A 72,089-nucleotide genomic window follows, 5' to 3' on the forward strand; every position below is an offset into this window, starting at 1 on the left:
ATCTCAAGAAGATGGGAGAGTTGGATAAAAAGTGTTTCAGTTGGACTGTCGTGTGTTCAGATTATCATCATATTCCTTTTGCATTTTCATGTTCTATATGAGTCTTAAAGGAAAAGCTTTCAAAGCAAAAATACAGACCTTTCTTTCTTCAACATGGGCTTAAGCTTTAGCCATTATATTCCTTCTACATATTGCACTATTTCTCTAGCAATTGTTTTCCCCTGAAAGCCAGAATGAGATATATTATGCTTCCCAAAGAAACAATCAAATATTCATGGCATGAGTAACTGAAAGTTCAGATTTCACTTCTATTTCCTTGTGTTGTCTCCACAGTTGAGTTGGTCATATATTCTTGCAAGTAAAAGCAATACTACTACTAAGGAAAAGACAAGGGATAATTGCTTCAAGGATCTCATGCCCTTCCAAGCATGGCCAATAGGATGGCATGGCCATCTCTAAGTTCAACAACCACCTACGGGGGGCCGGTGCCATGGCCTAGCGACTAAGGACCTCACCTTGAATGTGCCAGGATCCCATATGGGCAACAGTTATAATCTCAGCAGCCCTGGATCCCATCTAGCTGCCTGTTTGTGGCCTGGGAAAGCAGTTGAGGATGGCTCAAAGTCTTGGGACCCTGCACCTGCATGGGATACCTGGAAGAGTTCCTGGCTCCTGGCTTCAGATTGGCACAGCTCTGGCCTTGCAGTCACTTGGGGAGCGGATCATCAGATGGAAGATCATCCAATGTCTCTTCTCTCTTTTTCTATCCACCTTTCCAATAAAAATAAATAAATCTTAAAAAAAAAAAAGAACCACCTATGAAGCTCGTATGGGTGTCAGTTCGAATCCTGGTTGTTCCAACTTCAAATCCTCTTCCTCTGCTAATATGACTAGTAAGGCAGCCAAAGGTAACCCTTTGAGTCCCTGCACACATGGGGGAGACCAACTGAAACTCCTGACTGGCCTGGCCCATCAGTGACTGTGGTGTTCAGGCAGTATACAAGTGAATGAAAGATCTCTCTCTCTCCCTCATCCTTCTCTCCCTTTGTGAGTGTGTGTATGTGTATTTAAGTGTGTCCCTCTTTCTAACTTAATTTAAATAAATTAATTAAACAAATAACGTGGCCCTGTCTTAGCCTGCATCATCATCATATAAAAAACAAAAATTGAATGACAAGAATGCCTCCAAATGGTTAATTTTGTAAAGTAATCCTAGAAATAAGAATAAACTGGCAGAACTAACACAGGGACTCAGAAAGCACAATTCTATGATTTCTTCTCAAGTAAATCTCAATAGGCTTATATAATAATGTATTTCATCATCTATCATTTGAGTGCTGATTTTTAAATTTACGTAACTCCACCCTGAGCAACAATTCGATGTTTCTCATCTAGTGACATAAATGTGGTTCTCCATGGGAGCTCCAGAGTTTCAGTCACTCAGTTTGGCTTATCTATAGCTCTAAGCACTCAGCTATGGTTTAGATTTCAGATAAAATCATCCACGTCTATCATGTCATCAGGATCAAAACCTCCCATCTACACAGGAACTCTTCCTTTGTCTAATGGTGCAGAGGCATTAGGAAGTAAAGTGATGAGGATTTCAGGTCCTCTGGTAGAATTATTTTCTAGGTTGGATGCAGATTCTCTTACCAGAACACCAAGGAGTGGGTAGTACAACTCCCAAAGATCACTTGAAATCATGTTGAGAAGGCACAATCATATCTACAATTCACATCCACCTGCTATAGTTTTTGAGGACAAGGCTATATAACACATTGCATCAATCACCATTTCAACACCTGTACTTGCTTCAGAAAGATGACCCCACCCACGGTGCTAGAAAACTGACTTCTTTCCAAAGCCACCTCTTTCTGGGACCCAGGTGAATCTTGATGAATTTTAAGTCACTAGTAAATGAGTCCTCCTGAGTCAATACATGCTTTCTCCAAATTCCAAAGTAATAACACAGTAACCCCTTGTAGATAAATAGTGATAGAAACAGAGGCAAAGTGATTTTTAAAATGTGTTAGAATGGTTTAATTACAAGTGTCAGGCTTGAAGAAGCTGAAGTTAAATGAGATATATGGTAGGCTCTCAGATTATCTGATGGGATTGAAAAATATGAAAAGGCTATGACAAGAATATTTGAAAGCTGGTACTGTGCTCTGTTCTTGTCTGTGTGTCAACTTCAAGGGCATTACTTTAAGCAACTCACTTCTATTTAATCATTTATCAAGGAAAGACACTGATAATGTATTTTAATAGTACATTCCATAGTACAAAGACAATCTATAAGATAAAGCAATGACAAATGAAATCATTTCTGCCACAGGGTTTTTAAGCAGCCTTCAGAGAAAATAAAATGTGAGCGATACTGTTTGATAAAGACTGTAAAACCCAAGAGCTTCTAAAAGACAAGAAACATCATGAAGAAATCAACCTGCAGTGGATTTGGTTAGCGTCTCAGAACGCTGACCAGTTCTGGCGCTGACCAGTTCTGGGTTATTGCCAGAACTGGTCAGCGCTGGGTTATTGCCCAGAACTGGTCCTGGTTAGGGACAGTCCTGGCCCATGGCAAGATGCAACAAGAAGAGAGAAGCTATTCTAGCTCAGCTCTTTCTAGGTAAAATAACTTCCGTCAGATTTTGTTGCTTTGCTATTTACTGAACAATGCTTGTTAAACCCTTATCTGTAGTCAATTTCTGAATTGCTGCACTGGTGCTATACGACTTTTTCAAAAGCTTGATTTGCCCTCTGAGTGTCTAGTTTCATTCCTCTGAGGCTCATCATTGAAGCCAGTTATGATTGCTTCTTCCTGGTTTCAGAATTACATTAGGCTCTCAACATTATATACATATATCATATACCATATACCATATATATATATATCCTCTGAATCTTCAATATTAAATGATGGTTTTTATATATGATACCTATTATCTGAGTAATAGCTTAAACACAAGCTACTGATAGATCAGTGGTAATTTCCAGGTAGAGGAAGAATGCATTTTGGCAGGTTGGGCAGAGATTTCTCAAGAGGACACCCAAACAAGATGTTGCAACTCTTGCAACACAGTTTATCATTAAACAAAAAGTGGTGCTATTGCAAAAGCAAAGATAAATCCAGAAAAATAATAAGAAAAAGAACTAAACCTAAATGTTATAGGAAAATTCACAAAGAATAACCAAAAAGCTTCTTCAAATGAAATAATCATCAGAAAACGAAGGAATGCTGTGGATACACACACACACAAAATGTCAACTTACATACAAATGGAAACCATAGGATTATTAATGAGTTTACAATAGTTCTTCCTGAATGCTGGGATTTTTGTTCATTTCTTAACTTGTGGCAATCATAAAGATATTTTTCATTTCCAAATAATTTACGCTAAAGCCGAAACACATCTTGAAATAACTTACAAATTCAATTAGGAGTTGAGCCAAAAGGAAAGGGCAGAAATGTTAAGATCTGAGGTCTGCAGTAACCTGATATCTGAAGAAGATACAGTTATTCCTCAAACAGGAAAGCTATCTTCCCAGTCTATTTCCAGGGATGTTTATCCTTTAACCCGCTCTGCATATCAATTTCCATTGGATTCCAGAGGTATTTTTGCTTTGATCTTGTTCATTTGTCCTTTTATCCAGTGAGGTGGATTCTATTTTCTAAACCTAACTCTCAAGCATTTTCAATGTCTAATGAAAAATGTAACTGCATGGTGTGTTTGCTTAAAATTTTGGTGGAGTGTGTCCATCTAGTTCATCCCTGAAATTTGACTTTGCTTCGCTGTGAGACCCAGGACACAGACTGGCCACAAAATTTCCCTGCTGCGTTCTATACACCATTAATTACAGTGACCCTCTGCAATATTATAAATTCAGAGATCCAGTCAGGGAAAGGTAAATAACAGTACTAAATATGAAAGTATACGTCAGGGCATTTTATTATTTTCTGCTACACATGAATTGCCTAATTAATCTCACAGAAATCTTACAACAGAAATACCCAGCGCTATCATCACTTTACTTATAAGGAAAATGCTGTTTAGAAAGATAGCATATTATAGAACAATGGCAGCTCAGTAGGAATTTGACTTCAGAGTCTCCTTACCCAACCTGTACCTGCCTATTTCCTAAAGAGAGAGTTCCTGAGAAAACCAGGAATGAGCACCATCTTGGTCTCCTGGGCAAGTCACAGGAGCCTCCTTGTCCTTCAACACTGTTAGTGCTCAAGTTATAGAATCATAAAATACATTCATTATAAAATATTATTAAGGGCCCGGCGGCGTGGCCTAGCGGCTAAAGTCCTCGCCTTGAAAGCCCCGGGATCCCATATGGGCGCCGGTTCTAATCCCAGCAGCTCCACTTCCCATCCAGCTCCCTGCTTGTGGCCTGGGAAAGCAGTTGAGGGCGAACCAATGCATTGGGACACTGCACCCGCGTGGGAGACCCGGAAGAGGTTCCTGGTTCCCGGCTTCGGATCAGTGCGTACCGGCCCGTTGCGGCTCACTTGGGGAGTGAAACATCGGATGGAAGATCTTCCTGTCTGTCTCTCCTCCTCTGTGTATATCCGGCTTTCCAATAACAATAAAATCTTTAAAAAAAATAAAATAAAATAAAATATTATTAGAAGAGCCTTTAAACTAGTGAAACATTTGGGGGCAGGGGTGAAGATATTTGAAAATATAACCTTCATGTCATATAATTTCTCTGTCTTATGCGTTAGAAAGTTAGAGGAAAACCCAAAACAGACACAACTCCGAGAAGGAAACACGTCTGTTGCATTTTCGTTACTCAGTCAACTCCAATGAAAAACAGTAAAGGGAAAGAATCTATACATGAGCACCTTGACTCTATTTTGTTTTTTCAGTTTCCCTAAGTTAATAATTAAAATCTCCTAGATTTTCCACCACAATCCCTGAAGGGTTTCTATTTGCTTTGAACAATGATTCTATTTTGTCTCCTGAACCAAGGATAACTAAACGTTGCTGCTTTGTAGAGATTAATGATTGATTAGTTCGTAACTAGGAATCTCAGGCAAGGGGAACTAGTTGTTTTGGGCTGCTGTCTTGTACATGGTAACCCACAGGAGTGAAAACTGCTGAAGGACCAATCAGAACAATGAAGATCTTGGTTCTCCTGCTTGCTCTAGCATACGGGCATGCTCTAGAGAGAGGTAAGACTTTCTTGTGATCATTCGCAAGAATTTTTCCTAATTTTAATTTTGTTACTTTAGAATTTTAAAATTATTTATTGAAGAACAAGAAGAATTTTTCATGTTGGGGAGAGAATGAACATAAGAGACAGAATCTAAATTCGATTATGCCATATGTGATGAACAAGAATAGAAAAAGAATCTTGCAAAAAGAATAAAATAGAATTATATGATTCATAAAGCATCCTTCCCTGCATTTTTAGTAATCAAGAAGAAAATTATTTAAAAGTAGAAATTTCAGTATTACAGTAAAATACAAATAGAAACTGTCATCTATCACTAGGTCTTTTTTTCCTGTCTCCAGTATTTGTTGACTTTGAGAGTATAATATACAACATCAATGATGCAGGAAGTCAATAGAATTCCTCAATCCCTTAGAAGGAATATAATGCATATAGTATTTAAAAATGAATTACAGTTTTTAAAGTACTCCAACTTACAAAATAATGTTCTATAGCTATACAACACAACCCCATTTTAAAAAATCTTTTTTGCAATTATTCTTCAACTGGTATCAACTACTTTGGGTAATTTTTGAAATACTTTTTTACATGAAAGGTAGACACTCACATATACATTGATCTCCTATCTGCTCGATTTAATCCATAAATGTCCACGAAACCAATGGCTGGACGAGGCAGTATGTAAGAGCTGGGAATTAGCCCAGTTATCCCACACAGATGGCAGGGACCCAATTATTTGCACTGTCATGTGCTGCTTGCCTTGGAGCATAACAGCAGCAGGAAGCTGGAGGAGGGCAGAGCAGGGACTCCTGCCATGTACTCTGATGTGCAAGCTCTACGTGGCAGCCTGACCGTCAGCCTACCCCTGGGCAATGTATGAAAACTGAGACATAAGAAATATTCCATTTTGTGAATTCTGTATCTTAGGAACTTTACAAAATCAGTTTTCAATCGACTCTGATAGCTGATTATTTGATGCTTATAACAGAATCTACATTTATTCTTTTTGAAATCAAAGTTTTTATTTAAAGCTATCAGTTATATCCTTACCAAAGTCATGCATTAGAATTTTTTTTCATCTAATTGCTGGAATAAAATGTGTATTCACAGGAATGATCATTGGTTAAATGACATGAACAATCTGACTCCTGACTATTTCTTACTCTTTCATACCTGGTTTTTTTTTCTTAAACTTATTTTTATGTGACTGCTATTAAAAATCGCTTCAATTATGGACACCTAAGTAAAGTGTGAATCGTTAAGTGTGAATCTCCTACAAGACCTCTGAGTGCCTCAAATTCTAAGAAATCCTGCTAGTGTATTCCTCTGCCAAGATTTCCCCCGGGCAAATAGGCAAATATGATGGTGAAAAATCCTACTGCAGTAGGTTCAGATCAGGTTATTCTCTGTGATGGATAGATAACCAAATTACATATGGAAGCCATGAACTGGGACATGAGTCACCATCTGGTCTTGCTGACTTAGCATGCTTTGGCTGCACGTCAAACTGTCAGTGTCGTTTAGAAAACAACAGTGTTCTGAAAGCTCTGTTTCAACATCCTTAGTAGTTCTTGGATCCTGGTGAAACTCTAAAATCCATAAGTCAGATCCCGTAACAGTCTGAACATACTTCAATTACACAGGTGAAATAGATCAGACACACACAAAACATATTGGTATACAATATATGTCTAAGATTCAAGAGAGGCAGTCACAATTGGTCAATTTCCTATCCTATGACACATGAGCATGACCCAAAGAATAAGGCAGTGATTTGCCTAAAAGCTAGGTATGTGCTATTCTAGGAAGAAGTTACAAAATACATAGATTAAAAGAGTTCAGGGACTCTTAGGTTTAGCATAAGCTTGGCGGGTGGGAAATTGGTTTGGTTAACAGTTATCTCTGCTTATTCTATTTGAGAAGGACTGGTAACCCACCAGGTTTTCCTAGGACATCTGCTCCAAAGTGCATTTCAGTCAAGATGAGTTTTGAAGAAAGTTTCTGTGTGTGGGTAAACATATCAAAAATTAGCCATATGTTATTTTTGATGTGTTCACCATCAATGTTTTGGTTGTCCTGAATGTTCTGAGATGTCCTAAAGAAAATAAATGCTACTCAATTTAGATTTTCCCAAATATCTTGAGAAAATCTTTGCCCAAATGCTTATACCCACAGAGCTATTTTTTTTTTTTAAACTTTCGGTCTAAAATGGATACTGCTGCAGCTCAACTTGAACATAAACTCCTATTGGGCCAGTCTTCTCCCGTGAAAGCAGCATTTCATTCATATACGTTGGGAGCAAAGAGTTAACTGTTTGCTAAGCCTGTCTGGTGTTAGCAGACAATGCCACTTTGGCTACACTGAGACAAAAATGCAGTATTTGCTTCTGTCTCCCCAAGACTTTTTTTCCTGTAACTGAGATGGATTCAGCTTTAACGTGCAAAGTATCTTTCCATCTCCCCCCTCCCCAAAAAAAGCATCCAAGGCCCTGACACAGGCACACAATTATTCAAGTAACAATGCCAGCAGGAGCTAAAACACTGCGATTTTACACTTGTTGACAAGAACAGGGCATTTAAGATAAATATTTTCCTTTTTCACTTTAAGCGTTTTGTTCTCAGCATGTGTATTTTTACTAACCGTGGCATCAAACTGCAAAAAGAAGGTGAAATCACCTTTGGGATAGCAGGCAAGCTCTGTTTCTCCTCCTCCATTTTCCCTAAGCCAATAGGGAAGGAAAGAACTTTATCATCACAACGAGTTAGCTTCTCAGAAATTCAGAGTGGTGCTGCATCCCACTGCTACAAAAAGCAATGCCATGTATGTAATCACTGTTACCTGTGTCTGATATAGGCACGTGTGTACATGACTTCAAAGGCTCCAGGTTTATGTGAGGATTAAATTGAGAAATCCCTCAAGGAAATGGATACTGTGCTCACCTACCGTCTCCATTCTGTCTTGCTTTGATCTCTCCCGCCTCCCCATTCTCTCCCCTGTCCTGTGGCAGCTGCGCTTGCCTCCACGCTTGTCCATATTCTACATCCTCTGTGCCACGGGCCTTTACACTAGTTCTTTCCTCTTGCTGAAACACTAATTCCATGGATTTCCCGTGCAGGTAGTTTCCTCATCCCCATCAGGTGTCTGCACCAAACGTTAGTGAGAGAGGGCGTCCCTGAGCAACCGGCTTCAGGTACACCTACCATTTCCCTCTCTACCCTGTTCCATTCTCCTTAGCATTTGCTAACTTAGATCGGGTTTACCTGAACACAGAAGTTAGATTGCATGGAATCGAGGAGTTTGGTTGTACTACCGCCTCTAATTCCTAGTGTTATAACATTGCTTGGCAGGTAGTCAGTGCTTAGTAAATGTTTTATGTAATATCACAAAAGTTAGAATGACTATTAACCCTTTTTCAAAATTTTTTTTATTGGAAAGGCAGATTTTATAGAGGAGAGATAGAAAGATCTTGTGTCTGCTGGTTCACTCCCCAAGTAGCTGCAACGACCAGAATTGAGCCCATATAAAACCAGGTGACAGGAACTTCTTCTGGGTCTCCCAATTGGGTGCAGGGTCCCAAGGCTTTGGGCCATCTTCCATTGCTTTTCCAGACCTGTAGAGCAGCTGGGATACTAACCAGCACCCATATGGGATCCCTGTGCATGCAGAGTGAGGACTTTAGCCACTAGGCTACCACACTGGGCCCAACTATTGATGCTATAAGGTACTTTTGAGTACCAAAGGAAAACTATCAAGGACACACAGTATATATTCTGGAGGGAATAAACTATGTTTTTCATTGTTATTTTAGCTAGTTTTAATTACAGTATTCCAGCACATATGTAAGTCTTCTAGATAAATTTATTTCATTCTTACCAACATAAGCTTGGTACTGTTATTATCTCCAGTCTACAGATGAGGAAACTGAGGAAAGAGAGATGAGTATATTACCTGAGGTATCTGAGCTAGGAATTAATAAAACCAGAATTTACGTAAAGTAGCTGGGTTCCAAAGACAAGGCTCTCAGCTGTCTCCCATGAGATACCCTCTTTCACCAAACCAACTGTGAGAAAGAGAAGTGGCCAATCACAAACACTTTGTGAAATGAATGCTGCTGGCCAATCTCATCCATCATTGCCCCGAGCTCTGGTGCTTCATCTTTCCGTCAAGCTAGCTCTAGCTTCTAAATTCTCCATTTGTTTTTCTGGCACTAACCTATGGGAACTATTTATTCAATCCTTTGACTCTTAACTCTTATTCATTTTGATTCTCTATGTTCAATCACTTTCATGTTGTATACACTTAGCCTTGTTCAGAGCTGCTTTCCATAGAAAGTTCTGCAAGAGCCCCTTCAAGTTGACCCTAACCTTCCCCGGATAAGCAGATCTAGTTCTCGAGCCTTCTTTATCCAGTCCAGCTCCAGTCCTGCATCTCCTCACCTTCTGCTTAACCTGACCTGCTTGCCTGTCTCCTGGCTAGTTACCACTTCCTAACCAACTGCCAACCTCCAAAGCTGCAATCAGTCAATTCATTTTATTTAAAGAAGTGGCAGCAGCAGCAGCTGACATAGGATAGGCAGATTAGGCTAATGCTTCATCCTGTGGCTGTTAGACAAAGAAGGCCTGGAGTTTTCTGGGTCCTGCTATAGCAGCGGGTAATGGTTTTATCATCTGAGTCCCTGCCACCCATGTGGGAGGCTTTGATGGACTTCCTGGCTCCTGGCTTTGGCCATGCCCATCCATGGTTTCTGCAGGCACTGAAGAGTGAACCAGCATATGGAAGCTCTCTCTCCATTTGAAATCATTAAAAATATATTTTTTAAAAATCTGATGCATTCACTCATAAAATGAATTACACAGAAATCAATGTCATTATTGTGAAATTATTGAAATGACAGGATTGAGCCTGAACCGCTGGTAAGTGGGCTTTCCAGAAGCCAGGCTGATAAAAATGCATCTCCACACTGGCTCTGTTGAGTCCCGGCATTGTTAATGTGACCTTAGGCTTGAGCATCAGTAGTTACGTGTCAGACAGATCTCTCCACAGTGACATCTGCATCCTAACGCCAGAGGCTGCGATTAGCTGAGGTTTGATCACAAAGAGGAATCAAAGTCACAATTTCAATAAATGTTGCTAGCAGGGTGACCTTAAAATAGTGATGCAAGATTACCTATATGAAGCCAAAGTAATTCTGAGTCCTGACAAGTGCAAAGGGGGAACAGAGGCGAGTCAGACAAGACCAGAAAAAGAAAAAAACACACAACCAGTTGCAAATTTCCGGGTCTTGAAGACAGAAGCAGGCCTTGAGCTATCTCTACTCTACAAGCTGTAGTAGTCATGTAAATAAACTCCCCTAGAGCCCCTACACCCCACCGACAGCTGTGCCGGAAGAGCCAACAGAAACTCTAAGCACTGAAGCAATTTGGCACAAAAAGGAAAGTGGGTAATCAGCTCATTTTGGTGCAAAAAAAAATCATGTATGAACAGATATTTGATAATGTTTGCTTCATGAACTTTTTCTCATATGACGGCCTTCTTTTTCACATTAAGGCCCTACATGTGTGATAATAAGCTAGAGCAGAAAAAAAAAAAACACTCATCCAATGTGCTACTTGATACTGCAGCTCGCTGGGGCTTCCAAGAGCAAAGAGCACTGACGCAAGGCATGGCTTAGGATGAACCTGCCATTGTTTTTTGGGAGGACTGGGCAAGTGATGACCAGGCTGGATGCCAGTCCAGTTCCTACTTCCTAGAGCTGTCTATTCTCCATAGCTCTCATATTCCTCTGATCAGAAATAAAGAGGTTATTTCACCGCCTAAGAACTAGAGCAAATACCACGATTTTCAATGCTTTCTGGCCTTATTTTACTATAAAAGTCATGATAAACATTCACTAAGCATTTCCCATGTGCTATGAACCAACTGGGTCCTCCTAGTAATTACCTGGGGAACCCTAACTATGGTTTTTGGTGATGGTGTTTGGAGGTGAGGCGTTTGAGAGGCTGTTGCATTTATCAAAGGAAGAGAGGAAGGTGAAGCCGATCCCATGGAATTAGTGTCTTTTGTAAAACAGGGATGTGAGAGACCTCTCTTTTGCCATCCCCCAAGGAAGGCCATGTAGGAACAAGACTCGAAAGAGGAACCTCGCCAAACGTGCTGGCAGCCTCAGCTGTGACTAAGACACCATATGTTAGGCAGAAAATGACTGTTTTTACACGGATTAATGTTTTATAAAATTGCCTCTTAAAGAATATACAATTGATCTTACATCTGAAATTATTCTTCCTTAATTGCAACTCTAAGTTGTCCTTTTATATATAAAAGCGTGCATTTTAGACTTTGCAAGACACCTTACCGCTGCTAGTAGTCCAGAAAGACGTCCGACGCATGTGTTTCACTGTCATCACAAACCGGCTTTAGCCTGCAACAGTAATAACACTGACAGGTAGTGGATTGCTCCTGTGCAGGTAGCAGGAGCACTGCCCCAAGCACTGTACACATATTAACCCATTTAATCATTATAACAATCCTATGAGACCCAATCTACATTTTACAAATGAGAAACCTAGGAGAAACACAAACAGCAACTGGCCCATCACTTGGGTGCCCTGGGTCTCTGCACCAAAACATGTCAGTGTGGAACTTGTGAATATGACTTTTGGGATGGGGAGTGATCTCACAGTTGGGCCTAGGAAACCATCTCTAAGTTTGACTTGGCTTCCAACACTTCAAAATGTTCAGATTTCTAGCCTTTCTGTAAGCATGAGAAAATGCTTATGTGGGGGGAGGGTCCCAAATTTTTGCATGGCAATAAACAAGAGAAGCCGAAATGTGATTGCCTCTTTTGAGATATAGCTTTACACTTTCTGCATTTGGTTAGGATATAAATTATCCCAGTTATAGATGTTGTGGATATTTGGTATGTTTCAGACTTAACATTACCTAACAAAAAGAATGTCAGTTTATGTTAAATTAGGAAATATGATTTATTAACAGCCATTTATATTATCCATAAATGATACATGTGGATTATTTTTTTAAATATTAACTGTTTACCTTTTAAATGTTTTATTTTTGTTCATTTGGAAAGCAGAGAGAGAGAGTGCTATTCCATCTGCTGTTTCATTCCACAAGTGACTGCAGTGGTCGGAGCTGAGCTGTTGTGAAGCCAGGAGTTAGAACTTCCAAAGCTCCCATCTGGGTATAGGGGCCCAAGGACTTGAGCCATCTTCCCCTGCTTTCCCAAGTCACAAGCAGGGAACTGTATCAGAAAGTACAGCAGCTAGGACTTGAACCAGTGCCCATATGGGACACTGGCATTGCAGGAAGAGGATTAACCTGGTAAGTCACACCAGCCCCCACACTGGATTTTTCAAAACAAAATAAACAGTTGAACTATTGCTATTAAATTGGATTGTTGATGTTACAATTCCATTGTAATGGAATTTTCTTAGTAAATATAACCAAGAAATTATATTCAGTGACAGCTGAAATTATTTTTACAGATTTATTTATTTTTTATTTGAAAAACAAAGTTAGACGACATGAGAGACAAATATCTTGATCTGCTGGTTCACTCCACAAATGACTGCAATGGCCAGAGCTGGGCCACTCCAAAGCCAGTGTCCTGAGTTCCTCCAAGTCTCCCACATGGATGCAAGGGCCCAAGCACTTGGACCATACTTCATTGCTTTCCAAACACATCATCAGAGAGCTGGATGGGAAGTGGAACAACCAGGACCCAAACCAATGGCCAAATGGGAAGCTGATATCACAGGCAAAGAGTTAAACTCGTATGCCACAGTCTTGTCCAGTAGCTAGAAATCAACACCCAATGTCATATATGATCCACATATATATATATATATATCCTTATATCTATATCCATATATATATAAATGTATGTAGAGAGAGAGAATGTATATACCATTTTATTTTCTACCTGTTTGACACTGGCAATACTCATTATTTATATTTCTAAAAAGCTCTTTTTAGCCTAACAGGATAAGTGGCTATTAAACCACTTAAAGATATATAAACCAGAGCTTATTATTAAACAGAATGACTACTTCATACATATTAAATATCCTATTTAAATGATATTTCTTACAAATGTTCAATTATGAACCTTCAAGTTCTTACTAGAATTTAGGAAAAAACTAGAAAATTATATTCCACTCAGGAAATAAAAATATTGTGACACTATCAGTGTAATAATTACTGTATAATTGCTTTGACCTTAATACTATAAATTTAGATTCTATGATTAAAATAAAGAACTATCAATCTTTGAAAATAAAAAAATTTTGTGGTTAAGATAAAGCCATTCCTGGTAATACATTTGGCTATAAATATATGTAAGTGGCCCAGAAGACTAATTGACAAAATCAGCTATGTAGTAGGGGCATATATACTGAAGTAAACACACCCTTTCAATTTGGTTACATGTTTGTTTTCAGTTTTTGGGCTTACAAGTTTAGTTTCCATTGCTATGTGTGTAGGAAAGGCTGAAAAAAATCATCTATGCCCAACATTTTCCAAAAATTTTTAATGTATTATTTTAAACTGATAAATCACAGGTTTATGCATTTGGTAGGGACAGTTGGACAGTTTGGTGCAGACACAAAGTGTGGGATGATCAAATTAAGGTTTTGCTTACTTTTTGTGGTGAAACATCTGAAATTTATTCTCCAAGTTATTTGGAATGTATAACACATTATCTCTTATGTTTTTGCTAATAGCCAGTCCAACAGGTATGAAGTGGTAGTCACTCTGTTTTGAAATTGAACATCCCTTAGAACTAGTGAAACTGAATTAGTTTTTCAAATAAATCTGTTAGCTTAAGAAGTCTTCATCTGAGAAACACTTGTTCGGGTTATTTGCATCCGCATTTGCTTCCTTTCATAGAGATTCTTCCATATTTGGAAGAATAACTACCCATCAGGTGCATGTTTTGTAAGCACCTTGTCACTTCCTCTCTGCCAAGCCCTTTCCATTTACATATTGTGTTGTGTAGTTTTTGTTTCCCTCTGGTAGTTTTACAGGATCAAGCATTGCATGCAAGTCCCTACTCCATTTGTGAGTTGACGATTTCTGAAGTTTTCTCTAACAGTGTCATGAACTGAAGTGACCATTTGAGAATGGAAATATGACTTTGCCACCCACACGGAATGATACTTATCAGATTTCATAATCTATGTGCAGACATGTGTCAGACACTCAGAAACTTAAACGTTGGGTGTAATTTGTCCTGAGAGGTTGCAGGGAATACAGATAACCTTGCTGAAAGTGGGCATAACTCATGACTCCTTTGTAATATCAAGCAGCAAACACCTGTTATTCCCTCAGTTCCCTGCACCTACTGAAACCAAAAACTTGAGTTCAGCAGCCAATCATCTCAAATTTGTTTTGATGAGTAAGAATTAACTGTTTTCAAGAATGCAACTCCTAGACTAAGTCTTCAGAAAGTCATTAATCCTTCAATATACAGAACGGCACTTGCTTCCAAAAGAATGATTTTATGTATCACAAGCAAAATTTTGCTGTTTAATTATTGGTTTTTTTAATAGTTAAAAGTCAGTTTTCCACAAAAGTTATTTTTTAGACAGAAATGAGGCATTTGAAAAGATGCCCAATAACATCTAACTACAAACCTCACAGGATTTTTAGAGGGTTTAAAGGGTCAAATATTTACACTAGGTTCTATCAACCTTTTTGCACTGTAAAATCAGTATTGCCATGATTATTACTGTTGTGTTCAAAATTTCCAAATTAAGAAACAAGCTGTAGCACCCAAGACCTTCCAAAGGTGGAAGAGCAAACTTCCTTCTCTGCTTCACCCCTGTGACAGTGACAGCAGGGGAGGGAGTAAGCAGCCTAGGAAAGGAGAGATAAAGGGGGAGAGATGTGTGGAGGAAAATGCCTCCTTTGGAACTTGGGCGAATGACCCAGAGCAGGTGCCACCACTTGCCTGAGGATGTATAGACCACTTTCTGTGCTTCTGCAGTGTCTGAGCAGCTGACCGACAGGCCTTCTATTGTCCACTGTTTTCATTGGTTTTCTAACTTTCCAAGTTTGAATAAAGCTCAGTGAGAGCACTGTTAAGAGGCAGAGCCCATTAGGGCTCTTAAAGGCTGTTTTCCAAAACACTGGAGAAACATAGCAACTTGAGATAGCTTCTAGCATCCTGTCAAGTCATTGTTGTCCAAGGTCTGTTCATCACACATGATGTATCAACCACTATTCTAGGGAATAAAATTAGGTTCCAAAATATCCTTATTGGGAGACTTTCCACCAAGGCTGCAAGTTCATTGACTGCTGTTTAGAATGAAAATTCTATGAAGGGAAAAAAGTGTATTTTGGTCTCCAGGTGTATTTTAATTCAGGTCCAATATGAATCCAAGTCTTGACACAAAGGAAGTTTTGAATACTATCTGTTGTGTAAAGATTTTCACAAGTGGATTGCATTTGATTAAGAGTTCACAATTAGGACTTAACAGAATGTTTCAAAACAGAAATTAAATGAGTCACACTATTTTGAAAAATAAAAAAACCTGTTAATGAAATCTGTAAACATTAAGTACTAAAGGATTATTTGTTGTGAAAATAATTACACCACAATTCCCAACATGGTCAATAGCTACTGGTGCCATATCAAAGTCCAAATCACCCTCTTTCTACCCAAATTGCACATGAAAGACTAGGTAATTTATAATTCAGCTCACATGTGACTTAACTGTTTCCATCAGAGCAGGTTCAGTTACTATTAACAAAATTGTATTTATTTTATGGAATGAGGAATCAATTTGCAAAAATCACATTGCAAACTAAACTCAATAGTTTTTTGCAAGATCATAAATGATTAACATATATGCTTAGTGTTGTAAGCTACATGTCTTCTCTCTCCATAAATGAACAAATTATTTTCATTTTTTAAACCAGAACTACATTATGAATGGTTCACCTAAAAAATCATGGCACAGTAGTTTCCTCTACTGTTTTTTTTTGAAAAGCATATTTTCATAGAGAAGGAGATACAGACAGAAAGATCTTCCATCCACGGGTTCATTTCTCAAGTATTCGCAATGGCAGGAGTCAAGCTAATCTGAAGCCAGGAGCCAGGAGTTTCTTCCTGGCCTCGAGCCATCCCCCACTCTCTCCCAGGCCACAAGCAGGGAGCTAGATGGGAATTGGAGCAGCTGAGACACAAAATGATGCCCATATGGGATCCCAGTACGTGCAAGGTGAGGATTCAGCCACGAGGCTGTCGCACCAGGCTGTACAAGTTACTTTTATAAGACAATTTATTCTTAGCATTTTTATTCTGTGCCACCCCTTTATTTTCTCTTTGAGCATCCATCTTTTATTCTCTTTCTCAAGCTTGAACATTCTAGCAAAAATGGCCCCCAAGCCACCATAAGAATTATGCCAATCATTTAGTTCATCATTTTTCTCTCTCTTCAACATGCATTCTAACCAAGGCAGTACATCCAGCCAAAGAACTTGAGCAACCACATTTTACTGATTTAATTGAAGCTGCTAAATAAGGAATCATCTCAATGCTTTATTATGCCACCTTCACATGCACATACACTGTCAAAATCATGGTGTTAAAGTAGTGATATGATAAATCTGAAGTCTAGAAATAAAATACGCCTTGAAATGTTCATCTGAAGTATCCTATATCATCACACTATTACTGAACAGTCAAAATAAAGTACTAAAAATGATCTCTTCAGCTGCAATGAAGAGTTTATTAATCAGAGTTATCTCACACTCTTTAAAAGGGAAAAAATTTTGTTAAAACTCTGATTTAAAGATCAGTAAGCTTTGGAGAAAAATAGGATATTATTACTAGAAGGTAATAACATAATTCTTGAGAAGCAATAAAGAGTATGAAGAAATGTTCTTGTTTTAAATTCAAGAACCTTTAATATATATTGGTTAATGCATTTGACTATTTTGTGATAAAACAAACTCTAAAGATTATCATTTCAACAATAAATGTTTATTACAATAAAATCCACTGCTTTATAACTACCAGATCTTTTCCTAGCTCCATGTTTAAAACACCAATAAACAATTAAACTGACAATCCGAAGGTGCAGCTCTTTTCTAAGTGATGATAATTTGAACCCCAATTCTTGTCTTCTGTGTTCTGATTGACAGCATTAATGATTAACAGGGAAATATCTGCCTTACTTTTATCCACTGATCCTGACAACATTCAACCTTATGAAACAATCAATAGACTTCAAAAATGCACACAAATGTGAAGGTTGTCAGGCATAATAGGTTCATTTCACATGACATTTTGTACTCCACAGATAATTAGCTTTATTAACCCTATCACCTTGTCCAAGATTGCAGGATAAGACCCAATCCAAGCATGTGGATTTTTTTCTCTTCTTCCATGTGATTCTGTTGTATTTTAGTTGGGTCCTTCTTAGAAACCACAGGTTGGGAATGTTATTGTCAAACATGTATAAAAGTAAGACAGGTTCATGGAAAAACACTTCACATCACTACTCATCAGTGAAACGCAAGTAAAAACCATAGTGAGATCTGACCCAACTCTAGTTGTACTGGATATTATCAAACAGACAAAAAGTAACAGCTGGCAAGGAGGTGGGAAAAGAAAAAGCGTTCTACATTGTTGCTGGGAGCATACATCAATACAACCATTGTGAAAAATACTGTGCACATTTCTCAAAAACAAAAAATAGAAATTCAGGGTCCAGTCACCCCACTACCAGGTTTATAGCCACAAGAAATGAAGTCAGTCTGTCAAAGACAACTGCAGTCCCATTCACTATTTACAAGAGGAAATGGGATCAACCTAAACATCAGAGGAATGAATATAGAAAATGTGGCCCAAACAATGGAATAATATGTAGCCACAAAATGATAAAAACTCATCATCAACAACAACTTGGATGGAACTGATGATCCTTATGTTAAGTGAAATATTCTGAGTACACACAGTGTCGCATTATCTTGAGTAAAACAATTATTTTCATGCAAACAGAGACTAAAATGCTGGTTATCAAAGGCTAGGAGAGTAGAGGGTAAGGAGTGAAGGGGAAAAGATAAGGTGGTATTGTTACAGTTAAGGAAAAATGCCCATGTTCTATAGCACATTAGGATAACCATGCTTAAACATACTATGTATTTTAAATTAAAATTTTAAATATTTTCTCAATAAAGAAATCAATAAGTAGATATTTCCCTGATATGATTATATAAAGTCTGTACATCTTGAAACATAATGCCCTATAAATAGATACAGTTTTTGATTACGTGTTAAAAATCATTTAAAAAGGATTTTGCTTTCCCTCAATTGTCTTTTCTCACCTCAAAAATACATTTTGGACTGTCCTCATGAAAAGTACAACACATTTCTTCACAGGCAATTTTCATGGCTAAATGAACATCCAGAAAGTATCCTTTTAAAAAGAGAGAACAAAAACAGAGACAAAAAGTCCCATACCACCATCTCCACTTCAAATCCTAACATAAAAATTTCTGCCAGGGCTTGTGTGTCTTCAGTCTTCCACAAAATTGTAATAGCTACAGAAATAGGACATCTTTGGGCTTAAATCCATGACAACTTCCATCACACCATCTGAGTTGACTTTCCCAGTGTTTTATGCCAGGAAAATAAATTAGTAGTAAAACCACCTAGAACAGGGACAGGGCAATTCATATATTTCCCATATATTCTCAGAATATATAATTAAGTGTATTGGGAAATTTCATGAACTTAGATTCATAAACAAAGCAGGAAAGGTTAAGAGAGATTCTATGTGTCCACTCTGACGAAATCAGGATGTTAACGGAACAGGTGTCTGTCAGAGGAATATAACTCATCTCTTCCTGCAGGTATTATCTATTCCTGAGTGGATTCAAACTATGTTTCTTCTTGATTTTGGGATCAGTCTCAATTACCAAAAAAGTTCTCGTGTCCTTTATTTCAGTTATGAGATTTGATTGTATTCAGCAGTCAACAACTCAGGTTAGAACACACACAGACCTCTCTCCTACTCCCACCCCCAACCCGTCTGATCTAGTCTTATCCCTCCCAAACTCTTCAGGCTGCTTCTTGCTCCTTCAGGGCCAACACAGGGAAAGAAGGAGCTAGCTGGAGATAGCAACAGGGAAAGCCCATTGTGTAGGCTGCATGGTGAGCCAGTTTAACTCCCCATACTGACAAATCTTCAAAGCAGACATGTGTGCTGGTGGCTTGTTTAGGATCTCTCCCCTATAGATGGCACTTTTGGAGTGCCCTGGGTCTCTGGATTTTTCAGAACAGCCACCTCCATACAGAGGTGCCCCCTCTACTATCAACACACTGCTCTCCAGGTGTCCTTTGGAAGACAGGAAGCATTTAACACAGCGCACAGTCAATGAGCTGGCTCTTACACTTAGTTTACATCGTTCTACAGATCACACCATGGCGGCCCACCCACAGCCTTCTCTCTCATTCTGCCCTTTCAGATTTCACTGGCCTGAATCAAACATTTGTCTATTGCTCCCAGACTCCTAGGGTTATCCACTAAGGTATCTGACTGGCTTCCCAGAAGCCTCTCACACTCTTTGAAGTGAGTGGAGTGCACCCCACAACTCCCCAGACTCATCACACTGACAAGCTTTTCAATCCACATAATGTTTCAGCTAGTTCCCATCTCTTCCTCAGCCCAACCACTGGTCATCTTCACAAACCTTACAGCTGAGTGACAATGTCCTCAGTCCTCACCATCTTTAAGCTAGCAGGGAAGCTAGCCCCTCACTTTGGATTGAAGAACTTATTGAGTAGGGCTTTTACAAAAAAAAAAAAAAAAATTTGTTAGGTCTTGTGTGAAACTGTCACACAAAAAAAAAGAAGAAAATGAAAGAAAGCACAGTGGAAAAGGCAGATGGAAAGGTAACAACTGCCCACACTGCCCTGTGATGAACACCTAGACACCTCCACAGGCCCTGATTCACTGGCTTTAGAGCATCAACACATATTTTCAGTATCAGCTCACTCTGTTTTCTTCCTTACATCCACAGAAATATAATGGTAGTTATGAGAAAACAGCTTAAAAATCACCTCAAAAGTAAAATCCTATTTTGGTTTTGAGAAAATGTTACTTTTACCATAGATGACATGGAAAATCATTCTGTGCATGTAGATTTCAGATACTGATCATTCCAATCAAACAGAGACAGTAATCCTATTTCTGGTTCGTAGGCCGAGATTATGAAAAGGATAAAGTCTGCAAGGAACTCTCTGCTCTGGGCAAAGACGACTTCAGATCTCTGTAAGTGCGCCGCGTCCACACTCTGGTCACACCGCCCTAACAACATCCAACGTGATCACTGGCATTCAGCACGGAGGAACAAGCTGTTCCCTTCTGAGATTCAGATCACACCCCAGCGTCAGTTGGGACAGAGAGGCCAGGCAAACGGGGGACAGCCAAAGAATCCAGTTCAACATGGTTGCGGTGGCCTGACAACCTGTCACCAATAAGATTTCAAACGAGATAGAACAAAATCGGTAAACACAATTATCTAAAGTAAATTAAAGTGCAATAGCACCTCCAACGACTTGGCAAACAAAGGCCCTGAAATCCAGAAGATAGACTCATAGGAACAGGCTTGAGAATGTAACACCAGCCTGGGCTGACGAAACTGTCCATTCCAATCGGTACTGCTTTGAGATAAATGAGCCTGGGACAAAAACTAGTTTTTAAAAAATTTTAACCTCATGTTCTTTTCATTAGCTAAATTAAAAAACAGTAAATGTTACATCCCACTTAAAATATTTGAAGAGACTTCATTTTTTTTTAATGTGTTTGAAAGCTAGAGCTACACAGTGAGAAAGAGAGGCAGAGAGATCTTCCATGGGCTGGTTCCCTCTCCAGACAGCTGTAATGGCCAGGGTTGGACCAGGCCAACACCAGGGGTCAGGAGCTCCCATGTGGGGTCAGGAGTCTAAGCATGTGGGCCAGCTTCTATCGTTTTACATAGAGAGCTGGATCCAAAATGGAACATCCAGGATGTGAATTTGTGTCCATATGGAATGTTGGTGACACAGACAGCAATTTACCTGCTATACAACAGTGTTGACTCTAACAGCCCAATGTTTTAGTATGTGGTACATAGCAATATGTGAAAAAAAAAAAAAACACCCTTTCTAATACATTGACTTATTCTTCATCTCAGATCACTAGTGCTGTACAGCAGGAAATTCCCCTCTGGGACCTTTGAGCAGGTCACTCAGCTGGTGAAGCAGGTTGTCTCATTGACAGAAGACTGCTGTGCCGAAGATGCTGACCCTAACTGCTACGACGATAGGGTATGTTGCGTGGCTGACCAACTCCAGGGAAGCCCAGAGAATGAACTCAAAATAGGTCTTCGTGCTGTATCTTGAGGGAAATTTACACAGCACTCCACCCAACTCCTTGTTGGGGAGAAATACCAGGCATCTTCAGAGCCAGATTTGTTCTGACCTAGCAAGTCCATTTCACCATTGGGCCTACATGTACAAGTGCTAAAAACCAGAAAGTCAACTTGGCGATTATTAACATGTATTGGAAGGAGGATGTGGGTATAGAATATAAATCCTGACTCCAAACCTTATATCTGCATAAATTAGAGCCTACAGATACCAACCTCCAGAAAGAATCCTAAGCTAAGTTGGAAGCTGGCATTGTGATGCAGTGGGTTACAACACATCTTGCAATACAGGTATCCTATTCCAGAGCGTCCGTGTGAGTCTTGGCTGCTCTGCTTCTGATCCAGACTCCTGCTAAAAGCCTGAGAAGAAAGTGGAAAATGGCTAAAGAGCCTGGTCCCTTGCACACCAGTATGAAGTTCCCTCTTCAAAATATTCGGTCTCACCGATTCCCAGCTGCTCAGACAATTGGTGAATAAACTAGTAGATACAAGATCCCTCTTTCACTTTACTTCTCAAATATTATTTGAAAGGCAATTGTCATTTCAAATAAAATAATGTTTCCTTTGGAAAGATAACTAATGTATGCTATGTTGTCCCTACACCTATCAAAATGTCAGGACTGATACCAACTGCCTTATAATAATACAACATTCCTCTCAAATTACTACGGGCTCAAAAACTATCCTATTAACAAATACTAGGCTCTGGGTTCTCTTCCATGTAATACATATCCAGAAATTAAATGCTAAATTACAGCTTTAAAAAATCCACACAGTAACCACAGAAAAGAAATCATGGATAGTTACAGCAATTCATTAATACAGTTATTGCACTGACTAAAGTGACATTTTCTCACATTTTGACGAAGGTCTCTGCAGACAAATCAGGCTCACTACTCAAGCATACAACAGCACGCAGAAACAAAGCCTCAAATATCTGTTGAGAACATAGCCTGTACAATGAATATTCTGTATGCTTTTAAATTTGATTATTTGAAAAAAGTTACAACAAGAAAAGGAGAGACAGAGGCAGAGGGGGAGTGGGGTCTTCCATCTCCATTCATACCACAAATGGCTGCAAGGATCAGAATAAAGCCAAAGCAGGAGCTGGGAGCCAAGAATTTCATCCAGTTCTCCCATGAGAGTGGCCAAGGTCCAAGCACGCAGGCCATCTTCCCTGCATTTCAAGGCATGTTAGCAGGGAACTGGACTGGAAGCAGAGCAGCTAGCACTCAAGCCAGCACTTGCTCATAGTGGATGAGGGTGTTGCAGGCAGTGGCTTGATCCACTGCACCACAATGTCTCCCCTCCCCTACAGTGAGTATTCCATGCAAGAACTGCTTAATTTAGCAACTACATTTTCAAAGAATTTTATATTCAGTTTATGCCACCATTACGTTCATAAAAGTCTATCATTTATATATGACGTTCTACATTATCTTTAAAACAAATATCAACTAAGGTCAAAATAGCAGAGCATGTTATTTTTCTTATTTGGGTTCTTGACCAACATCTCTGTGTTCCTGAAGTTTCAGAGTGCGGGGATGGCAAGGACATTCTTTGCACAGCACTCCTCGGGTTATTCAAAGTGTTTTTAAACTTTTTTTTCCAAAGTCGTTTTAAATTCACAAAACAAAAAACTGATAGTGCAAAGAATTCCTATTATACCCCATACTCTCCTTTCCTTATTATCAATGTCTCCTGTTCTTATATTTGTCACAATATACCATATCCAACTTTCTCTATTTTTTCTTTTTTTTTGAAGATTATTTGTTTTTATTACAAAGTCAGGTATACAGAGAGGTGAGACAGAGAGGAAGATCTTCCGTCCAATGATTCACTCCCCAAGTGACTGCAATGGTCGGTGCTGCACCGATCTGAAGCCAGGAACCAGGAACCTCTTCCAGGTCTCCCACGTGGGTGCAGGGTCCCAATGCATTGGGCCGTCCTCAACCGCTTTCCCCAGGCCACAAGCAGGGAGCTGGATGGGAAGTGGAGCTGCTGGGATTAGAACCAGTGCCCATATGGGATCCTGGCATGTTCAAGCCGCTAGGCCACGTCGCAGGGCCCTCTCTATTTTTCTAATCCAAACTTTTGTTTCTGCCATTCCCCCAGTCTCTATTAATCAGCTTTTGATTAACAGAGTTTGGGGTTTGTGTTTAACTTCCACATAAAAGAGGTAACATGCAGTATTTCTTTCTGTTGCTGCGCTCCAGCTCCACTCATTTTGCTACAAATAGCAGGATTTCATTCTTTATAGCAACCCCACTACTAAGTATGTATCAAGACATAAAGCCACTGCACAAAACATGTTCTCAACATGCTTAAAGCAATACTGACCATAGAATCTAATTGTGGAATGAAACAAGATGCCCATCATTAGAATAAAGAAAATAGAGTATAAGTCACTGGAAAATATACAAAGCATTTTCTATAATGTGTTAGACATTGCTTTTTGATACTTTTTCCTTTACATTCTTTTACTTTCAAAAAGAAATAATTTTAAAAAGAGAAAAATGGTAAGCTTGACATGGAAAAAAACTGGGAAGGAAAAGAAAATTGGGTGAAAGAGAATCTATTGCTTAAGTAATGGGAGTCCATTAGATGGTAATAAAATATGATAAAGGATGGCAGAAAAAGGTAAAAGAATGAGAAACTGGCTGATACAACTAATTTATCACTAGTAGGGAGAGATCACTAGCTTTTCCTAAAAATAATTTGTAAAATACGAGTTATGAGTCAAATAACTCTTTCCTTTATAATTTTTTGGTGATGGCTATTGTTCATCTTGTTTTTCTAATGGCAAGTATTTCTTTCTTACACTTTCATTTCAAATATCACATTATCCCCAAAGCTGCCTGCTTTGGTGGTACTTAGCCTATACTCACATATCACCATGTCAGAGTTGGGGTGATAAACCAGACTGAACTGGAGGCTAAATCTTTGGGCGTTAGGAGAAACAAGATTTCAGGTCCAGTCTTTGTACAGCCCACACATTTTAATTGAGCAGGCCAATCCAAGTAATTCTCATGTTTATCTATTCTGAGTAATTCTGATATAAAAGTATCAGGAGAAACATCATGGAACAGAATGCACAGGAATGTATAAGCCTATAGCAGTCAAGAATCAAGTGTCTGCTCATTTAATGAAAGGAGAACAGGGGCAGAAGGGATCTGTCATTCTCACTGGGGTTTGTGTGGGAGGAGGCAGTTGGGAGATGGTGTCAATATCACCAGCACTTTGTCAAATGACCCTCGTCCACTCAGAGACGTACACATCCCCTTGGAAAGACTAAGTTAGAGGATAGACCTCTTATTTATTTTTAAATTTTTATTCATATAAAGAGTACATATTTCATGTATTTCATAGGCACAATTCTAAGATAACCACATATCCCTTTTCTTTCCCTCCCTCAATGTCTCTTCTTCTTCCTGTGGCTTTTTAACACAACTATTGCAGGCCCCTCTATACTCAGACTGAATGTACTGCTAACCATAATGTTCAACAAGGAAACATAGGAAACCATAGTTTCCACAAGAGTGTAAACCAGGGTCCAGTGGTTACTGAAGCACAATAAAGCATAGAATCAACCCAGAAGCCCATGGTATATTTGTACTCTGGAATACTACACAAACATAAAAATGAATGTAATCTTGTCTTTTGCAACCAAATTGGTTGTAATTAGAAACTATTATGCTTAGTGGAATACATCAATCTCAAAACCAGGGTACAATTCTGATGGACTGTGAAAACTTCCTGCTTACGAATGAAGAATCTATTTTTTAATTCTACTCTGAGGACAGTCATTTATTGACGTAAATAGAACCTCACACTTACCTATAATTATTTAGCTTGTCATGTGGTGTATATCATTGGTTATGGGAATTTAAAGTTACAGGCTAAGGTGTTCTACTGAAGTTTTACTGAGCTTTTCTTCACTGCCTCCAGACCACAGCACTGTCTGTCCTGTCCTGTGCCAGTGACTCTCCATTCCCAGAGCACCCAGGAACTGCTGAATGCTGCACCAGAGAGGGACTGGAAAGGAAACTCTGCATGGCGGCTTTGAAACATCCACCGCAGGAATTTCCTACCTATGTGGAGCCAACAAACGATGAAATCTGCGAGGCTTTCCGGAAAGACCCAATGGAGTTTGCTGACAAGTGAGCTGTGGCCATTATAAACAGAACTTTAAGACATAAACTACCAGAAATTCATCTTATCTAATCCCAAGTGCAAGTGCAAAGTAATCAGACAATTTGAATTAATAAGAACTTGATTCCAGCCCAAGGCAGCCCATTCTCTGGTCACTATTGATTATTGGGAATGCCTTTCTGAGTCGTAGAGGAGCTCCACTTTCCCAAATTCCCTCCCATAAGTCCTAGTTCTGTTAACTGAGCAGAAATCACATAGATCCTCTGTCCACAAGACGCACCTTCAGACATGTGTCTGCACTATTGATTCCCCTTGTGACAGAAATTCTTGTATATTCCAGATAACCGAAGCAAATTCATGCTACAGACTTTAAATATTGAATTTAAAAAAAAAAACCACACATACCACAGTTAATGGTATCTTTTTCCTCAGCTCGAGTCCCCAAAACAGTTGTGAACATCATAGATATTATAAAACTGCATGTATGATTTTGAGCTTTTTTAAATTTTATGTATTTTTTAATGATTATTTTTTTTACATTTTATTATTTTATGATACAGTTCCAAAGGCTCCTGGCATTTCCCTTATCCCCTCCCCAATTCCTTCCCCACAGCTAGTTCCTCTATATCATTACTAAAATGTAGTTCTTTACACGCAGTCATGTGTCCATCATTGAGGGCATGGACAATGGCAGAGTCCAGTATCCTATCGTCAAGAAATAGTGAACAGTTTCATTGTAAGTCCATCTTTGTCTGGAAGTAGCGATGTATACTACATTGTGTCCTCACATCTGGATGTTAGTCTCCATTTCACAGCTACTGTACATCCCCTCAAATGAAAAGCCACAAAACAAAACATCAGGAAGAAAAAAGTTCCAGGTCTGGGTTCTCCACATGGTCTCCACAGCCCTAGCTCCTGGCTCACCACTCTCCACCTCCTGTGATATCGTGCTGAGGTTGCTCCATTGTCTCTGCAACCTTACTCACTTCTGGTTGAAGCAGGTCCCAGGATTAGCGAGACACCAGGTGTCCTATATAGTTAGGTTGTTGGTGGTGCTGATCTTGTCGGAACTTGTTGGACGTTAGAATTGGGTGCCACACAGACCTATTCTGACCTGTACGTTGCCATAGTCGGTATTATTCTCCTGCGGGACCAGTGCAAACCACAGAACTCAGTGAGTTCTCACTGAGCTCAACACATACGCAGTTCATTGTTGTCCCCTGCAGTCCTAAAGTGTTTGCCACAGTGTACAAAATGGCGCCTGATGTACCACTACTAGAGTTCCTGATCTGCTGGCCATCAGATCTGAGGGCTACCCAGACCTGTCTTGGGTGGAACCTGTAGAATGCCATCTTGCTGCAGTTCACTGAGTCAGAAATGAGTTCACTCCCAGCTCAGTGTATGCTTAGTCCTTTCCCTTGCCTTTGCCTCCTTACACAAAATGGCGCCCAATTCAGTTCTAGGGGGCTGACTGGGCTGTGAAATCCACCCTGTTCTTGCACTGTCTGTCTGGGATCTGCTGCTCTGTCTCTGCTCCTGGTCAAATCAAAGAGACCAGCAGGAAGGCCAGTTCTTTTTCTGGGTTTACCTTCCAAGCTGCCAGTGAAAGTCCCTTCCCACCTGGCTGCTGGTGGAATTCCGGCTGCTGGTGGAGTTCAGATTGCCATTAGCTGAATGCCACTGGGTTATCAGTCACTGCAACACCACACCGTTGTATCTGCTGCTTTCCTGTGTCTATTAGTCTCCAGGTACCCCTCTGCTGTTGTTCTGTCCTTTCCTATTTCCTGGAATATGTCCTCTCTGCTTCATCCTGATTAAATGTTTTTCTGTACATTTAAACATGTCCTTACCCTATTCCGCCATCTTGATTCCCCAATTTTGAGCTTATTGTTTAATTCATAGGAGCAATTACATTATATACTGACATTGTTCATCTTAGAAGGCCGAAAATACACAGAAACAAGCAATCAACTTATATGCTTTTATAATGTAAGTAAGCTGTCACACACACACACACACCCATTGAAAGATAAAAATCAAAACTATTACTCAAATTGGCCATTATTTTATGTAATAGTAGTTGGCTTACCCATTTCTGTGAATTTTCAAAGATTTTTCCCTAGACTTCAGAGTCCTTCAAATCCAGGGACACCTGTATATCTGAAAATTCAATGTTTTTTTTTTCCAACAAATACACAAGGCTTTTGAAAGCAACTATCTAGAGTAACAATCTGATGTTAAAAGGTAGATCCATTAAACATTCATTGTACTTAGTTTTATCAGCAATTTAATTAATAAACAGCTACCATGGACAATATACTTGCCGAACACTGCAAACACAATGAAACACATGAAATCACCTGTTCAAGATGACCACAAAGAATTTAGAAAAATCTCTTAATGAATATGTTGACCCAGAATTTTAAATGTAGTTCTGTCTAATCCTTACATGCTTTTAAATGTTAAAATTATAAACATACACAACACACATTCTACCTTCATCAAAATATTTGTGAAAAATTTAGGTTTGCTTTCTCCATGAATTTTTAGCCACTCTTGTTTTCTCTTTCCCTAGATTTTTGTATGAATATTCCGTTAACTATGGACAAGCTCCTCTGCCCATTCTAGTCAGTTACACCAAGAGCTATCTCTCCATGGTAGGGACCTGCTGCACTTCTCCAAACCCAACGGTGTGCTTTCTGAAGGAGGTAGGTTCCATGTTGCTTATGCTCTCATGATGTGCCACTTTCCTTGTTTTCCTGGTGATGGAATTCCTTTTGAGTAACAGGGGTAGCTGGCATTCTGCAATCAGTACATGTCTCTAAAATGCATCTTCACATTTGGTTTATTGGAAATTAGACATACCATTTCTGGGGGAAATTTTCTGATAAGGTTTTGAGTTACCATTTAGCATTATATTAATCAACAAACTGTTTTTGCCATTTGGTTACACCATTTTCATTAGATCTTTATCGTCTAATGAGATTCTTTAATGTTGCAGAGACTCCAGATTAAACATTTATCGCTCCTCACCACTTTGTCAAATAGAGTCTGTTCACAGTATGCTGTTTATGGGATGGAGAAATCAAGACGCAGGTATGAATTAAACATCATTCTCTGAGCTAACAGTTAGGTTCTGTACAAGCTATGGCTAAAATTAAGTTTCTGTAAGCAGACATTTGTAATAGAAGAGAGAAAACATTGTTTTATCTTCCAAGAATCTTCATAAATACAGCCCAATTCTTTATCTACACAGCATAAACAAGAAGAAACAAGGCTATCTTATAAAAGATGTGATTTGTTTTTAATCAATAATTTACATGTTATATGGCAAACAGACCATTGAAAACTATTTCCTCAATACTAATAGTGTATGTTACAAATATAAAATTTTTAAGATGTATTTTCAGTCATAACTGTTATCCTGATTTTTTTCAGGATGAGGCTTTCAGGAATCTCATCATTTGAAGCTTTGTACTATCTAGTATATATCTCTGACATTCAGGAATTTATTCTGTCTCATAGTCAGCTATTTTGACTGCCATATGACTCCTTCTGCACTGCTAACTTTGTTGTTTTTCAAAGTTTCTCCATTACACTTCTCCCATCTCTTTACATCCAGAAGTGCAGGTTTCCTTTTCAGGATTAACCATCACTTCACTGTGTATTACTCTGATCCATAAATTTGTTTCCTTTAATGGCAATGAAGGAAACTACCTCTTGTGGCTATAAATGATGTGTTGCCACAAGAACAAAAACTACCAACATGAATTCTTGTACTTTTTTAAGTATTTCTTTATTTTTATTGGAAAGATACAAGTACAGAGGAGCGACAGAGAAAAAGATTTTCCATCTGCTGGCTCACTCCCCAAGTGGCTACAAGGCTCAGAGAATGAGCCAATCTGATACCAGGAGCCAAGAGCCTCTTCTGGGTCTCCTATGTGGGAACAGAGTCTCAAAGACTGGGGTCATCTGCAGCTGCTCTCCCAAGCCACAAGCAGGAAGCTGAGAGGGAAGTACAGCAGCTGAGGCATGCACCAATGTCTATGTGAGATCCTAGTGATTGCAAGGGCAGGATTAATTGGTCTATCACACCAGGCCCTGCCAATGAGAGTCCTTTTAAAAATCTTCCATTAGAACTACTCACACATCCAGTACCATTAGCTCTAGCCCCTCCTTTCCCTCTGCTCTTCCACATAAGTGGTTCTAAAAATTTTCCTTTGTGTTCAGGAAAGAACATAAGAAATTATGATGTAAAGCTACCACACATCTGTTACTTACTTACCTATTACTACATACTTGTACCAGTTTCTAGGGATTTACCCTCCCACACAAGAACACTGTATTTGTTGGGAACAAAGAGCTAACTATAAAATGCCAGTGCTACTTTTTCATGCAGAAATAATTTGAGATCTTCTAAGTGTCCCTAAAATCGAAAATGTCTTAAGTTTGTTATAGTACATGCAAAATATTTGTGAGAAAGTAAAACTAAAAGATGATACCCACTTTGTATGAACTTTTTAAAGATTCTATTTTTTGATATATACAAATAAAAGTATCATACAATTTGTAAAAATTGCATTGTAAAAGAATAAAGAACATAAAACACTGCTAAAACAAAGCAATCCTTATCCGAATCCTAATGCATTTTTTGCATAGCTAGAAAAAATACTAATAATGCATCTGAAGGAAGCCCCAAATAACCAAGAGAATGGTAAAAAAAAAAAGTTGGAAACCCAATATCTTGATTTCAAAACACATTACACAAAACACCAGTAATCAAGAAGTGTGACATTGTCCTGAAGTTATATAGAAAGGGAGTAATGGAACAGGACAGAGAGTTCAGACATGAGCTTCCATACATAACCAGATTATTTATTTATTTATTTATTTTTTTTTTTTAAACATCAACAGTTACTCTTTTTTTTTTTTTTTTAAAGATTTATTCATTTTATTACAGCCAGATATATACAGAGGAGAGACAGAGAGGAAGATCTTCCATCCGATGTTTCACTCCCCAAGTGAGCCGCAACGGGCCGATGCGCGCCGATCCGAAGCCAGGAACCTGGAACCTCTTCCGGGTCTCCCACGCGGGTGCAGTGTCCCAAAGCTTTGGGCCGTCCTCAACTGCTTTCCCAGGCCACAAGCAGGGAGCTGGATGGGAAGTGGAGCTGCCGGGATTAGAACTGGCGCCCATATGGGATCCCGGGGCTTTCAAGGCGAGGACTTTAGCCTCTAGGCCACGCCGCCGGGCCCCAGATTATTTATTATCAGGACTACACAAAAGGTAAAAGATAATTACTTTAACAAGTTGTGCACAGAAAACTAGATCTCTATATGTAAAAGAATGAAGATGGATCCTTATCTTGCACTATATACAAGCATTGACTTAGAAATGTGATACAGTAGGTTAAACCACTATCTGCGACATCAGCATCCATTTGAGCATCAGTTCAGGTCTCAGCTGCTCCATCTATCTTCCTATATGCCTGGCAAAGCAATAGAAGATGGCCCAGGAGCTTCCTCCTGCCACCCACATGGGAGAGCTGTCCTGAGTGCCAGGATCCTGGCTTTGACCTGACCCAGTCCCGACAGTTGTGGCTATTTGGAAATGAATCTGTAAACTGGAGCTCTCAGTCTCCATATGTTTCCTCCTATGTCTCCTTCTGCCTTTCAAACAATTTAGATTTTAAAAGTTGATTAGATTAAAATGCATTAAAGATTGTAAATATAATGTCATGAAACCTGAACACAAAGGAAAATTTTTAGAACCATTTATGGAATTTAACAATTTGTTGCATGTGACAACAAAGCATGAACAATAAGAATGACACAAGTCACATAAAATGACATAAGCAACAGGGTGAAGAACTTATTTACTAATCATACGTCTGTTAAGTACTTCTTATTCAGAATAGACAAAAACCCAGAGGCAAGATGGCAGTATAGGGTACGGACACATTTGATAAGACGAAGAATCTTTAGACAGGGTGAAGTACAAGAAGCAGACTACAGAGAAAAAATAGGGGTCAGGCAGTAAGCAGGGGTTACCTGGAGACCCCCTGGACACAGAAGCCGCGGCGACACAACAGTGTTGCAGAATACACAAAAACCAAATACATCATCAGCCAAAGAAGTCAATTTAAAACTGGGTGAAGGTTTGGGTAAACAATTCTCAAAAGAATACACAAATGGCCAAATAAGCATATGAAAAGATGCTTGCTCGTCATCATTAATTATAAAGCAACTGCTTATCAAATCCTCCAGGAGATTTTATCTTCCCCATTATGATGGTTACCATCAAAAGAACAGAAAAGGCAAATGTTTGTGAAGATGCAAAGAAATGGAAATGATTATACACTATTGGGAGGTGTAAAATAATGTATCTGTAATGGAACACAGTATATAATTTCCTCAAAAAAATGGGAAACCGAATTCCCAGGAATTCCACTTCTGAGAATACCATATATTTCAAAAATTTAAAAGCAGGATCTCAAAAAGAGGTCTGCATTTCCATGTTTATTGAGCTCGATTTACAACAGTCGGGGAAGGAATTAAAATGTGAATGAATAAGGGCAATATCACATCTATGCACAATGAAATATTATAATATGTTTAGTATATATGATACAGTGTTTCACAAAAAGAAAACCTTGTTGCATGGTACAACATGGATGAACCTCAAAGATACTATACTGAGTAAATTAAGCCAGTTGCAAAAGAACAAATATTCTGATTCAAAAGAACAAATATTCTGATTCCACTTACACAGAGTGTCCAATCTTAAAAATAAGGTAGAAAAGTGCTGCCAAGGGCTGAGGTATATGGAAGAGAATTACTGACCACAGGGTTTCAATCCATAAGATATAAAATGTATGGCCATATGTTGCACAACAATGAGAATATATTTAACATTGCTAAACTGTATGCCTCATAATTAAGATGGTTAGTTAAGTATTATGTTGTTACAATTTTAGAAAATTGTCTCAATGTGTTAAAATATTAATGCATAAATAACACTTGAAGATATTCCTGCTACATTGACAATGAAGATATGAAAGTAGTAAAGAACAATCCTTTCTACATATGTAAATACCATGAACTATTTAAGGGCTATTTAAATCCATGGCATGGGGCTATAAGCTTTATTATTTAATTTATTGTTACTAAGTGTCAAAAAACTGAAGGGCCACAAAAACATCACATTGGAATTATGAATAGAAACACTAGCACTTGCTTTACTGTTTTAGATTCTGTTTTTTAAGGCTTCAATTCTGCATATCTAGCCAAAGAGAAGCTGCATGTTAGTGCCTAAAATTGAGAATTTTCATTGGAGGTGGTTTAATTTTGAGTCTGCGACTTTGTTACATAGGATCTACTAAGTGGCACATATATGCTGTGCAGCCATTAGGGGAAAAAAAAGTTGAAATGATGGAATCCTGCACACAGAGTGTTCACGTGAATCTAGGAAAACAGATTGTGGGTAAGCTAACAAATTCATTTTTAACTGTTTAGCCATCTGATAAAATTAGCCCAAAGAGTGCCAACTGCTGATCTGAAGGATGTTTTGCCACTTGCTGAAGATATTACTAATATTCTCTCCAAATGCTGCGAGTCTACTTCTGAGGATTGCATGGCCACAGAGGTAACACCATCCTACTTGCATGCGCTTAACTCCATTTTACAGATGAGGAAACAAAATATTAGCAGGCACTGATCTTTGAGACTCCTCAACTAGTGAGTGGCAGGGACCAAATACAAAGACACAAATTATCCGATTATCAGGCTCTTACTCTATTGTATTAGGCCGTATAATGCCTATTATTAAAAAAGGACTATAAATTTTACTTCTTCCTAAGGTTATGGAGTAAATTTATAAAACACTTTTTTGAAAGACTCAAGGACCAAAAATCATATTTTCCTTATGAATAGAGAGAAATGTATTTATAATAATAAATAAAAGGAGATACTTAAATTGAATAGAATTGACCATTCAATCTTTAGTCAGCTATTCCACATTTGAAATGTATGATAATAACGGACAGTTCAGGCACCAAGCATTTTCATTATCACATCAAGTTGTATAACACTACAGGATAACCTTGATAATTCTATAGGCTACTAATGTTTCTATAATTCTTTTCATAATTTATGACCACTTCAGTGCATTTCATCATTTCTAACTGGCATAATCCTAGCACACAGATGCAAATTGGGGTAGTTATTTTACAGAAATGCTGTCTCCAAGGTTCTACTGACCTTTCTAGTGATTAGGTACATTGTGTTGCCTAATCTTTGTTCACCAAAACATACTTGCCTGTGTAAGTAATAAGCATTCCTCTATAATGATATTTACAGGCTAAATAGGACTCCACTGCCCATGTCTGTTACATATGTTACATCTACCCAATAAACCGCATTCTTATTAAACCAATTCTCTATTATCATACTTAGGTTTCATCAGTTTTCAATATTATAAGCCATGAGCCAGCGAATAATCAGAATGATTATGTATTAATGCATAATTATTTTCTGGTATAACTTCTTGGAAACAAAGCTACACATTTTTAAGGCTTTCAGTACATATTGACAAATCACCTTCTCAAATATTGTACCAAATATCTTTCTGTGAGCATTCACACTGACTTCCATAAACACAATCCTAGGGTTTGTAAATCCAAGTATTCTTTACTTTTAACTGACCCAATCAGAAAATTAACAATTCCCCTAAACTCCATTTTTTATAGCTTCCTGAACACACCGTAAAAATATGTGACAGCTTGTCCACAAAGAATTCTAAGTTTGAAGAATGTTGTAATGAAAAAACACCCATGGGCATTTTTGTGTGTACTTACTTCATGCCAGCCGCCCAGCCCCCTGAACTGCCAGCTGTGAAGTTGCCCACAAGTAAAGATGTGTGTGATTCAACAAATACCAATGTCATGGACCAGTAAGTAGAAATGACAAGGAATATATTTCCATTTTAAGTTCACCTGGACGAAAAGGAACCACTGCAGGCCAGAGTGCAGGAAGGCAATGTGTCATTCATTTCAACTGTGAACAAGACATTGTGCATGCTGTTCAAAGATCTCAACCCTTGTTATTTGACTTTGGACATCTTAAACTCATTTATAACAAATTGAGGAGTGAACAATTGAGTTTAATACGAAGTTGTGGATGTGGAGAGAAAAAAAACACTTTCGTTTCTTTTTCTTTCTCCTCTGTTTACTAGACATGACCAAAAGAAGTAATTTGACCTGTCTGAACTTAAACGTCTTAATGAGTATAAAACTAATCTTTATGCACATAGCACACAGGTGCCTTATGATAAATGCATATAGAAATATGGTTGGAAGTCAATGTAACATTCTTATACAAAAAGCCACAGATGCATAATACATGCAAGAAATGTTTATCATACTAGCAGTTGTTTTTATACTATTGCTTCTAGGTCAGTCTTAAAAACTTAATGAATATCAATCTTTGGGACACTACTGTCAACAAATATTTTGCATAGCAAATACATGGTCATTCAAGTCATATATATAATGTATAGATACACATATATAGATATATATATAAGCTACCATTGGATTGGAAAAGAATAAATGGGAGGAAATAATAGATCTTTATCTTTTTTCATCCATCTAAAAAAGGAACTGAAGTAAATTCATCCTGTGAATACACAGAGTAGTATTTAGACAGGACTGGAATTCCACATTTGTTGAATGCTCAATGTTGTTATAAATCCTTAGACAACCGTGAGACACAGCAGAATGAAAGAAGTTATACAAACTCTTCATAGAAAAACAAGCACTCACATTATGTTTGCATAGGACAGTTTTGCATGCATTTGAAATGCCATGGGTATATTACACATAGACATCTAATTCATAAGTTACAATACTGTTAAAACAGGTATTAATTTATTCCAGTGAAAATAATATATAAACCAATATTAGGAACTGTGGTACAATCCAATATTTGGAATCAGTTTTGAGTCAGTTTTTGAATCAATTTTGGCTAAATCTTGAAGATGCAGAAAGCAGGCTCTCTGCTTTTATGATAGGTATGTCACATATCTAAAGGAGTGCATACCTTCTCTCTCCCACCAGGTATACATTCGAACTAGGTAGGAGGACTCAGATTCCTGAAGTATTCCTCAGCAAAGTCCTCGAGCCCACCCTGAAAAGCCTCAGTGAGTGCTGTGCCTCTGAAGACTCCACTGCCTGCTTAAATGCTAAGGTACCATGTGGAAGAGTTCCTTTACCAACCAGGTGGACCAAAGGTTGCAAATCACACTCAGGGAGCAGATCACAACTTATGAGCAAACCTGGATCACAAGCTATCCTTGTGTGGCTGCCAAACTAAGAATGCAAATATAGCTCTACATTTCTAAAAATTCAGGGGAAAAACCCAGATTAATGTATCAGGACGCATGAAACTCAAACTTCAATATTCCAAATAGTTCCTTTAGAATGTGGTCAAACATCATTGTTCATGCATTTCATTTGACTGCCTTTTAAAACAGAATTGAGTGTTATCACAGCGCCTACATAATGCCTGCATAGACTAAAACATTCACTGCCCAGCTTTATGCAAATAAGATGTAATATCCAATATGCATAATAAGTATCTGCACTGATGCCAAGCAGGGAATTATGGTTTAATGGTTTCATGGATGTTTTATTACAGATATTTGTTATCTAATTATTGTTTCCATACAGGGTCCTAAACTGAAAAAGGAGCTATCTTCCTTCATTGACAAGGGACAAGAACTGTGCAAAGATTATTCTGAAAATACATTTACTGAGTACAAGAAAAAGTAAGACAGTGTTCACATTCTATCTTCAATAATATTTGCCTGCTATGGTGATCGCAAAATTTGGCTGAAATTTTATGGCGTGCAATGTGAAGACTTAAAAAACATATCTGTAGTTTATATCTTGTGAGTGGCCAATTAAAAGTCACAGAAATATAAATTGTCAAAAAGCTAGATTCAGAATGGCAAGATTAGCACAGCTTGGCAACATTATTGACCTATAGTTGTTGTACAAATTGCTATATGTGATTAATTAAGAGCTATTAGATTTTTGAAAAGTGTCTACCTCGTGGCATATTATTGGACATACAGACATTTTTAAATAAAGGATAATGTTATATCACTCCAGGACCAATTCTCCATCAACTGGAGTTAATGCTAATTATACCAATAATGTTGTACAATACTAAGTTTTCTCAATTAAAAGGAAGAAAAGGCACTGCTTCGTAAATAAGCATCAACTCTAACATATCAGAATGTAATAAGATGATGGTACTGGTTTCATGGAAAATGTCTCTGTTGAGAACACCATAGTACTCACAACATTATCTAATCAGTTCTCAGATTGCCTATTTGGAATTGTTTTGAGTAACATGGACTCTCAAACACAAATAGGATGCAACACAAATATCTTCCTAAAGAACGCCAAAGTAGAACACCTTCATCAATGATGCCAAAAGTCCATGTTAGCAAAGCTCAAAAAACAAATGAAGGAGTGAGAAAGATTTAACATCAAAATAAGTATTTTTTTAGTTATCAGAAAATGATACAATAACCTAAAGGAAAATTACAAGGCCACTGTAGAAATTGTTAACCAGGAAAATCCAGAAAATGGAATTCTCTGCCAACAGTTTTAAACTCCAGAATTAGACAGGGTGATTGAAGGATTATTCATAGTCTCCATTCCAGATGAATGTGTAGAATTCCCACTTACACTTTGAAAGTAGAAAAGATCAAGACTCCAGGGTTGAAGTATTTAAATCTTATTTTCCTAGTCTCTGAGTTCCTCCCCACTCGCATCTGTGTATTCTGGGAATCTGTGCACTCCAGGAATGCCTTCATGAACCAATTGGAACAGGCTGCTCTCCATCTTGGGCCTTCCCAGCACCCATCTTACCACCCACAATGTTAGAAAACTTAGGGTCGCTTCCACCTGCTGTTATAAACCACTGGGCTGGCAATGATTTCTGCAAAAAGTGTTTTCCAAGCAAAGAATCAAGAGATCTTGAGTTCCAGTGAGTTAATATAATAGAGCTAAAAGCAACATCCACAAATACACAAACATGATGTACAATATAAAAGTTAAGAGCATCTGAGGTCCTGTGAAAGAAACATTCCTGAAAGAACTTAAAATCTGAAACAGGGGAGATGAGAGAAACAGAGGAACCAAGCAGGTGGAAGTAACAAACGGAAGCGGAGTCAGGACCAAATCTTGGAGTCCAGCAGCATTCTTTTCATGGTCTTTAAGGGGGTCATGAGAATTAACTCTCTAAACTTGTTTCCCTGAAAACCATCCCACATGTATGGAAGCTTCAAGAAATATTTTTCTTTACACTGTTTTTTATCATAAATGATCTGACACGGCTATTTTGTATTAGAGAGGTTTATAAAATAATCTCATAAATCTGTTTTTCAGATTGTCACAGCAGCTAAGAGCAAAACTGCCTGATGCCACATCAATGGAACTAGCCGACGTGGTTAACAAACATTCAGATTTTGCCTCCAAATGCTGTTCCATTAACTCCCCTCCTCTCTACTGTGACTCTGAGGTAGGCCATGGTTACCTTCTGATCACATACCTGGTTTCAAGAAAGCCTACATTCATTTCCTTCATTCTCTGCAATGCAAGTGTGCTTTCTCTGATGCTATTTGAACTGTTGTCTTTGCAATGAAATTAAGATGATGCTTTCCAGTGCCCATTATGTTCATTTAAAAGTCAAGTGTGGAGCTGGTGTGTGGCACTGAGGGCCAAGCCTCAGTTTGTGCAGTCCACATCCTGTTTCAATGTGTGGGTTGGGGTGCCAGCTACTTATGCTGCTGAAGCAGAAACTGCCGATTTCTACTAATGTGCCTGCAAGGATTTGAATTCTTGCCACACAGGTGGAGACCTGGACAGCGTTCCTGGCTTCTAACTTCTACCTGGCCTACTGCTGCTGACAGATATCTCTAGAGTGAACTAGCAATTGAAAGATTTCTCACTTAGCTTTCTGTGTACTCTGCCTTTTAAATCATTAAATCTTAAAGGACACTTACAAAATAATGAAGGGAGGGAAAGCATTATGGCTATCACCAATGCAATCTCTTTATAATATACAACTAATATTTTCATAAATAAAAGTGCAATACTTAATAAAAGGGGTTATGAATGCAAAAAGCAATGTACAATATATTGTTTTTCAAACATAGGCTGTAAATTTCCACTGTGTTTTTTAAGTGAGGGAAGAAAAACAGTACAACAGAGTTCTTCTTGCCTAGCAGAAGGACATAGTTCATGGAAAGTTTATTTCATATAAATGTGCATGTATTTGCAAAGCTTTTTGCATACATATAGTTTGAAGAAGAAAATGTTTAGAAAATAAGCTGATACCAGCACTTTCAGTTTAACTATAAAATGTTGACTACAACTTTGTCTTAATAAAATGCAAGAATTCTTGAAGACCATACGACTTATGGTAAAGCAGCTTTCATTTTCTGAAAGTTAAAGGTTTATAGTGATATTCAAATGAGAGTCACTTTTCCTTAGATTATTCCTTTCTTTGTGAACTGCTTTCCTATTCTGAAAGCAATTGGAACTCCTATAGTTTTCCCAATTTCCTTCCCTAATCTTCCAAAATTTGATAGTTCTTTCATTCATTGTCCTTTTAATATCCCTGCTCTGAGCAAGCATTGAACCTATGGATGCTGATGTCCATATCGAGTTTGACAGACAGCTCAGTTTCCTGACCCCTGCGTCATGTAAGTGGGGGCTCCTGGAAGCATCAGCTCAAGTAACCTGGTTCCTACCACCCACTTAGGAGACCCCAGCTGAGACCTTTATGGGCATCTGGGAAGTGAATCAGTACCTGAGAGCTCACTTGTACTCTCCCTCACACGCTCTCTGTATTACAAAACTAAGACATCCCTTTTCTTCCTCCTTTCTTCCTTTCTGCTAGTCCTTTCCCACATCCCCTTTTTTCTTTCTCTCCTTCTGTATCCCTCTTAAATGTGTTTGTATAGCTGACAGATTATTGATTCTACATCTTGTGCAAACCAGGGGAGGTTCCAGTCAGAGATTTTGGATTCCGATTTTAAGTGAAGCAGTGCCTCCCTACTCACTGCACTTGCAACCTGTGGCTTTTCTCCTGTAAGCCAAGGTGTGAGGCTGCTGCTTTCTGCTCCAGACACCCTTGCATAAGAGGAAGGTGTGAGACTAGGGGAGAGTCCAGAATAGGGCACTTTATTAGCAGAGCTGGGTATCTCAACCTCTGAGATCTCTGCCAGATGTCTGGTGCCCAGATTTCCTGCTCCAAGCCAAATGTTCCCTCCCCACTGGAGGAATATTCTTTGGCCTTTATCAAAAAGAGCCAGCCCTTTGGTTCACATATTCCATTTATCTCTTCAGCAATCATTTTCAATACTTAGAAAATAGAGACAGAGTTAAGAACAACTCATTGCCACCTTCTTTTCTTCCATTTCTCACCTCTTTCTGAAGTCCATGCATCGAGTTAAATGCCTTCTCCACGCTGCAGGTGACTGTGGAAGGTTTTCTGACCATGTTTTCACAGTAGCTCACTGTTTCCTCTGTTGGGGAAGGAGTAGGTATAATTCACTTTTCACTCATCACTTTTGTGTCTTTACAAAATATCATTTAATTATAAAGATCAACTCTACCTTGGAAAATGATTTAATATCAACCAAACGATGTTTTCTTTAAATGAAGTATTTACAAGAATTTTTGCTCATACATTAAGGCATGAAAAACTAAAGCCTGGTGTTTATTAGAACACTTGGAAATACTGAGAACTTAATAAAAGAATCACTGACATGGAGCCCTTGGAAGAAAGCTAAGATCATTCATCTAGCATAACTTCTGCCTCAGTCAATCCTTCCCAAAATAATTCAACTCCCATTTAAACACTTATCAATTCATTTTCTCCTATCAGTAGAAATTGCCTATTGCACTTTCAAGATATCTCCCTTTATAGAAATTCTTCTACCAATTAGGTCTTGATATTCCTTTCATAATTCCTATTGACCTTATCCTGGCTTTTGAAAATATATATATAAATAAACAAAAGACCAGTTCTCTGTTCTAAATAGTAGCTCTGTCACACTTCAGTCTTTAATTCCTTGGGCTACAAGTAGAGTTCTTTGAGTATTTTAATTAAGTTTTGTTTTGTCATTGGGAACCTTACAGTAATGAGAGTCTTTAATTAGTATGACAAACAGTGCTGCATTTTAGTGTCTTCATTACAAACCTCAGGGATTCTGATTTTAATTCCTGTGTTTATAGTTTAATCTCAAACCTATTTGTTACTCCTATTTGTAATAATTTTTAAACAATTTCAAATGAAGAATACTGTCAGGATTAATCGAACAAACAACCAGGAGAAGCTTAATGGAGAAATGATTTTATTAACCTACACTGAGGCCATCATCGGCACTTTCAGCACTTTGAGAATACATACTTTTATAACCCAAAAGAGTGCAGGTGACACACAAAAGCTTTCATTAATCCTTATCTTATGTGAAGCTAGCAATTCTTAGAATAGTTATTCCTATGTTAGCAAAACTAAAAAATGTAAGGGAGAAGACATTTAACACAGTGTCTTGGTATGTTTGGGCCTGTTATTTACAACTCAAGGAAAGCATAAGAAAATATTAAAGCCAGGGATGCTCTCTTGTGTTATTTTTAATGAACGGGAGGCTCAAAGGAGAGCGAGCACTGGGGATTTCAGTCTGCCACTCAGAGTTCCAAGGTTAGACACAAACCCAGGTGTTCCTGGCCTGTGAATAGCTCCCTTGTCCACCGATGCACTCAGCTTCCTCAGAGCACAGTAAAATATTTGCTAAATTTCACTGGCAAATGTCAGGTACTGAATTAAAATTCATGTTAGCTCTTTGATATAAAAGCTGAGAAATTTGGATTCTCATTTTATCTGCAAAAGTTGGATTCTCAGGTATTTTATTTATCAATGCAATTTAAAACAATTGCATTGAACTGTTGTCTCTTGGACAGAGTTGCTTTTGCTAAATTAATTTTAACTGAATTTAAAATGTTTAGCCAGAAATAATACTATCACCTCACCTGGAAGATGTTTGTTACTGTGGAAATTGCTATGAGAGACTCAGTCATTTAAAAGGCCTTGTGTGGAACCTAACTCTTAGATTCCATAAGAAGTGTCACTCCTGAAAACTTTGCCCTCTCCTTTGGTTATCTGCTTATCCAAATGTGCATTTCCCTTTTTGACTGTGTACACAAAATACATTCTTCAAGTCACTTGCTATTCACTTCTTTGGATTGCTTTTCAATTTTTCTATTTAACATGCAAGTTCACAGAAAAAATATTGAGAAAAAATATGCTTAGACTTCAAAACATTGACATCAAATTACTGATCTTGTTAGTCCATTCATTCATTTATTTGGGAAGACACACACACACACACACACACACACACACAGCATTTCTACCTACTGATCCATTCCGCAAAAAGGTCCATGATAGCCAGAACTGAGCCAAATCAAATCCAGGAACTCAGAGCCAGTGCAATGGTGGAGCAGGCTACTCCCTCACCCTGGGCTGCCACATCCCATATGGACACACGTTCCTGTCCTAACTGCTCCACTTTTGATGCATCTCTGCTTATGGCCGGGGAAGACCACAGAGAATGCCTCAAGTCCCTGGGACCCTGCACCCATGGGAGAGACCCATACGAAACTCCCAGCTCCTGGCTTTAATTCCATTTTTTAAAAAAATTCCATATTCATCTTTTTATGTGCCCTTGTATTATCATTCCAAACTATTTTTCAAATTTCAACATTGTAATGAGAAGGCAGGCTTATAACTTTGTATTTTCTTGCTTTGTGATCATTAAATTTATAGCAGTACTGTTGCTACCGAGTAACCAATCTTTCAGTAATTGCTAAAAGATGAGATGTGACAAGAGTTAAGCCTCTGTGTGTGTTTATTTATAGCAGAGAATAGACCCTCTGGGGTTTCCATCAGCCTTCCTAATCTGATCTCACAGCCAAGTAAGAAGAGCATAGCAGTCATTTCCAAGGCTTAGTATGGATGCTCATCACCCTCAGCCTACAGTACCTGGATCATAATTTGTTGAATCTGCTTTTCCAGTATTTGCTTGGCATTTTTCCCCTTAAAAGTAATGGTAATCTACTCTTTCCATGCCAAGTTATTTATCGCCAGAGATGAATCTCTATTTACAATTCCAAATATTCTTGGCACAACTGCCAGAGGAGTAACCAAAGGGGCTTCTGGATCCCTAAAATTGTTTCACTATGTGAAAATCTACCCTTTCCCTTGTCCTCACTTGCAATGACCAAAAAATAGAGCCATCACTTTAATTTTCTGCTGCTTTTCCATGGCATACTCAAGACTTTTCATTTACTATAGCACTCTCAGGACTAATCCATTTGTGTGTGTCACAGAATCCTGTTTGCCTAGGGAAAAACACAACAGTTTAAGAAAGACATGAAATTTTGTTTTCTCTCTTCACCTTCATTCATCCTCATGTGTTCTCCTGGGAACTCACTAATATACTTCCTTTGCAACATCCCAGAGTGCTGACAGATAGCAAGCACAACTCCCTAAATATTCAGAGCCACTGGGATACACTGGAGGTGTTTACTGGATTCTTGAAAGCAGAGACAAATGCAGGTGGTCTTGTGAAAATTGGCAGAAAGGAGGTTGATGACGTAGCAACCCACTCCCCATCACCTTCCTGCCTCAAACTTGTGGAAAGCTGACATACTCACTTCTGTATTCTTGGTAGATAAGATTTATGACACATGAAGTAGAATTTTAGTAGTCTTATATGTATCTATTCAGGGAATAATACAATGTAAATACAAAGTACGATGTAAATATTCCATTTAAAAATGGCTTAAATAAGAGTTAATAGTTATATGATGGAATGAAAATTATGATTATTCCACATTAGGCAGTGACTCTTACTTCATGTTATTGTCATAGATTTCAGCCCTAATTTGGTATTAATGACAAAAGCAAAATATTGATATAAAAATACTGCTGAACTGTTGATGCAAATTGAAAGAAAAAAAGCTAATGTTAAAATAGCAAAACTCATACAAGGCCCACAGTGTCTTCCAAATTTTGCTCATCTCACTGTAAATTTTCCTCCACTAATTAATTTTCTCCTTTAAGATTTCCTTTTTGCTATACATTAATATTGCTTTTCTATTTGCATCAAAATATTATACTCCTCTAATAATTCTCCATTGTTTCTAATGTCATTTTTTTTAACCAAAAAAGAGCAGATACTGCAGAGTTTGGAATGTGATTTTCTCTGAGGTCTGCCCACACATCACCATAGGCTGGGCCTCTGCTTCGCGTTCCTGAAATACTTGCCATTTTCCAAACACAGAAAACTTGCCCCTAGCCTTGGCACAGTGTCTCAGTCCCAATTGTCCTACCATTTTCAGGCCAGTCCCAGTCAAGTGTCTCATTTGGCTTTAGGATTCAATCTAGACACTTTCTGCTCTGACACTGACACACTTTCATTGTCCAATGACATTTTGTATGCAGCCAATAATTACCAACCACTAAACACCATTGCCATTGATTCTTGTTTTTCCCAATAGTCTTAACTCTACCCAGGCACAGATAAGTTAACCCTAAGCTCATGGGAAGAACAGTGATAAAAATAGAAGTGTGAAAGTACCTTTTGGCCAGAATCTTTCTCTAAACAGTATTGCAGAAATATGAATACCTTCCTAATGATCTACATTCAAAACACTCCACAATTACTAAAACATTCCATTTTCTTTGTCAGATTGATGCTGAAATGAAAAATGTCCCAAAGTTCTAATGCAACTGTCTTATCTTACTTAGGTAAGTAGATTTTTCTTTAATGTAGAACCCATGAATATCATATTCTATGATATGGGAAACAGACCTTATTTATTATAGATACAAATTCACTTTATGGATGAGAATATTAAGCATGGAGAAAAGTTAGAGAGCTTATGAAACTGCATAAGACATACTTAAGACTAGAGTGTGCAACGAAATTTTAAAAAAAAGTTTTAGATACTAAATCCCACCTGGCACAGAACGGTCACTCTATGAGAGAAACCCAGGAACTGAGGCTGAGGGAAGGATAGGTGGCTTCAGTCTTGCCTTATTCCAAGGCTTACAGAAACTGAAGGCAATGAAACATGCAACTTCTTGCATCATGCAGATATAACTATTACACTTTCGTGAAAAATAAAAAAATAAGGAGAGGGAAGGGAACTTTTGTCATAATACAAAGATGATAATGTGACAGAAACTCACACCCTTGTGTACTTAACTAAAATTAAAAACTATCATCTAAATTTCTTGATGGGGAAATATGCTTATCATACTAGAGGTTGATTTTTTTTTTTTTTTTTTTGTCCCTGTAGTGATTAATCGTTCTCATTGAGCAGAAAAACCACAAGCATCTTTATTCCGAAGGGGAAAACTAAAAAACAATCCCTTCACATAATAGGAGTGGTTTTACTTGTCTGAATCATTTACTTTGGGAATTTCTTACCTTTTTTTTTCTGTATCCATGAGTTAGGCCTTCATGGATATGAGGGCAGTGCTACACAGGCAAATTGTATACATAAACATAATGATAATGTTATGTTTGTCTATTGAGCAGTGCAAGAGTACTTCAAAAAGTTCATAGAAAATGGAATTAAAAGATTATTTTGGTATAAAACATTAAGTCCATCAACTGTGCAAAATACTCATGTTTATTCATCTTAGTCATTACTTTCTTTTAAAAATATCAGCAAGTAAATTTTGTACATTTTATGACATATGCTCGAATATTTCAACACATACCAATCACATTAGATTAACCATTTAAAGATCTCTGATACTTGGATTTCCATTTTTCACCAAGATAAATGTTTTAATTCCATTTTCCTAAAATGCTTTAAGAGCTTTATTTATCTGAAAGAGGAACAGAAAGAGAGGCAGAGACAGAGAGCGATTTTTCAGCTGCTGATTCATCCCCAAGGTGACCACATTAGCCAGTTGTAAGCCAGACCGAAGCCATGAGCTAATCAGGCTCTCCCACAGGAGTGACAGGGACCTAAACCTTGGGCCATCCATCATCTGCTGCCTTCCCAGGCACGTCATCAGGGAGCTGGAACCCAAGTGGTCTGTTAGCTTTATTTTTCTAATACATATGCTCTATTTCATTATTCTCACAGGCCTATAGCTGGACCCACAATGGGCAATGACCACCAGGTTTCTGTGGAACCAGCAAGGATATGCCCTATTTCTGTCAAGTCTGATGTCTTCTTACAATAATTTTCCATCCAAATAAAATGACTGCAAACCACATGCATGACTGGAAATGCTGATTTTCAGCACTATGCCTGTCATTTGACATACTTGAAGTAGGCAGCTTTAACCTTACAATTCCCTGCTTTTTCTAGATCCCTGCTGCTTCCCTCTAAAAGATACATGGCATTGCATATCCACTTTACAAACCTCAGCACACAGAACTCCCTTCTCTAACTTGCAGAACCCTTTAAGGAAGGGTTTGCCAGCCTTCACACATCAGAGCCCGGGAGAAGTCGCTTCTTCAGAACAAACACAAAAGGCAAAGTCACTTGAAAGTTCCTTCCAGCTACAAGCTGCAATCTCATGGCATTAATTAGGTAGTCTGTGCTTTGCAAAAGGAAAAGCTCTGTGGCCAGAACAGGTTTATTTCCCAAAGACTCCCAAGAATAATTTATTGAAGTGAAGTTCTAAAGGCACATTGGTTTTCAGCTTCTTTAAATCATTCATTCCATGCACCTTTTCTGTCAATGGAAAATGAAAGTAACATGCTAATACCATATTGTGCTTTGAGAATAAGATCATGTTTTGAGAATAAATGTGTCTCTGAAACTAATATTTTTTAAAATGCCACTAAAAACAGTATATGTGGAAGTGACTGCAACAGCGAATTAGAGTTCATCTCACAGTAGATACAGAATACATAACAGAGGTGTAGGTCACAGAAAATGTCAGTGAAGTCAACTGCAATCATCCCAATCGCTCTTCAACAGTATAAATCCCAGCAGGGAGCAATTCGCCAACAGAGTCAAGGTCAAGTGCTCATGCTTTTAACTCCAAGGAACTGAACAGTCCAACACCTACCTCCTCACACCTGCCATGGTAGGAGAGGCCGCCTCCTCACAGAGATTCCAAAATAAGCAACCCACCCCTGAGAGACGTTCAAGAAGCTCCTATCCATTACACAGCTAAGCAGCACTTCCAGGTTCTTTAGCACTTATTTCAATGAGAAAGGACTGCTGAAATTGAAACATCTGAGAGGCTGCTGTGATTGGGAAAATGTGAGAGAGACTCCACAAGGCAAATCAGTCCCTCAACGACACAGAGTTAGCAAGTAACAAATCAGGAGCTAGGACATCCTTGAGCAGGTTGATGGGTATGGCTGGCAGCACCTGTTCCCCAGTGAAAGCAGGTGTGGAAACCTCACTCTCTTGAAGAGTCAGTTTGTTGCATACAGCCTCAGTGTTTCTCAACTGCACTTAACTGCCAACCCCTTCTTTCCAAAAACCATTTCCTTGTGAATTTCATTTTGAAAACTCTGCTCTGCTCCTATCTGACAGTTTTACAAATCATTGTTACTGCAAACTGATTCACTGTGGTCGGGAATTTATGCATATAACCAGATTGAACTGGGTAGATTTTGTCACTAACTAGTCACAGAATATTACATGACTGATGAAATGAACGCTTTTGTGGTTCCTCCCCATATTTCCCAGAAAACTCTGAATTCCTTTCACCATTTTTCTGATTTTAAGAACTGCGGATACAAATATTGTCATTTTAGTATGTTAATCTTGGATTGCCCTCGCACAAACACGCCCACATTTGTTCGATTTCTTAGAATTAGCAGCATTTTTCTAAAGTAACAGCCAAAACACATCACTTGCCAAGTGCAGTCTAATAAAGAAACGCATTTTAATTTCCATTTACTGTCAACCATAGCTGATTTCACTAGTTCCCTCCTCACACTAGAAGTCCTAAGTTTTTCAAATTTTACCTTGCTCCCATAACCGGTCTCAGCAAAAGAAACATCCAAAGAAATTATTCTTTATACCTAAGAGCAGAATTTCCATGTCTGACAAAGTTCTCCAAAGGAAGACTAAAAGATGGAGGAACAGAAACTGGCTTACCACAGACCATGGCTCAAGTGCTCGGGTTTCTGCGGCCATGTTGGAGACCTGGGAGAAGCTCGAGGCGCTCGGCTTAAGCCTGACCCAATCAAGGTTATTGCAGCCATTTGGGAGGTGAACTAACAGGTGGAAGATCTGCGTCTCTCCCTCTCTTATAACTCAGCCTTTCAAACGAACAAAGTAAATCTAAACAAAAAAAAAAGAGAGAGAGAAAAAGAAACTGATTCACTCAGGTGTTGAATAGGAGTGCAGAAATGTGAAATCTAAGGGCTGGTTGACAGTCTGGAAATGCAGGCAGAACTTCTAGATTATAGTTGTAACAGAGCTCTTTGCTGGGAAACTCTAGCTTTTACTGACTGACCTTCAACTGAGTGAAGCTAACTCACATCACCAACCGTGATTTTTACTTCAAGTTAGCTGGTGGTGACGATTCATCCCAAGTACAAACACCCTCAGAGCCACCTGCATGCCTAGATGAGTCTTTCACCAAACAAGTAAGTAGATGCCGGAGCACAGCCAAGTTGATCGTGTAAACTTTAACTATCATACAAGGTTTCAATTGTGCCACATAGTCGCAGGTGTTTACAATTCTGTACTAAGCTGTTGTCAGGATGCCTTGTTCTCCTACAGGTGCCTCTTGAGAGATACCCCAGCATCATCATGCTAAATGATCTTCGCAGGATTAGTGTGTTAACATTTCACCTGCACAGCTGTGAAGATTTTGCTGAAGGAACTCAAGAAGGCAATCAGGGATGCCCATCTGACACAGCTGTGGTTTTTCGACTTGCTCAATTCTTTTAGTTAAGCTCGTGATGATAAAGCAAATTGAAAATACACCACTGCAAAAATTTACAGAAAAGTAAGAAAGGAAGAAGGTGGGAGAGTAGGGTAGGAAGGAGCACTGTATTCTTAAAACAGTATGTATGAAATTTTTCCCTTGATATACATTTTAACTTTTTAAATACATTTTTAAAAACTGCTGGGGGTGCCTTTATCCAGCTTTGGGGTGCCTGATTTGATCTACACTCTCTCCATTTTCAATCCTGCGTCCTGGGAGATGCATGGCACATGTAGTTGAGTCCCTGCTGCGCATCTGAGATTCAGATGAAGCTCTTACTTCCTGGCTTGAGCTTACCCCAAGCGCGACTCATAAGCTCATGTTGGGTAATGAGTCAAAAGATAGGAGCATTCCCCCCTCCCCATCACCCCTCTGCTTTTTCCTCCCCTATCTCTTCTTTTAATAAAATACTTTAAATATAAACACAGTAAGTGAAAAACCATCATTTCTGTTATTTAGTGCATTTCTGTTATTTAACCAGCTGGAGAGTTCACCCACTCCCCATTTGTGGAAATAGCTAAAAAGAAATGTGAACTCTTACAAAGTCATCTGATCTCCGTTTCGTACATTTCTTTCCACCGAACCTATGGATCAGTGACTCATAACCCTGGCTGCTCCTCAAAATCCTACAGGGATTTGAGGGGAGAAATGTCCATTTTCAGTTCGGAGTGGAACCTGCAATGCAGCCAGTCTCACAAATCCCGACTTCAGAGGCGTGTGCCCTCTTCCCAATCAGGAAAACAAAAGCATGTGAGCTCAGTTAAATGGCTTGAAGGCTAAAAGCTGATCACACCACAGCAACCATACATTTCTCAATCTGGCATTGCATTTGCAGCATTTTGTCCTTAATTACAGACTGAAAATGTTCTCTCTTCCTAAAGAAGCCTAGTGATTGATAATCCAGTCAAAAGGCTGCCTTTTCCAGGGGCTATGTCATCATGATCCATCTCTTCCAATAGTCTTTTCTCACTAGGCCGAGAAAGCAATTAATCATTCCTTTAGTCAAACTCACCATGAGGCTCCCAGTTCCGTAACGAAAGTTTCTGGAATTTATGCTAAGTGTGCTAATTTACTGGTCTGTAGATCAGAGACTTTGGGTTCCCGTGCTGTAGCTATTTCAGGAAGAAAATTCCTAACAAGAGATTAGGTCTTTGTTTCAAGGCTTCCATTTGAGCAGTACAGATATTTAAACTGCTCCATGCTCCGCTGTGAAACATTAGGGAAGCAGAACATGCCAGACTCAAATGAAAACCTTTACCTCCATCTTGTGGATGGCACATCCAAATGCAGGTGGCTGTGCAGAAATCAATTCGGAAAGCAGATCTTAACAAAGCTGCTAACACAAAACTGTGGCAAACATGTCCATACTGTGTTAAAGCTCTATTTGCGGGGCGGGGGGGAGCATACAAAGCAGTTATCAACATGCAGAATTTTAAACTTCTATTCTCACAGAATTTTCTTTCATTACATCAATTTCACTCACTTGACAAAATGAGCCACCCAAATCTTTCATTCAGTTCTTCAGAATGAAAGAATTTTAAGGGGAAAAAAATTGATCCATTTTATCACTGAAAACGTGGCATTTGTGATGCCACACAATGTTTCCTGTATATCAAAATCTTCTGTTCATGGTAAAAAACAGTTAACACCACACCTTTCATATGCTTTATTAGTTTTTTAAAAACCTTCTCTACCTGTTGGCTAATGCTCACCACAATCATGTGAGCTAGATGGTTCCACTCCTAGTCCACCGAATTATGATGGATCAAGTGAGTCTAAGGAAATGGACATGCTGATGAAGCCACATTCGGACTGCAAAGACTGGCTAACACTCTTCGAGGGCCATGTCCCGCCATGTGTCCCTCTTGCAAAGTAACACACACCATGAAAGTGTAGCTTCAAGCCGCAACAGTCACTGAATGCGCTGCCGGATTTGGCAGTTGCCTGAGCTCAGCATGTCTCAGGCAGTGGCAGTCAGCAGTGCATCAGACCATCCTGGAAGCTCATCTACCTGCAGGTTTGGCTCTTGGACCAGAAGGAATCAAGCAGCTGGGGTCCCAAAGAGGTGGAGCCCCTGGCCTCTCCTTCCTGCTGGTCTCTGAGAGGATGTCTCCATGTGACATCCTCAGGGCAGCCAGACATTTCACGCCGAGACTGAAGGTTCCCAGAGTGAGTCTTCCATGGGACCAAGGTGGAAGCTGCGCTTTCAAAGGGACCCTCAGTAGTTAAGCATCGTCCTTTCCATCAGAAAATTTAGAGACCCATTCATGGTTATGGAGAGGAGAAGCAGACCATAGGGTTTTGTCTGGTTGTTTTCGCTTTATTTTAAAGAGAGGTCTCTTTCATCCTTAGGTTCCTCCCAAAATACTCATTACCGTCATGGGTGGCCCAGGCCAGAGGCAGGAGCTAGAGACTTCATCTGGATCTCCTTCATTAGTGGCAGGGACCCAAGGACTTGAAGCATAATCTGCTGCCTCCCAGGGTACACATTAACAAAACACTGGAACTGCAAGCAGATCCAGGATTCTAATCCAGGCATTCCAATAGGAAATGTATGTGTACCCAGTGGCATTTTAGCCACAGAGTAAAATGCTCACCCCTCTTTGTACTCTGTACGTACTATCTTGACATTAAAATTGGTAGCTGAATATATGAAGGATTTCAAAAATCATGAACAATTCAGATGATACAGGAACTGTCTGGATTTCAAAAAGTTTTGTACTGAATAGATTTATTTTTTAATTCTAATTTTTTCCACAAACTGTTTGAAGTGCCTTCATATAACAACTCCAAGGAGCATTTTATCGTCAACCACAACTATCATGTAAAAACAGTAGAAATGGCCAAGTTTATATTTTTCTTCAGTGCTGTTTGAACAAGATTAGATACAGTCAGGCTAGATATATGTTTACCAGAATACATGCCTTTTGAGTAAGCATATATTGAACATCTGGTCAGCAATTACAAAACACAGAAAAACTTCCAATTCCACATGGAAGACAAAACCCAGATACTGAAAAACTTCGGAGCAAATGCCACATGCCTATAGAAGGGATGTACAAAGGTTGAGCTCAGACGCAACCTGGCAAGTGGTAAGTGTTCAGATTTGAACCTTGACATTGGTAAGCTAAGGGTGTAAGGTGCTCTCTGCTGCTATGATAGCTCCAAAGAAGACTGCACTACAAGGCTCCTCTTCCAAGCAGCACACATGCCAGCTCTCATTTCTCCTCCTGCAGCTCACCAGCCAACCCAGCCTTCCTGAAATCCACCCAAAAGCTGAAACTCAGTGGGACAAGAAGAACATCACCTCATTCCCTGGGATCTCAGGAAAAAGTCACCCTAAGCTGTTTGCTCCATGTGTGTTGATTACTCAGTGCTGAGTGGGAAGATGATGAAAGAATGAAAACAAATCATGCTGCCACTTCTGGAGGACCTACAGCAACAAGAGAAACACAAGAGATCTTTCAAGGCCCTCACTACCAGCTGAATACTCCATTTTGTACTTTAAGTAACACCCCTTTTATTTAAACTCTCCTGGCCATCTCCCCAGTGTTCTGTAAGCCATGGTAACAAAGCCTTCATTTTATGTGTCTTCACTGTTTTCAACTCATTTATGCTATTTCATTCAACATGTTTATTCAGTGTTAAAATTGGACAAATACCTTAAACTGAATCAAATTTAGTATCCCATTTCTCAGAACCACTCATTTGAAAATATATTGGCTGAAAGTGAAGCCAAAGGATTCAGTCTGCAGCAAGTTTGGAAATTCGCAAATAAGAGATCAATTTTAGGACAGTAGACTTTCCAGGAGTGTGACTTCTTTCCTTTCTGCATCAACCACTCATAGTAATCTTATTACCAGCTCTTACAAATGGCCCCTGTTTTCAACTATTTGCCAATTATAGTCCCCTTGAAACTGTGTGACTCTAACCCAAAGGCTTAGAAACATGTAAATAAATGAGATTGCAAATACTTTCCTAAAATATAATCTTGTTGAGACAGGAATGAGATCAAAGATCATTTTCCAGGGAGAGATTAAAAACTCTTTAACTGTTGGCAATGCACAGGTCCTGGCTAACCAGAATACACCTATGGCCAATGAGGACACCAGACCCATGAACAGCTGACAACTGCACCAGACCCAAGGGGGTGAGGAACCTATTTCCTGGCCCTCAGGAAATGGAGTAGCTGAGGGTATTAAGAAAGCCTCAGAGAAGGAGAGGAGGCTACAGAAAACAGCAAAGATAAATGATGTTCATTCAGAAAATTTTAAGAACAATATTTGTGTGATTGGCAAATGGCTACACAGAATATGGCAAAATATTTCTAAGGCAAGGGACAGATTTGGAACAGATGTCATCAAACATAGAACTGCCAAATACAAAGTGACAATGAGTTTCTTTAAAAATCCAATTCTTGTTATCATGGAATTGGGCAGTAATCTATACACTAGACTAGCTGATGGGATGAACATAAAGAACCAACATAAATACAGTACCACTAAAATCACAAAGTGGGGGGAAACAGCTATTTTTAACCTACATTTTGTACTCATCTAGTTTATTGTGTTTATGTCCATTCTCATTTAAAATTTCCCCATTACAATCTAATATATACTCATTAAACCAACAATTACAAAGTCATTATTCTAATTTCCCATAGATTGTTTCTATGTGAAAAGCAGAGAATTGCATTATAAAAGAATCACCAGATATTGAATCAGAAGACTGAAAAGATGTCTAAACACAAAAGAAATCAATGATTAGCTCTGATTCACACAAAGTCAGTGCTCTCATCATCTGACAATTACATGTAAATATATGAGATATCAATTTCTCCATTATCTCGGCTACAATTTAAAATGTTGCTGCTACTAGCATTTGCATGATTATATATTAGAAACAGTGAGTAAAATTTTCAGACTGGTTAAACATTTCAAACAGCATTCTTCTCACCATAATTTGGGATTGGTCATCATTTATAAAAAAGATATGCATTTATTCCTTGATGTCTTAGATACTGCTGAAGCACAGTCATGAAACCAAACACTTGGCTAAAAAGAAGTGCTAGTCTCTCAGGAGCACCTGTCTATGAGCCCAGTCACTCTGTTCCTTGGCTGTACTTTTTATGAGCCACATAGGGAACTTCGGATAAACTTCACTCTGGACTTCCTGCTGAAGTTCAAACCGAGACCCACCAGCTACCCACCTTTAAGAGCCAGTGACAGGAGGCCATCACTATCATCATGGTTCTACTTCACAAGAGTTTGGGGCTTGGGAAGGATGATATGAAAAGCATTGTGAACTCAACATAGCATTTCTTTCATCAACACCTAAGATGAACAACTGCATGGGATCAGTGACTCCTTTTCAGCCAGGTAAAAGCTGAGCTCTGTCCATCACACAGCCAAGATTCTTGTTCTGGTCTTCCTGGTTAGACCTCCCCAAGAAATAAGCAACCATACAGATGAAGAAATGCCCCCATCCAGGCCTCCACCCTTCCTTTTTACATTTGTGTAGGTAAATATCACACAACTTCCACATAGGCCTGTGCTCTAGTCAGACAATGCTGCCAATGACCAACAATCCTGGTAGAAGAAGGGCCAAAAACCCTCCCTGAGGAGGAGAAAGGCAAGCTTAGACAGGTGGGCCAACATCTGCTTGGATACATGCAAAAGATTCTCATGCATCTGGGCTGAACTGGGGTAGGAAGGAGCAGAGACAGGCCATGGATCAGAAACTGGATCTCCACGTCCTCCCAAATCGGTTACAGAGCTCTGAGAAATCCAAGGATTTTAAACTTAAACCTGGACCTAGAAAAGAACTTAAACAAACCTAGCATGTGCAAATTTTTATGATGGTATGTTTACCAAGGTGTATTTGCTTAACATTTAGCCATATGTTAAGTGAGCCTCTATTTACTCTGTTTTGAAAGATTTGAAAGGTAACATGACATAGAGTGAAAACAGAGAGGCAGAGTGACCTCTGGGTCACCCCCTAAAATGACTGCTAATGTCCAAGACTAGTCATTGCCAATGCCAGGAGTCTGGAATTCCATCCAGGTCTCCCACATGAGTGGCAAGGACCCAGGTACTTGGACCATCTGCCACTGCTTTTCCAGGCCTGTTAGCAGGAAGCTGAAATGGAAGCAGAGCTGGAACTAGAACTCAGATTGAGAATATGTAGGAGGTAACTTAACCCACTGTAGCATAACACCTGTCCCCTCCATTTGTTCTCTTGTGCCAGAGCCTACAGCATCAGGGTCAGGTATTTCACAACAACCAAAATGAATCCCGTAAGCAACTTGTTCCCGTTCTCCTCCCACATAAAAATCACATTCAGCCCTATCCAAACAGGCTTAATTCCACCCAGGCTGTTAAGATGGTGGCTTAAAACAAGCTGGGGGTGGTACAGCAGCAGTTACATCACCACTTGGGACACCCACATCCCACATCAGAGTGTTTAAATCAAGCCCAGGTGATCTTACTTGCAACCTACTTCCCTACTAACGCATACTAAGGCAGCACATGGTGGCTCAAGTGCCCAAGTGCATAGCAACCATGAAGGGAACCTGAAGTGAGTTCTGGACTGTAGGTTTTGGCCTGACCCAAGCCTGTCTGTCATGGAAACTGGGGAGTATAGCAGTAGATTCAAGATATTTATTTCTTTTTTTTTAAAGATTTATTCATTTTATTACAGCCAGATATACACAGAGGAGGAGAGACAGAGAGGAAGATCCTCCGTCCAATGATTCACTCCCCAAGTGAGCCGCAACGGGCTGGTGCGCGCCAATCCGATGCCGGGAACCAGGAACCTCTTCCAGGTCTCCCACACAGGTGCAAGGTCCCAATGCATTGGGCCGTCCTCGACTGCTTTCCCAGGCCACAAGCAGGGAGCTGGATGGGAAGTGGAGCTGCCGGGATTAGAACCAGCGCCCATATGGGATCTCGGGGCTTTCAAGACGAGGACTTTAGCCGCTAGGCCACGCCGCCGGGCCCAAGATATTTATTTCTGTGTCTCTCTTTCAAATAAATACACTTAAAAGTATTTAACTGTGTGTTCTCATCCCCAAAATGAAGCCTACATACACTGAGATGAAATGAGCACTGATTTGAGAAACAAACATAAAAACAATAACTGTGAGAGCCTCTTGGGAGTGGGAAGAATCAGTTAAAAGCTGTCCTCATCTTGGAAACATTGCAAGGAAGAGAAAAGACATGAACCATAAAGATTTTAAAATCAGTTCTTGCTTTCATAAAAGTTTCAAATACAACACAATCACAGAAAAGTGACAGTTAATTAAAAGACAACACATGCTCTTGGAATGAATCAGTTGCTATTGAAAAATCATCAGTTCCTGAGTTGGTCTGGTAGCCTCCATGAAAATCCAGATAAATTTTTCAGCGACTCAAAATTTATATGTTAAAATGCACAAGAAAAATAAGAGTCTCAAAAAAAAAAAAGCTTAAAGAAGAAAAGCATTGTTGGGGAACCTGTGTAACCATAGCCAGATATCAACACATACTACAGAGGTATGTTAATATAAAGTAAATTTTAAAAAAGATAAAGAGAATATGGATTCAGAATATATGTGAACTTAAAAACACAATGAATTTTCATTCCTGTTCTATATTCCATTCTAACAACTTAGATGGCTGTGGATGGTGTGGACATAGCAGAAAAATTAAATGGGACTCTTATCAAATAGCACATGCACAGGCTGACTATAAATGGGTTCAAACTTATATGAAACCTAAGTCCTTAATTCATGAGAGAAAAAACAACCCAATGTAAATAGACTTGTAATAAGGAGGCAGAATGTCTATTTAAGATTAATAATGAATAAAATTTAAGGCAAAATATCGATAAATTTTATTACACAAAAATTAAGGAGTTCAGTTCAACAAAATACATGGATAAATATCCATATATAAAGATAGAGAGAATATATTAGTAGCTTTAAAATGCACACATTTAATAATGTAATCAAATATACAAGAATAATCAAATAAATGGCTAAATGTGGTAAACTATCTCTATGATACTGAAGCACACATGACACTGTGTTCCTATCAAAACTCAACTGAAATATATATATATGTATATATATATATATATATATATCAAAAAGCCTTAGCCATGCAGTCTTTAAGCCATCATTTAAGAAGTTGAGGATCAAAGGAAAAATAAATAAATCTTTAAGAAATAATAATAATAATATAAATGGGACTAAATTTGAAAAGAAGTCAAACTAGTTATGTTTACATGACAAGATGTTGTACATCAAAAAATCTAAACACTCTTCCAAGAGGCTGTTAGAACTGAAACCAACTAAGTAAAGTTGCAGGTTACAAAATGAATAATAAAACATTTATATTTTGTGTAGTGATAAATTTGTGTATGATGAATTCATAAAAAGAAATATCATGAAAGAAATCCCATTCATAGTAACCACCAAAAATTCAAGTATGTAAGAATAAATTTAACCAAATTAAAAGATATGTGCATTGAAAAGATCTAACGTCAATGAAACAAACCATCAGGAGCTCAAAACAGAAACGATATTCTTTGCTCATGGGTTCAAAGAACCAATATCATTAAAATGTTTATACTACCAAAAGCAAACCACAGATGCAGTGTAATCCCTATCAAAGTATCAATGGCATTATTTGAACTTAGAAAAAAGTATCAATTCTAAAACGCATAGTCAAAGTAATATTGAGCAAGAAAAACCAATCTAAAAGCATCACAATACCTAACTTGAAAGAAATCACAAAGCTATAGTAATTAAAACAGCCTGGTACTGTCATTAAAAACTGATAAATAGACAAACAGAACCAAATAGAGACCCCAGAAAGTAATCCATGTACATAACAGCCAAATGGTTTTTGACAAAACCCTCAGACCATATAGTGTAGTAAAGATGATATCTTCAATAAATGCAGCTTGCAAACCTGTGTGTATATACATACACACACATATATATACATCTATACATACATACATACATATAGATAACACAATACCTCTCCCTGTATGCAAAAATCAACTCCAGATGAGTTAAAGACCCAAATTTAGAACCTGAGACTATAAAATTTCTGAAATAAATGTCGGAGAAACACCCTAAGACATTGATGTAGGTTTGACTTCTTATAAAAGACTCCCAAAGCATAGGGAACAAAAGCAAAACTGAACCAATTGTACTATATCAAACTCAGCTTTTACATAGCAAAGGAACCACATTTTTAAATTGCTGAAATATTTGGAACATTATTCACTTGTCAGATATTATGTGTGTGGGGGGAGAGGCTGCATGTGCCCAAGGGCATACAGTTGAATGTTTGCTGTACTTGCAGTACCTGGGAACTCTTTTGAAAATGTAAATACTCAGTTGACCCACTAGATGGTAGCAAATCCCTGGTTACTATCCAATTTGGGGACCCCAAGAAAGAATCAAAAATGTGAATTTTGCTACAAAAAAAAAAAGTTAATTAATGTAAGGAGTTTGCAAGGAAGGAAGAAAAAGAAAAAGAAAAGAGAAAAAAGAAAGGAAGGAAGGAAGGGGGAGGGAGAGAGGGAGGGAGGGAGGGAGGGAGGGAGGGAAGACGGAGGGAAGGGGGAGGGAGGGAGGGGGAGAGGGAAGGGAGGGAGGGAGGGAGGGAGGGAAGGGGAAGGAAAGGGAGAGGGAGGGAGGGAAGGGGAAGGGAGGGAGGGGGAGGGAGGGAGGGAAGGGGGAGGGAGGGAGGGAAGGGGGAGGAAGGGAGGGGGAGGGGGGGAGGGAGGGAGGGGGAGGGAGGGAGGGAGGGAAGACGGAGGGAAGGGGGAGGGAGGGGGGGAGAGGGAAGGGAGGGAGGGAGGGAAGGGGGAGGGAGGGAAGGGGGAGGGAGGGAGGGAAGGGGGAGGGAGGGAGGGAAGGGGGAGGGAGGGAGGGAAGGGAGCGAAGGGAAAAGGCAAAGGCAGAGAGGAACCTGGAGTTTTACTCAGCTCTGCCATTTGCTGTTTGCATGATGATGGGCTATCATGTCTTTCAGTATTTCTGATTCTTCACAGAATCTCTTGCAGATCTAAAACTAATAATTGAAAAAGCATTATCATAGTAACAACAATAAGCATTTAAATAGTAAGTACCTTACATCTTGAGCCATTCCAATTGCCTGAATGACAGAGAACAATTTTATTTTCCTTAATTTCTCATTTTTATTTATTTTTACTTTATTTGAAGGGAAGAGAAAGAGGGATCCTTCGTCTACTGATTTATTTCCCAAATTCCCACAAGAGCTGGGCTCAAACTGAAACTAGGAGGAAGGACTTCCAGCTGAGTCTCCTCTGTGGGCATCAGGAACCCAAACACTGAAGTAAGGCTAGCACTCAAATCCACTTTCACAGGGAATGCAGGCACTTCAAACGGTCCCTTAAACCTACACCAATGCCCACTGCAAGGATAATTCCAGTGTCTACATATGAAGCATTGGATAATCCATATTTTTGAATGTTCTCATCTATGAAATGGGAAAATAAAAACCACAATACAATGATAAATTATCACACATAAACCAATTAATAAATATTAGCTAGTATTGTCAGTGATTTTGGGGAGAGGCGTTTTAGGGTTTGTGTTATTATAGTTATGTCTCAAGGCCTTTGGATCTCCTCAGACTATTTATCACCCCTGTTTCCTAATATCTGTGGGTGGGTATCCCTTTGCACTGACACACTCAGAGTGCGTTACAGGTCCAGGTTTGCCCAAAACAGCCATGGGTTCAGAAACCTTATAGAATCTCCTATAATCTAAACTGATACAAAAAATCCCCAATATCATCATATTAGTAAGTCCGCGAGGAGCCCAGGTCTTTGGATTTAGTCACTCCTCACTAAAATGTCTGGGCGGGGCCCTCTGAAGCCCCTCTGCCTGGGGTCCAGCTTGTGTCCTCTTAGACTCCTCCCTGAGCAGTGGGAAACAGCCCCCAGGCCTCGAGTGAGCAGAGCAGGCTTCCGGTGTCAGCCAAAAGCTACAGAAAACCTAGTAACTAAAAAGCATGCCAGCAGATGGCAGAAGCCAAAAAGTTTGCTTCCTCCAAATTAGTTTTTCCCCACAATCATTAGGCTGCGCCTACTAAAAAACTTTCTCACATGTTATCCAAAGAAAACTGCCATGTTCGATTAGGATTTGTTTTCAAGCCTTGATTGAGGTCATGAAATACCAAGGAGGCCAAAGGCACCAAACTTTGAAGTACAGAAAGTTCCCAGAATCCAACCTTCCTCTTTATCCCCTTTAGCTATCATCACTTTTGAAAATATTTGCTACAATAACTTAGCAGAACCAACGTGAAAAACAGAGCAAAACCTAGGTTCAGTTACTTCCAGGAACCACTCCCTTGCTCACCCCACCTCTTTGTTCAAACTCCGGTGCTGCAACACATAGCTCCTCTTTTTATGTTCAGGTCAGTGCTTAGCACATAATTCATCAGCAGTGATGCAGGTACGTTCTGATATCAGGTTGCGCGTAACAGGGTGAGCCCAGTCAAGCTGGAGTGCTGACAGGCCGTGGTGAGACGGGGAACACGGCCCAGCCCAGGGCAAATGAGGTCTGAGACATTGCCCTACACCCATAGGCACAGCACGTCACAAGAGATCAGAACCAGGTGTGAGCTGGTGTGGAAATATCTCACGCCCTTTATACGCCAGTGCCAACAGGGGTAAAGACAAGAAGCTGGGCACTTAGCAGGATGCCAAGATCAGGGCTGCAAGGGTAGGAAGGAAACCAGAGAACAGCTTTACTACTTTATCAAAGCATTATTAAGAGTGTATCTGTTGACAGTGTTTTTTTTTTTTTTCACCAGAAGATACCTCACAGCCTTTCAAAGAGTAAACAAGATTGTAAAAGCTCTTAAATGCATGCTCCACCTTGAAAAAGAGTAGTAGGGGCTTATGTAGACGCATAGCATGGTAAGCTGCTGTCTGTGATGACAACATCCCATATGGGCATTGGTTCATATCCCAGCTGCCCACTTCCAATGCAGCTCCCTGCTAAGAGTCTGAGAAAATAATGGAAGATGGCCCTAGTTTGGGGGCATCTGCACCCACAAAGGAAACTCCAGTGGATCTTCTGGTTCATGGCCTTGGCCTGTCCCAGCCCTGACCCTTACAGGCACCTGGAGAGTGAAGTAGGGGATGAACGATCTCTCTCTCCCTCTCCCTCTGTAACTCTGACTTTCGAAATAAACACATCAATCTTAAAAAAAAAAAAAAAGCAATAATGCAAAATTGAAGCAAAGGGAAAGAAAGCTGACCTTCAGTTATGTATTCAGCTTGGGAAGAATTCAGCTGACACAGACCAGATACCCCTCCCCACACTGAGTCCGTTGAGGGCAGCGGTCCAACCTGACCTACTTCTATAATCACCAGTGACCATTCTAGCACATGGCACAGGCATGCCCTCAGTCAGAGTCAGCCTTCCCTGAGCATATACCTAAGCCAAACCTTGTAACACTGCCCTGCTAGGTAACTAGAGGCAGGCATAAAACCCCGACCTTTAGCCCTCCCCTGACCTTCAAACTCCACATGTATATGAGCATTTGAAAGAGTCCAATCACGCCAAATGGGAATGAAGGCCAGGTTGTTGGTGTCAAAAGGTTAACTCTCTGGGTGTCTGTTGTACTTGGCGGCTGCTGACACTCTGAACATAAACTCCAGCTAATGTTGACTTCCACAGAACTGCTCCATAAATAGGGTACAGCGGACTGAAGGCCAAATTCTACACACCAAATTCTACACTCATGTACTGGCAGTGAGACCTGAAAAATCATTTAAATTTATTTGTTTTCCTTTTATGTAAATCATGTTAACTGTCCCTAATGTGCAATTCAGGAGTAATATTAAGATTCTACAGATGACCATCAGGAAGAAAAAATTGAATTCAACAGGGCCAGTCAACTTGTTTCTGATCTTATAAATTCCCACACAGTCTTCTTTTCCCTCTCTAATCCACATACTTTTCACTGTGTGAACAACTAAACTGCTTACTAGAGATTTACTAGAGACATAAATGCTAGGATTCCAGTAAATTACATGTAATCATCTTTCTGTGTATTTTAGAGGAGTGAAAACCCACACCATTCAACACACTCCTAAACAGAATAATTAATACAAAAAAATTTAAAATAAAGGGGAATCATAAAATATGAAGATGTTGGAGTGTGTATAAGCTTGGGAAGGGGCCGGGTAGGAGGATACTAAGCTGGGAACCGGGACTGTTTTGTGTAATGCTAGGGAAAGGCATTTAAGTATAATCCCTTAGTCATCCCCTCAGCAGCTTCATTCCACCCATACATGCCATCAAATTTCTCATTGTAAATGCTCTTATGTCCAAAATGCGTCACCTTTCAACCTAAAACATTTTTTATCTGTTTCCAGTTTAGGGTAAGATAGAGAGCCCAGTATCCTTGAATTCTCCCAGTGAAGGCAGCCGAAATCTAGACAGTATTCGTGAAGCAGATATTTGACAGCAAATAACAGTAGGCAGATTAGGGAAGTTCGTGATTCGCAGCACCATAGAATCATAAGTGCACCATGCTGTTCACTGATGACTCCTGGTCTAAAATCAAAGGCAACCCATCACTCAGAAGTAGGCATCAGTGAAGACATGAACCACTCCAGAGGAAGCTCTCCAGCTTAGGTTTTTGGAGAAGGAAAGGGGGCATATGGCAGTTACCCTAACTCCGAGGAACGACAAACTTCCTCCCTCTGTGAGAAGTGCAAATCCCAAAAACCAAGAGGCTGAGATAAATCCCACTATATTGTTGTTGTTGCTGTTGTTGATATTCCCTATAACTTTCTACTGTTCAGCCATAACTATTGATTGCTATGACAAATTTAGGCAGAACCCCTGTCCATTTTGTCTAGCTTACTGGAAGCTAAGGTGATAAGGGGAGATCCTATGCAATGGAGACCAGTGAGGGAAAAATTCAGATAAGCAACCCTTATGGGAGATTAGGATGGAGTTTCTTGGTCCTAGTCTTTGCCTGACTCAGGGATGACTGTGTGGCCACTGAGAAGCAAACCAATAATGCATTTGAATGGTGCAAAAACTCAAAGGGTAAGACGGAGAGAGAAATACCTTCTATGAGCGGTTTCACTCTCCAAATGCCCATCACATCCAGAGCTGGACTGGACCAGAGCCAGAAGTCTGCAACTTAGCACGGAACTTCCGGCTGGGTCGCAGGACCCACACTCATGTATCAACATCTGCAGCATCGGAGGGTGCGCACTGGCAGGAGGCTGGACACACACATGGAATGAGGACCTGAAACCCAGGCACTCCAATCCAAAAGCAGATGTCCCAAGCAGCAGGTTAGACAGCGTATCACACATTCACGTCACATTTAGACAGTAACATCATATGTAATTGTGAAAAATTGAATGCTTTACTCCTAGTGATAAGAAAAAGCAAGTTTATAGGCCCGGCATCATAGCATAGCAGCTAAAGTCCTCACCTTGCACATGCCGGGATCCCATATACGTACCAGTTCTAACCCCAGCGGCCCCGCTTCCCATCCAGCTCCCTGTTTGTGGCCTAGGAAAGCAGTCGAGGACGGCCCAAAGCCCTGGGACCCTGCACCCATGTGGGAGACCCAGAAGAAGCTCCTGGCTCCTGGCTTCGGATTAGCTCAGCTCTAGCCATTGCAAACACTTGGGGGGTGAATCATCAAATGGAAGATCTTCCTCTCTGTCTCTCCTCCTCTCTGTATAGCTGCCTTTCCAATAAAAGTAAATAAATCTTTTTTTTAAGAAAAAAGCCAAGTTATGAAAAATAATGTTTTCAATAACTAAACTTGTGAACAAAATAAACTATTACCATGAGAATCACCAGTGTCACCTCCCTGCTCCCCAGACTGGTCAAGATGAAGTGATTATTCTTAAGAAATGTAACAGAATGGTGAGGAAAAGTACGTTTACCAAAGGAAGTTACTGGAAAATCAGTACCTGGAAAAATGAGATGAAAAGGCACACGTATTCCAGTGCAAAAAAATTTAAACGAATGTATAATTGTTTACAGTATATATTTACATGAATATTTTGAAGATCCTAGAGTTAAAGAAAACAAATGCTATACACTAACTCATATTTTCCTGGAGGACTTGGAAAGACTCGATGCTCAGCCACAAACACAGCTGGGATGTGGGTAGAAGATGGCATGAGCTTTTGCACAATCTTCAGTCACAAAAGATAATCCCTTGCTTTCTCTACCATGTTAGGGAACGTGGACACAGTCACCAGATAAAATGTGGCTTGCCTGCAGAAATAAAACTGTCTTGCCCTGGACGGATCAAGAGGAAAACAAATTCTGATCCCTTAACCTGACAGGCCTCAGAGAGCCTGAAAAACGTACTGCTCAAAGATTTTTCTGTAAGGGCCATTGTCACAACTTAACACAGGGTAATTCTCCACCTCCAAGTCCCGGCATCCGATACAGGCACAGGTTCATATCCTGGCTGTTCCACTTCCCATCCAGCTTCCTGCCTGTGGCCTGGGAAAGCAGTAGAGGACGGCCGAAAGACCTGAGACCCTGCATCCATGTGGGAGACTCTGAAGAGACTCCTGCCTCCTGGCTTTGGATCAGTTCAGCTCCAATCATTTCAGTCATTTAGAGAGTGAATCAGCAGATGGAATTTTTTTCTCTCCTCTCTAAATGTCAATTCCAAGAAAAGCAAATAAATCTATTTTTTGTAAAGATTTTTCCTTAAGTTTGTTAAGAAGTTCTTCCATTAGATACTATGCTAGAAATAAAACATGAATAAATATCTGTTTTGAAAGTAATTTTAGGCTTCTGAGTGGCTAGGGCCATCTTGGCTCCGGCTTAGAGGGCTTGGAAGGTTAGGTAAGCAAATGGGACCTCTCACCCCATTCAGCCACTTCTGGCTGGTTGGGATGGGGGGTCATGGCCCAGCCTGGCTGCTTCAGAATAGCTGGGGCCACCTTGGCTCAGATGGGCAGAGCACCAATCAGCACTCAGCTGCACCCACTGGCTGCCCGCCAACAAGGTCTGGGGACTTGGGGTTGATGTATTATTACCTAGGGACATCCATGGATAAGGCCACCGTATGTGTATGTGAGGAATGAATCCTGAGGGACACCTAGCAACAGGGCCACTGTACTTGCAGGTAAGAGAGGAGACTGAGACCTGGTGGTTTGGAGAGGAGAGATTGGAAGATCTTTATGGGTCAGACTGATTCATAAGCCCACATGGGATCCCTGAGATGGGCTTGTTAGCACAGAGCATTGCTGACCACCACACGCCACCTCACACAAAAGCTATGACTGGGACCCTGTCTAACAGAGCTAGATTCCAGTACCTGACTGAGTGTCAGAACAGGGGAAAGGTCACTTCAGGCAGGGCCATGACACTAACCAGCACGCGAGAGAACCAGGTCCAGGGGTACATTCCGTGGGGGTTATGTGGGTCCAACCTTGTGGAAATACAAGCTCCACTGGTTAGCTCAAGAGTTGGGATGATGATGGGCTGAACTAGGTATGAACATGGAACCCACCAACACTCACAGGAACTGGGGCAAAAATAGCCTGGACAGGTCTAAGCTGCAGTACCTGCATGTGCATCCTAAAACAGGGTGTGGGGTGGGCTGGCCTGTAGCATCCACCAGCTCACACAAAGGCCAAAAGGGAGGGTCAGGCTATGACAGGCAGGGCCTAGCAAGCCTGGTTGGGTCGTGGTGTGGGGGCTGGGTATAGGATGCACCAGACTGGGATAGACTCCAGCACCCACTGGTGCTTGTGAGAACCAGGGTGGGTGTAGGACAGGTTAGTTTATGTCTCTGCCCCTGCTGAGCCATGCGTGAGCTGTGTCTAGGAGTGAACCAGGCTTGACTGAGCTGTAGCACCCAACAACAAGAATCAGAAAGGACAAGGACCATTCAGGAGAGGCCACCATTCCTGTGGGACAGGAGATGGAGTAAGTAGGGTTGGCCCATGGACCCAATGGTGTGTGTGAGATCTGGCATTGGGAGAGATCCTGATGAAGGAACTTGGGCAACTCCTCTGTCAGGACACACTCCCTGCAGGTAAATGCAAGAACCAAGATGGGGAGCAGCCAAGACCAAGCCAAAATATGGTACCTACCGCATACACTTGGCGCAGGTCAGGGCACACCACACTGGGTCAGTTATAACACCCCCTGGCAAATCTGAGCACCAGAATGGAGTGTGGGTCATCCAGGTTAGGACACAATCCCAGCCAGTCCACATTAGGGCTGGGACTGGGGGCTGGCGGGGCCGGGCTAGGCTGTAGCCCCCACTGACATGTGCTGGAATTGGGGTTGGGCTGGGCCTGGCCACACTACAGCACCCACTGGCAAAATTCCAAGGTAAGGTGAGCCATGCCAGACTGGGCCGCAGCACCCAACCAGCACATGTGAAACCTGGGGGTGGGTTACAGGGGCCTCCCTACTGGGCCACTTCTCCCACTGCTGAGCATGAGAGCTGGGATAGGGGTAGACCAGGCCATGCAGGGCTACAACATCTGATGGCCTACATGTGAGCTGGATCAGGAAACAGCCAGGCTGGGCTGACTGTATCTGCTGGTACATGCATAAGCCAGAGTGGATGTGGGTAGGTTGAGCTTTGCCATCACCTGGCAGATGCTGGCATGGGGGCAAATTCTGTCAGGCATAGACATGGCTAGACAGATGTTAATTGGGATAAACTGGGCTTCAATGCCCATTGACATGTACAAGAGCCGAATGGGATATGGGACAGACAGGACCAGTCTGCTGTACATACTAGCAAGCACAGGAACTAGGGTAGGGGGCAGGCCCAGTGGGAGCTAGCACAGGTCACTCCAACCAGGCTGCAGCTCCCATTGGTTTATGTGAAGGCCGAGTACATGGTGGGTAGGATCGGGCTGGACTCCAACACCCCTTGGTTTGCATAAAACACTGGGCTGGAGACATAATTAACCCAGAAATTGCAACTACCATTGTGTGTGTAGGCTGATTTGGTGATATACTATGTAAGACCATGTATTGGCAAACACACAGAAGAATCAACTCTGGAATGGCCTCATATGAGGTTTCTTTGGCAATTCCATACCAACTGCACCATTGGACTCAGAACTCCAACCATGGAAAGAATTGCAGGTTCCATGGTCTGACTGTGGAGTGCATGTGTCAGAGCTGGGCCTCCTCAGTGGCTCAGACAGAGCAGTGGACATATATCCAAAGGCACATGGAAGATCTGGTAGTACATTGGAGCTTCCAGAGGATGCCTCGTACCATTGCAGAGGAGGGAGGACAGAACAAACTGATCAACAACCCCAGGCAAGTGTTGGCAGTGAACATCTGGGCAAATGGAGACTCTAGGGTGGACCATAGCAGCCAATGGATTTTGGAGAGATCATCATCATAATTTGAGTGGCAGAATTGACAGCAATTCAGGTCTGTTGAACTATCAAAACCTCTTGAGAACTTCATGGTATTGTAAATTTCTATTTTTTCTTCCTGTTGTTTATTTTGTATTGTGTCTTTTCATTTAAAAGGATGTATAGTAACTGTGTAATGGAGACTATCATATCCAGATATGAGGATACAATGCAGTATGCATCTCTACTTCCAGATCAAAGATGGACTACCAATGAAACTGTTAACTACATCTTGATAATAACATGCTGGACTCTCTGCCATTGTCCATGCCCACAATGATGGACATATGACTGTTTATGAAGAAAAATACTATAGCAATAATATAGGGGAACTCAGCAGGTGGGGGGACTTGAGGTGAGGGTAAGGGAAATCCCAAGGCCTATGGAACTGTATCACAAAGTGATAATAATAACAAAAAATTGTAAACAAAGTAATTTTAATACCGTGTTAAAATAAAATACAATTCTTACAATTTCTATACTTCCATGAAATTTCATACCCACCACTTACCTAATGTAGGCTTTATATATTTTTCTCTCAATAAAATGGTGTGGGAAATGTCTATGAAAATAAAAATCAAAGATTTCTACTAACAGCAATGAATGATCACATTATATGTCATGTTCTATGCTGTCTGTGTATACAAGTAAGGAGTGTGATGATGTCAGGGCAAAGGGCAAATTTGAAAAAGTCTTCCTGGGAAAGCTGCATATTCAATTTGAGAAGCAGGTGTTTGACCCAGCAGTTAATACACCATTTCAGATGCTCACATCCTACAATGAGCTGAGTTGTTCCTGGCTTTGAGCTCAGTTCCACTTCTGATCCAGCTTCCTGCTAGCACAGGTTTGGCCCGGCCATCGCTGGGCTTTGTAGGCACTTGGTAACTGAACCAGTAGACGGAAAAATATCTGTGTGTGTGTGTGTGTGTGTGAGAGAGAGAGAGAGAGAAAGAGAAAGAAAGAGAGAGAGAGAGAGAATAGGTGTATTTCTGTTCTTCAGATACATGAAAAATAAGCATATATCCAACTTGACAATTTGTAAAAGAAGCAATTAAATGGGTCAACATGAAACTGGTGTGGAGTCCAGGGCACTGGCTTGGAGAAAACTTTTGAAACAAGAAAAGAGAATTTTAACATCATCTTTCTAACTTGATACTTGGGTTTTTTGAATCAATGTTTCAAATACATAATTCATTGAAATCTGGAAATGAAATGATAAACCCTTGCCATTTCAAAGACAAACCATTGACTTTTGCCACAGCCCTTTCCTATTTATTTATTTATTTTTGAAAGATATATTTACAGAGAGAAGGAGAGACAGAGAGAATCTTCCGTTCATAGGTTTAACTGGCTAGCCAGGCTGGAGCTGAGCTGATCTAAACCTGGGAGCCAGGAGTTTCTTTCCAGGTTTCTGAAGTGAATGCAGGTTTACAAGGACTGAACCATCCTCCACTGCTTTCAAAGGACATAAGCAAGGAGATGGATTGAAAGTGGAGCAGCCAGGACACAAACCAGTGCCTATATGCAATGCTGGCACCACAGGTGTAGCATTAGTCTATTATGCTACATGCCAGCTCTGCCACAGTTCTTTCTGATACCAACTGGTATGGAGATAACAGAATAAATCCCATGGACGTTTTAGTTAAATTTGTCTCCCCCTGAGACTGTATGAATCAGAGCTGCAGCAGCTTGGAACTGATCTTCCCTCTGTCCTATTTCTTCTTTAGAGAATGAGACTTTGATAGAAGCTGCCTCAGTTCTCCCTGCAATAACAAACTCCCCAAATTTTAGGTAGGCACTAGGGTGTCCAACTAGAGTCTTCATTTCCAGTCTTCCATGTCATTCGGAGTGGCTCGTGGACGAACAAAAGGAGTTTTGCACATTTTTTTAAAGATTTATTTATCTTTATTGGAAAGACAGATATACAAGAGAAGAAAATACGGAAAGTTCTTCCATCTGTTGGTTCATTCCTCAAGTGGGCACAACAGCTGGAGCCGAGCCAATCTGAAACCAGGAGCCAGGAGTTTCTTCTAACGTGGATGCAGGGTCCCAAGGTCTTGGGCCATCCCTCTATTGCTTTCCCAGGCCACAAGCAAGGAGTTGGATGGAAAATAGAGCAGCCAAGACATGAGCTGGCACCCTTTGGGAACCTGGCACCTGCAAGGCGAGGACTTTAGTCACTAGGCTAACGTGCTGGGCCCAGTTTTACATATTTTATGTAGTTTTTATGAATCATGAAACCACCAAGTCTGGCCTCTCCCTTCACCGTGAGAAGTTGTACTACCTTAGAGTCAGTGATGGGAGAGCCCCATGATGGAAATGACAGAGTTTTACCCACCAGTGTGGGACACCCCTCAACGGAGAGGTCACCCCAGGACTGTTCCAATTGCCCTTGGATTCCTAACATGAGAGAAGAAGAAAACAATATTTCTGCCATTTATCATGTGATTTTAGGTCGGGTATCTCTCATAATTAGTTTAGCCTTCACCCTGAGATTGCAGAGGTCATGAACAATTTCTGAAGTTATGTTCCAGTTCCGGATAGAAACGCATAATGGACAAAAACCCAAGTTTTGCTTTAGAATTAAAGCAGAAAAAAAAAAAAAAAAACCCACAGTTATCCTGCCAACAACAATCCCAGAAGAGCATGTGATGACTCTAGGTCAACTTCTAAATGATAGTCTTTGCTCGTCTTTCTCTGCATCTCAGATGTAGAGGCCCCTGCAGGACATGTTTTAATTGCTCTGATAATCACTTTCAATACCCTTCCATTTTACTACCAGGCCATATGACAATAGATTGCCTTCTTTACCAAGACTATCCCACGGGCATTTAGCAATGGTTCATTATCCCTAGGCATAATCCTATGAGAAGATTAGACCACTAAAAAAGATTTTTCCTTTTTTTTTTTTTTTTAACCAGAAAGGGCTTGTAGGAGATGTGAATTTTAAGCCGGAGATCTTGATGCTTCCATGGGGAGCCTCGCAGCTGGCAAAGTCATCCTAAGCCAGCTCAGGCGTACTCCCCTCCCCTGCTTAGATGTACCCCCCAGGTCATTTCACAACAATAAACAGAAGCTTCCCATTTCAGAAAAGCCCAGATGCAAGTATTTCATAAGTTTTACAGTCACATAAAACTATCTTTATACTCATTATTGAAGCTTGTGTTTGCTATATTTTTATTTGAACCTTTAAGATCTGAAAAAGATCAGCCATGATTTCACTAGATTGAATTATTCATGCAAATGGAAGCTTTGGTATCTAGTGCTGTTTAAAGGAGAAAGTCTTGTAATGGATGACCAATGAATTCAGAGGCGTGCATTGCTATCAAGAAAGCATTTCATTCGGAGTGGACATGGCCTTCACAGCCCTGTGGTAAGGTGAAGCAATATCTAAAGGAAGGCTTAAAGGGAGGCTCACAAAGAGCAGTAGAGGGTTGTAATGTAAGGCCTCATCCAGCTACCCATCTATCCCCCATCTATTCATCTGCCTCCCATAATAATCCAGAATCAATGCTAAAAATACAAATCTGATCAAATCTGATCATGCTATTGTTTAAAATTTACAAATGGGGACCTGGCGGCGTGGCCTAGCAGCTAAAGTCCTCGCCTTGAACGCCCCAGGATCCCACATGGGCGCCGGTTCTAATCCCGGCAGCTCCACTTCCCATCCAGCTCCCTGCTTGTGGCCTGGGAAAGCAGTTGAGGATGGCCCAAAGCTTTGGGACCCTGCACCCGCGTGGGAGACCCAGAAGAGGTTCCTGGTTCCCGGCTTCGGATCAGCGCAGCACCGGCCGTTGCGGCTCACTTGGGGAGTGAAACATTGGATGGAAGATCTTCCTCTCTGTCTCTCCTCCTCTCTGTATATCCGGCTTTCCAATAATAATAAATAAATAAATAAATAAATAAATAAATAAATAAATAAATAAATTTTAAAAATAAAATTTACAAATGGTTTTTCAAGTCCCTCAGAAAAATATGTAAAATCATAAATTCACAGCAAAAACTGTGTTATGTACCTGTGTGGTAAGAATAAGTATCTCAATTTTTTTCAAGTTCTGGTCCCTGCAGAGAAAAGAATTCAAAGCAAAGGCATAAATAAAGTATACATACGGAAATAGGATTTCTTTAAAGAGAGAAGGTGAATAGACATTCCTACCTGAGCGTGTGCTACCACACATGGGCAGAAGTCTTTCTAACGGGCCAGAGAGTTTCCCATGAGGAGAGAGATGGCAGGAGGCCAGAAACAGAATTGTGGCCCAGAAATGAGGAAGCAAAGTGCTTACGATATCACCTTTGTGAGAAAAGGGGTGGTGTTCTAACTTAATATAGAGATGGAGTGTGCATTGCACTTGAGGCATCCTCAGAGTTTCATGTCATCTCCACATGGAGGTTAAGTTCCACGTGGTCCTCATGGCATCTCCTCTTTCTCTTGTTAAGACAAGTGCATCATGCATCATTCTGGATTGACAAGTAGAGGATACAGTGCATTTCAAGACAGGGCCACATTGAAATTAGGAAAAAAATTTCAAGCTTCATTTATTCCTGCCTGCCTCTCTGTTTGGTGGTCCATATCAACTGGGCATAATTACTTTTCTGATATCAATTCAAACCATTCTCCCCACTATTGTCTCCGTCCTTGGCATACTGGGTACTATGGGTTGAGTCATCCTTTTCCCTCAAAGCACCACATATTGAAATTCTGACTCCTCAGAATGTGAGTATATTTGGAAACCGTTACTGCAGCTGTAAATAGTTAAGATGGGATCCTTTTAGAGAAATTCAGTACAGCCATGGTCTTAAAAGGAGGGGAAGGTGGACAGAGA

The 72,089-nt window shown here is 39.9% G+C and overlaps 1 protein-coding gene across 1 annotated transcript; it reads left to right on the plus strand.

The window, feature by feature from the left end:
* The first annotated feature begins 5,065 nt into the window (after positions 1-5,065).
* GC (GC vitamin D binding protein) lies at positions 5,066-46,162 on the plus strand. Its single transcript, XM_012930047.3, has 13 exons — positions 5,066-5,179; positions 20,411-20,480; positions 21,385-21,517; positions 25,567-25,778; positions 28,346-28,478; positions 28,772-28,866; positions 33,286-33,415; positions 34,518-34,720; positions 35,886-36,015; positions 36,498-36,595; positions 38,229-38,361; positions 44,603-44,661; positions 46,017-46,162. The coding sequence occupies exons 1-12, from the start codon at positions 5,125-5,127 to the stop codon at positions 44,636-44,638; spliced, it is 1,428 nt and encodes a 475-aa protein (XP_012785501.2). The 5' UTR covers positions 5,066-5,124; the 3' UTR covers positions 44,639-44,661; positions 46,017-46,162.
* Positions 46,163-72,089: the final 25,927 nt, after the last annotated feature.

This window comes from Ochotona princeps, chromosome 7 (assembly GCF_030435755.1).
Source record: "Ochotona princeps isolate mOchPri1 chromosome 7, mOchPri1.hap1, whole genome shotgun sequence".
NCBI lineage: Eukaryota > Metazoa > Chordata > Mammalia > Lagomorpha > Ochotonidae > Ochotona > Ochotona princeps.

Excerpts from the sequence above, each read along its gene's own strand:
- GC (XM_012930047.3), top strand. The coding sequence starts at position 5,125 with ATGAAGATCTTGGTTCTCCTGCTTGCTCTAGCATACGGGCATGCTCTA. Across the intron at positions 25,779-28,345 it reads CCAATGGAGTTTGCTGACAA|ATTTTTGTATGAATATTCCG; the intron begins GTGAGCTGTGGC and ends CTCTTTCCCTAG. Across the intron at positions 36,016-36,497 it reads CTGCCTGCTTAAATGCTAAG|GGTCCTAAACTGAAAAAGGA; the intron begins GTACCATGTGGA and ends GTTTCCATACAG.